Source organism: Phyllobates terribilis, unplaced genomic scaffold (genome assembly GCF_046119375.1).
Source record: "Phyllobates terribilis strain yellow unplaced genomic scaffold, ASM4611937v1 Scaffold_12__6_contigs__length_324123572, whole genome shotgun sequence".
Classification (NCBI taxonomy): Eukaryota; Metazoa; Chordata; class Amphibia; order Anura; family Dendrobatidae; genus Phyllobates; species Phyllobates terribilis.
In genome coordinates this window covers 289,941,396-290,013,484 of record NW_027362772.1, presented here as the reverse complement: position 1 = coordinate 290,013,484, position 72,089 = coordinate 289,941,396, and the positions used below count along the sequence as shown (strand labels likewise).

At 45.9% G+C, this 72,089-nt stretch overlaps 1 protein-coding gene and 1 long non-coding RNA gene across 2 annotated transcripts; one reads left to right on the top strand and one right to left on the bottom strand.

Moving 5' to 3' along the window:
* Positions 1-14,165: 14,165 nt before the first annotated feature.
* Positions 14,166-27,720, bottom strand: LOC141172690 (uncharacterized). Its single transcript, XM_073657141.1, has 2 exons — positions 27,595-27,720; positions 14,166-15,284 (listed from the first exon to the last, which is right to left on the bottom strand). The coding sequence occupies exon 2, from the start codon at positions 15,277-15,279 to the stop codon at positions 14,434-14,436; it is 846 nt and encodes a 281-aa protein (XP_073513242.1). The 5' UTR covers positions 15,280-15,284; positions 27,595-27,720; the 3' UTR covers positions 14,166-14,433.
* Positions 27,721-28,083: 363 nt separating this feature from the next.
* LOC141172693 (uncharacterized) lies at positions 28,084-32,867 on the top strand. The gene is made up of 3 exons (XR_012252517.1): positions 28,084-28,313; positions 29,834-29,995; positions 31,400-32,867. It is a non-coding gene; the product is annotated as an uncharacterized lncRNA (long non-coding RNA).
* Positions 32,868-72,089: the final 39,222 nt, after the last annotated feature.

Genomic DNA, 72,089 nt, shown 5'->3' with positions numbered 1-72,089 from the left:
CTCACACAGAGCTTGTTGAGCTATGGGGGGCGTGTTCTTCTTTCCCTCTGCCTGCTTATGATTGGTCAGTGTCAGAAAGAGGAAGAAGTATACGCCCCCAGTGAAATCTGTCTGGCAATGCCCACTTGGGCTTCACAGAAAATAACTGTTTAAGTACCAAATACTTTGTTCACGATTATCTCTGCAACAAATATTCAGAATTTGAAAAGAAAACCCTTTTTTATTCTGCTCTGCAGCCACCATTACATTGTGTGTCAAGTTCAACATGAAAAATTTGGTGAAAGGTAGTCTTTAAGGATAAAGATAATAATAACACTGATGACAATGATAATGATAATGAAAACAGATTACAAATGAGTTTTATTGATTTTTTTATTGACTTGCAGTATATTATACACATAGACACTGGCAGACATAGTGGATATGTGCTGTATATATTTTGGCAGTGAGGGTCTGAAGGATCATTTTTTATACCTCTGAAGAAGCTGCTTCAGTTGCGTGGCTGTTCCCGGTGGGGAATTGGCAATTCCTACAACTTTGACTCTTTTTGGGTCCCAAATACAATCTTCTTCTAATCCACTTTTAACCATGCCACAGTACTCAGGCACCCAGGCGGTGCCATACCCTTCACTGTGCCACGTTTTCTGCAGTGGATGGCCTTGGCGATCGATCATCTTTACTCTTCCCACATTTACTCTCAGCTTTAGGATCACCTGATCTTGTTGATCATCTAAGGGATACCGTGCGGCTTTCTCTATATCTCTACTGACATAGACACCCGGCCCTAACATGCCCTCAAGTGATCTCTTAAAACCATTCTGAATAATCTGAACGGCCGCCTTCAATGTGGTTCCGTGGTACATCACATAAATTTTTTGATCAATTGGCTTATCATCGCTGCGAAGTAAAATTTCACAAAAATCAGGCAGGGTCTCTTCGTCCCAAAAGTCTTCATCGAATAAATAAGCCATGTTCTCTGTAATGGAAAATATGTATTAGACTTGTAGTGTAAATTACTCTACAGTATTTCACATGTATACGTTGCACAGGTGGTAAGTGATGTCAAAGCTAAAAGTATATGGGAGAAATCACCAAGTAAAATATGCTAGGCAGAGTTGATAGGGTGGGTAGGTGAGATAGATAAAATCTGAGGTGCTGCTCTGCAGGAGCAAGGGTTGTGCTGTGTCCTTAAAGAGTTAATGCACTTAGCTGGTGACACAATTTTGGTCATGAGGCAAAATGGAGTCAGAGTCATAAGAATAGTTTCACACTTGTTAAACAGATGGAGCAGGAAGGCCGAAGGAGAAATTCAGCAGGAGGGAAGAAATGCCTTGGCCATAGCTAGCTATCAAGTGGGAGTGAGTAGCACACATCAATTAGGTTAGTTACCCTAGGAGTACAGAGAGGGCTACAGAGGAGCTATTAGGAAGCATATCCTGTAGTTAATGTGATTAAAAAAAAAAATCAGGAACTAGAACAGCAGATATTATGGCAGAGTTAAGGAGCTGCTGAAGAGATTGCCAGCAGATTGTGGCAATGGCCAGTAAAGTCTCACAGACTCACTGCTATTAGAAAGCCGATCCTGTAGTTAATGTAATTAAGAAAAAAAATCAGCAACTAGAGCAGCAAGTCCAATTCGGTATAGCAGAGTGGTCTAACACTTTCTAAAATCCCCTATAAATTGAAAGAAGGAGGAAGTTACCCTCAAAACATTGCACAGGTATGCAAGCATCTTGTTTCTCCTTGCAGTGTCTCAGTGTGTAGGAGTTTCTCCTGTAGATCTACAGCAATGTCCGTTTAAGGCAGCAGTATGCACGAAAGTGAACTACTTTTTTGTATATATCCTTGCTCGACTGTATAGTTGCACTTTATTCAATAAAAATATTTCTATTTGAAGAAGACATTTCTCAGATGTTAGTGTGATTTTTTTCCCAGGTGAAGGAGACCAGTCCCCCCACATGAGAGTACTACCATTAGAAAAAAGCAAAGATTCCCATAACAGTGACTGAAGCATGTGTCTGCCAGATAGATGATGATTAGTTCAGCTGTTTAAAAGGGGTGCATACTTTCCACACCAGGGGCAGTCTTTATGATTGTGAGCTAAGAGGAGTAGCACATCAGAGAAGAAGAGAAGGGTGCCTGAGTTTGAGGGACAGATATGCAGTGTCTGTATAAGCAGACCACAGGAATACACATGATTGGCAGTAAACTACTATAGGGTATTGATGCCACGAGAGATAACAGGCTGGACCAAAAACTGTGAGAGTGTGCTGTGTTGCTAGATAATATGGCAGAGTGAAGAAGGAGCTGCTGAAGAGATTGCCAGCAGATTGCGGCAATGGCCAGTAAAGTCTCACAGATGTCAGCCCTCTATGCGTATACCAACTCTCTACCTCTGTACCTGTGTGCAAGCCACGTTGTTGGATCTTGTGAGATTCTTGAAACCACTAAACTCATTCCATCTTGTAAGGCATTGTAACAATTAAACTTGTTGCCTCATTCTCAGTAAAGTTATGGAACTGTCTTTTGCACATGCCTGCAATTCTTCCATTATCCCTGATTGAGGAACTACTATACTTCTCAGGGCCATTGCACCCTACAATAAAATTTAAGGGGAAAATCACCAACTAACCAATACTTCCACAGCCTAACCGTACAGATCTCAAAACAAAGAGAAGTTACTACTTTTCTGCTCAGAAGTTCCCACAGCTCCCCAATGTGCAGGGCTAGGCTTCATTGTAGTTTCCTGCATCAGGTGGTTTGGCGAATCATTGTGCAGGTAAAAACAGTGAAGAAACTGCAGCATTAGTTAAGATTTACTCCTAAGGATCAGGGGCGGCTTTAGCTGACAGACCCCCACTGGTTTGAAAGAGTTGGCTTCAAATAGAGATCTGCTATCACTTATAATGTTGGAAAAACCACATTATGTTTAAAAGAAGAGCTTAAGATTTCTTGTAATCCTTTCTAAACCAAAAACATTACATTATTATTACTATACCTGATGCTTCGATGTAGAATGATATTTTCAATGTCTTGATCAGGTCTTTGTTTTTCTTTCACAGTAAGCTGAAAAACATTTAAAGAACACAGTTATTTCTAAAACTCTAAGCATGGTTTATCCAGCGTCTCACACTTCTTCATTGAAAGGCATGATGAACTGTGCCGACACGACGTCCGTGGGCTGTGCAGACATGCCACGTTAGCAATGTCTGTCACTTCCAATGTGCAATTAATAAGTGCTGGATAACTCCTTGTATATACTGCACTGTGCAGAAGTATTAGGCAAATGTGGCAAAATGCTGAAAAATAAAAATGCTTTAAAAAAAAGAATGGTTAATAGTTTATATTTATCAAATAACAAAATGCAAAGAGAATGAACAAAAGAGAAATCTAAATCACATCAGTATTTGGTGACCGACTATCACCTTCATCAGTTCTTCTAAGTACTTGTACTTGCACACAGCTTTTGAAGGGCTCGGCAGGAGGTTGTTCCAAACATCTTGGAGAACTGACCCCAGATCTTCTGTGTATGACGCTTGTGCGGATCCTTCTGTCTCTTCATGTGATCCCAGACAAACTGGATGATGTGAGATGAAGGCTCTGTGGGGTTGGATCATCACTTCCAGGACTCCTTGCTCCTAATGACATTAGCTGGATGTTTGGGGTCTTTTTCTTGCTGGAGAATTAATTTGGAGCTATTCAGATGCCTCCTGATAGTATTACATGATGAATAAGTATCTGCCTGTATTTTTCAGCATTGAGGACATCATTATTACTCGCCATATTCACCAATACAATTGCTGAAAGTCAGCCCCAAACTTGCAAGTGTAGCACCCTGAGGACTCGGCTGCTACAGGGGTATTACACCTCAAGCCAGAGGTGTGGTATTCCACTCCCGGGTAAGGATGGAGTGTGGGACTGAGCTCAGTAGGCTGCATGCACTACATACATCCCATTTCCGGGGGACAGAACTACGGTACTCCCACCAAGTTTATGTGCAGGTACGACAGCGTCTGTCCCTGGCTGGAGTGGGAGGGGGGTGGAACATCCCAGTAGTGTAGGGGCAGATAGGGGGAGCAGTCTGGGTAAGGCTAGGAGCTCATTGGGTGCTGGTCACCTGAGCTCACACATAGAGGGAGTATATAAGGTGGGCACCATCTTAGATCAGGGTCAGTCTTCTGTAGAGGGTCAGTCAGTCCTGAGAGAGGTCCAGGAGCGCCTGCAGAGAGAAGAGAGAGAGGAGAAGAGAAGGACCCAGAGGGGGAGAAGAAGGAACCCCAAGAACCCAGTATACAACCAGAAGGGTGAAGGGTTGGCACGCAAGGGAACCGGATCCCAAATTAGTGGAGGAGAGAAACTACCCTCAACTAAGAACCGGAGGCTGCGACATTACATGTGGAGCAGCCCCTCACCAAGTCCACTAAGAAGGCACACCGAGCATAGGGTCAGGGAAGCCAAAGAAGGTTCACCCAACAGGAGACCCGAGGGAGCCGGACATAAGTGGACCCCTGGTGGGAACGGCCAGTAGAGAGGACAGTCAGAAAGGGAGCTCAGGACCACGCTCCAGAATTGCTTGGGGGTTGGCCGAGTCCAGGACCTGGTGGACGCAGCACGGCTCGGGCGGTCACTCAAGGCCAGAGTGACCAACAGAACAGCAGTAAGTAAAAACCCTGAACTGCACAGCCCGACTCTGAGTCTTCTTACCATCCACACTGCACCACCACTACCACCATCCTCTACACCTGACCCCCTGAGGCTATACCCCTCCCGTTGGGGGTTATACTACCACAGCTGCACATATACCACCAGCCTCAGCGGACCCTGCTGCAGCGGCGGCCTTTTGACCGCAAATCAACGGGTGGCGTAGTCGACACTAAGAACAACTATAACATCTGTAAAGACTGCCACACACTGAGTTTGATACCCTGGGCACGGACCGGGTCGCCGCCACTCGGAGACTACAACCCCCATCTGATCCGGCTCCGGGTAATCCCCAAACAGCACTGGCCCAGGGGGTGCGTCAACTTTGGCGTAGTCGGCAGGATTTCGTGTCCGCAACCACCGGGTACTGCGTGCCTGAAGAAAAGTTCAAATTTACCTCAAGAAGAAGTCTCCCGCCGGTTGCCCGCCATCTGCAGCTTTTTCCCGCCATCCACGGAGTTTCCCGCCACTGGGAGACGATTCCCGCCATTTCCAGAAGATTTCCCGCCTTGGAAGAGCGGACGCCATTATGGGCGTGCCAGAGGGTGGCAAGAGGTCACCTCCCATCGTGGGCCAGGTCAAGGAATGGCGCCAAAAGCGGAAACCGCCCCCACCAACGGAGACTGTGATGCTAGAGATGTCCATCAGCGTGAGAGAACTGCCCCTGGAACTGACAATCACAAAGTTGCCCCGGGACCACCTTCAATGTGGGCGGAGACAGAACAAGAGAGCGAAGATGGGTGCAGCCTGGAGGAGTCTGGAGAGAGCGCACCCGGAGACAAGAAGTCTGGAGAGGACTCCGGAGAAGTCGTACCCGGAGATGGAAGGAGAGTCAGGCAGCACCGACCCTGTGGTCAGGAGCCTGCTGCAAGCAACAACCCCACTAGGCTTAGTGGAGATCCTGGCACAGCTCCCCCGAGACCGGGAGTGTGCGCAGACCGCGCTGGAGCGCCTCGCATGGAGGATGGCCCAGGTGCAGCGAGAGACGCTGACGGAGTGGAGCCGAGAGATGGCCCTGCAGGCAAGAACCCGCCAGCGAAGCACGCCACCCGAGACGAGGAGACAGACCGCCTCTGAGGATGGTGCAGGAGGAGTGAAGGCCGGAGACGGCGCCGAAGAGGGAGCTGAACAGATGGAGGCAGGTAAAGGGGACGTCACTACCCCGAGCCGAGAAACCGCGTGCCTGCCCCAGCTCCCCGTCGCAGAGCCCGAAATTCCCCCTGCCGTGCCCGTCGCTGCATCGTCACCGCTCCAGACAAGGCCTCAAGCAGAAGCCGCGGCCGCGACCCCTGTGACGTCACGCGCCTCAACCCTGAGCGCGGCAAAGCAGGAAACACCACCGGCCTGGTCGCAAGGTCTAGTACCCCCGGGCGCCGCAGTACCCACAGCGCCCTCTACCTCCACTGAGCCACCGGCCTGGTCGCTGGGCCAAGTAACCCCGGGCGCCGCCGTCTTCACGGTGCCCTTTACGTTCAGGGTACCCCAGGCCTGGTCGCAAGGCCTGGCGAACCCGGGCGCCGCTACCACCACCGCGCCCTCAACATCCACAGCGCCACACCTGGGTGAAGACCTATTTGCCCAGCATACGTGCCCGGATGGGCAGCCCTTTAGATGGCCACCGGAGTACTACCAACTGGAACTCCAAAAAGCAAGGCCCCTGTGCGAGCCCCTGATTCCGGCTCCGAAGCCCGTTAAGAGGACCCCGCTCCCGCTGGAAGAAGCGCAGTTCGAGTGGGACCCCACCGGAGGAGACCTCATGGGGTTCACTCAGGAAACTCGGGCAGCCGCAGCGGAGCGTGTGGAGTGCTGCCGCCAGCAGTTGGCAGTCTTCGAGCAAGAACGGAGGGAGAGGCGGGTCCGTGAGCAGCGGCTGCAGGAACAGAGCGCAGGGCAGAAGAGCAGGACCAGGAGAGACCCCCGTGCAGCTCATGGTCCCCGTGCCACCGGGACTGTGATTAAATTCCAACTGCAGCACGGGTGGGGCTTCATCAGGGATCACCACACCCCCGGCGACGTCTTTGTGACCAGAAGAGACGTGGAGTCCCATCTGACGGAGGGACACAGAGGTCGTGACCTATATGTAGGGGACGAGGTCACGTTCACCCGGCACAAGTGTGCCAAAGGACCCTACGCCCTCCATGTACACCGGCTGACGGAGGAGGAGCTACGGTGTGAAGAGGAGCAAGAGGATCCGGACGGGTCTGAAGGAGGAGCAGGAGTACGCCGTCATTAAAGTACGGTAAAGAGACTGTACATAGTTACCCGTCAGGGTATAAGAACTGTTACTGCTGCTAGTTAAAATATAGTCCCCGTTGGGACCAGCAAATTGAACTGAAACCCGTGTGTCCCTATTCCCACTGACCGAGGACTGAGAGCGGTCATTCCTTTCCTAATACCTGGCCGAGGACTGAGAGCGGCCATATTTCCCCTTGTATATAGTTGCGCTTTTTAAGGCGCCCCCTACTGGTTTTATAGGAAAGCTGTGTTATTCTACAAGAGACTGTCACACTTTACCCGGTCACAAGTTGCACCGTGGCCGGAGGAACAAGAAAGTTTACAAGAATGTTTATTATGAAAAAGTTTTATGCTGCAGAAATATATATATAATGTTTTATATGTTTATGTTGTTATGAAAAAAAAAAAAATTGTATGTTTATGGATGTTTTATTCTCTTACAGCCCGAGGGCGTGCTGTGATTTACCAGGGGGGAATGTAGCACCCTGAGGACTCGGCTGCTACAGGGGTATTACACCTCAAGCCAGAGGTGTGGTATTCCACTCCCGGGTAAGGATGGAGTGTGGGACTGAGCTCAGTAGGCTGCATGCACTACATACATCCCATTTCCGGGGGACAGAACTACGGTACTCCCACCAAGTTTATGTGCAGGTACGACAGCGTCTGTCCCTGGCTGGAGTGGGAGGGGGGTGGAACATCCCAGTAGTGTAGGGGCAGATAGGGGGAGCAGTCTGGGTAAGGCTAGGAGTTCATTGGGTGCTGGTCACCTGAGCTCACACATAGAGGGAGTATATAAGGTGGGCACTATCTTAGATCAGGGTCAGTCTTCTGTAGAGGGTCAGTCAGTCCTGAGAGAGGTCCAGGAGCGCCTGCAGAGAGAAGAGAGAGAGGAGAAGAGAAGGACCCAGAGGGGGAGAAGAAGGAACCCCAAGAACCCAGTATACAACCAGAAGGGTGAAGGGTTGGCACGCAAGGGAACCGGATCCCAAATTAGTGGAGGAGAGAAACTACCCTCAACTAAGAACCGGAGGCTGCGACATTACATGTGGAGCAGCCCCTCACCAAGTCCACTAAGAAGGCACACCGAGCATAGGGTCAGGGAAGCCAAAGAAGGTTCACCCAACAGGAGACCCGAGGGAGCCGGACATAAGTGGACCCCTGGTGGGAACGGCCAGTAGAGAGGACAGTCAGAAAGGGAGCTCAGGACCACGCTCCAGAATTGCTTGGGGGTTGGCCGAGTCCAGGACCTGGTGGACGCAGCACGGCTCGGGCGGTCACTCAAGGCCAGAGTGACCAACAGAACAGCAGTAAGTAAAAACCCTGAACTGCACAGCCCGACTCTGAGTCTTCTTACCATCCACACTGCACCACCACTACCACCATCCTCTACACCTGACCCCCTGAGGCTATACCCCTCCCGTTGGGGGTTATACTACCACAGCTGCACATATACCACCAGCCTCAGCGGACCCTGCTGCAGCGGCGGCCTTTTGACCGCAAATCAACGGGTGGCGTAGTCGACACTAAGAACAACTATAACATCTGTAAAGACTGCCACACACTGAGTTTGACACCCTGGGCACGGACTTCATTGAGTCATGAAGCCTTGTTTCCATGTCAAAGTTTTATTTTTGGCCTTAATTTTTCCATGAAGGCGGCTTCTGGCTAGACCTCTCCAAAGAGTAGATGGATGTAGTTGGTCCCACTCATTACTGGCTGCTATGAGGTGATGGCTACGATCCTCAACCATTTCCTATTTATTGATGCTTCTTTAATAGAGTTAGAACAGCACATCATTAAAACCCCAGTCTGCTTTGAAATCTTTTCCTGGGAGAGACCTTGCTGATGCAGTACAACTACCTTCTGTCTTGTTGCTGCACTCAGTCTTGACATGTATATTACCGGTGACATGAAACTGTCTTCCACAACCTCACCTTTGTAGCAGAGTTTGGCTATTCCTCACCGACTTTTAAGTCTACTACACTGCTGCTTCTGTTTCAGTTAATTACAGTGCTTTCACCTATATATGATTATCATTATCACTTATTTGTCATAATTGCTCACTCATACACAGGACTATAATCTTATAAGTTCAATGACTTTCTGTAAGTACCTAGAAGAATTGATGCTGTTTTGAACCAAAGACCAAATATTAATTTTATTTACATTAATCTTTTGTTCATTCACTTTGCATTTTGTTAATTGATAGATTTGAACTATTATCACTTCTATTTTTTTAAACCATTCTTACATTGCAGCATTTTTTCCATGCCAGTCAAAACTTTTGCACAATACTGTATATACACAACACACTTAGTACTAATTCACCTTTGTGCACTGTGAAGTGTGCTGCCCAGAGATCTAATCTGTGCTGAATTATGCTACTGAAGAGACTGACATAACTGTGCCTGCTTTATGAGACTGTACTGTAATGAAGATTGTTGCTGTAATATCCCTGAATTGCACTGACCGTGTTTCAGATTAAATTCCACTGTTCAACTGTTGAAAAAGACTCTTGTCAGATGTGTTTGGTCACCAACTGAATCTATCGTGTGCCTGAGAGAAGATGCAGCCTATGGCCCCCCCTGAGTAACAGTTCCCCCAGGATTCCAACGAATTCATGAAACCCGTCTCGCCCTATCTGAACCTAGCGGTGTGCGTGTAACATATTGGTCATGAGTGGCTTGACACAAGGAATGAGACACTTGTAGCCCATGTCCTGGATACGTCTATATGTGATGGCTCTTGAAGCAATGACTCCAACATCAGTCCACTCCTTGCAAATCTCCCCTAAATTTTTGAATGGCCCTTTCTTAACAATCCTTTCAAGGCTGCGGTTATCTCGGTTGCTTGTGCACCTTTTTCTCCCACACTTTTTCCTTCCACTCAACTTTCCATTAATATGCTTGGATACAGCGCTCTGTGAACAGCCAGCTTCTTTAGCAATGACCTTTTGTGGCCTACCCTCCGTGTGGAGTGTGTCAATGACTGCCTTCTGGACATCTATCAAGTCAGCAGTCTTTCCCATGATTGTGGAGCCTACTGAAACAGACTAAGGGACTTTTTTAAATGCTTAAGAAGCCTTTGCAGGTGTTTTTTTGTTAATTATACTAACTTACTGAGATAATGACTTTTGTGCTTTCATTGGCTGTAAGCCATAATCATCAACATTAACAGAAATAAACACTTTAAATATATCACTCTGTTTGTAATGACTCTATATAATATAGGAGTTTCACTTTTTGTATTGAAGAACTGAAATAAATTAACTTTTTTGATGATATTCTAATTTAGTGAGAAGCACTTGTATATGCGATCAAACATGGTAAAAATCTAAAAAATTATAAAGATTTAATATACCTCAATTTTCCACTGTTAAAAATAAATGCTTGGTACTTCAGAAAAGTCATATATATCAAAATAAAAATTTGTTTAAAACATACCGTAAAAGGGATGAAGTGAAAAACAAAAATGAAACACCAAAATTGCATTTTTTCAGTTACTTCTCCTTCTTAAACAAAAACAATAAAAAGTAATCAAAACATCATCATATCTACCCCAAAATGGTATCAATGAAACCTTCTGCTGTCCATACAACAAAAAAGACTTCACACAGCCGCATCACCGGAAAAATAAAAAATGCATTGGTCTCAGATATTACAGACACAAACCAATTTTTTTCACCACTTAAAGGGGTTTTCCCACAAACAAATTACATTTTAATCAATAAATTTTGGAATAATGATAAGTACCACAATTGGATGTATTAAAAAATAATGTTCCTGTGCTGAGATAATCGTATATATGTGTGCTGTGTACTGTGTAATGGCTGTGTCTGCACGGTCAGACACCAGACACAGCCATTACATAGTACACAGCACAGGAACACTATTTTTGAACATATTCAATTGTGGAACTTATTGTTATTACAAGATCTATTGATTAAAATGTACTTTATTCGTGGGATAACCCCTTTATCGAAAAAAGTATACGATTTGGTATAACCATAATCGTACTGTCCTGAAAAGCCATTGAGCCAGGTAATTTTTACCTCATTATGAACACCGTAAGAGCAAAACTCATGCCGGAATTTCATTTTTTTCACCTTTTCACTTCCTAACAGGATTTTTTTATGTTCTATTAAATTGTACAGTAAAATAAACAGTGTCATTCACAACTACAATTAATTTAAAAAAACAGCCCATCATACAACAAAGAATAAGTTGTCTTGGAAGAAAGATAGGAGAATGGAAGCTTAAGGGTGCCTTCACATTGCATCTAGGGTCACGTTCACTGGTCCCATTGAGGCATACGTCCGAACCCCCAGCAAAACGGCATCCGGATGTATGCGCCGACTGGGCATTAGACTGTAATGGAGGTGGACACTCAGAAGCAGTCTACTTTGTCTGAGAGTTCACCTCCAGTAGATGTACACTCCAGAAAATTATGCATGGGAGAGCGCACATTTGCTCTGCCGGCACCATTACAATCTATGGCCCCATCGTTGTATGCCCCAACGGGACCAGTGAACATGACACGAAACACAGTGTGAAAGCACCCAAAGGCTGTGTGCACACGTCATGTGGGAACTTTCTTTCTAATAAAGTGGTGAACAAAGGACAGTGTCTTGTTTTTATTTCTCTCTGTTTATGCTTTTCCAGTTTCCCTTGGTGTATACAACGTCGGATTCAGTGGTCTACGTTGGATCAGCGTGGGAACGTTTTTTTTTTAATAAAATGGTGAACTAGGGAAAGTGTCGTGGAGTGTTTATTCAAATAAATATGCAAATTGCTTCTTCAGAGAAAAAGAGGACTTGAGCTCTATAGCGCCACCTATTGGAATCAGCAATCCTACAAGTCGCAATCGACCCTTTAACAGGTCGTGCAATATGACTAAGGATAATAGCCAAATCAGAATCTCAATTTGCAGACACAGTGTTTGGGGCTGCTGGCCCTCATCAGTGCAAAGTATGAGAACTGATTCAACTCTATTCAAATAAAGTAATTTTTTTTGTGTGTGTTTTTCTTTTTGCTTATTGGACTGGGCTAGTAATGGGTGTATCTCATAGACGACTCTCCATTACTAACACCAGGGCTTGATGTCAGCTGTATTTTTTGACAAATCACAGCTAACATTAACTCCAAGCCCCATTACATCGATTGCCACCGCACCAGGGCAATCCGGAAGAGTGAAAGCGAAGTGCCTGAATTACCACATCTAATGCGATTTACCAATTTTGGGGCAGCTGCGGGCTGGTATTTTTAGGCTGGGAAGGGTCCAATAAGCAGGGAACTTCCCAGCCTGATTATATAAGCCAGTAGCTGTCTGCTTTACCATTGCTGGTTATCAAAAATGGGGGGGACCTCAAATAATTTTTTCACTTATTTATTTATTTAATAATAAAAAGCTGTCCAATAAGCTCCATACGGTGCAATTTTAAATTGTGTGGGGAGTTGTGCAATTATGTGTTTATGTCTCTCTGTATGTCTATATCTACCTACCAATAACTATTATCCATCTAAATCTCTTATCTATTTCTATAGCATTCATTACTGTCTAAAGAAACGTTAGAAAAACGCAGGTGAAAAAACACACGCAAAACTGCATCGAAAACTTATTAAAAATTTTGCAAATCGGAGCGTTTCCGCCTCTGCGTTTTTTCCTGGCAAGATATGCAGAAATGTTGCAGAAATTTCTGCATCCAAATTACTCAATGTGTGCACATATCCTAATGGAGAGGTCCTAAAAAATGTCCTAATAGAAAGTATTCCAACGATTGGATAACATCATGGTGTCTAGATGGAGCTTGATTCTCTTCTATTAACATTGCCATTCTCATGTTACCTCCAGAAATGAGAAAATGTCATGGACTCTGCAATAATGAATGTTCTTACCAGTGCTCCTCTGCTGCAGATGTGTTGGATGATGGAGAATTTCTCCTTATATTGGTATTCTAAGTTTCGTTTCTCAATTACAGGAGGATTCCTGGAAATAGGATGTTCTGTTAGGTTGCAAAACTAATCATAGCACGTCGTTTCTTCATACTCAAAGATAAGGATAAAATTCCTTTGTGAGCTCATCTGAGGTGTGTACAGCGATCAGTCTTATGGTACATTTACACTGAAATATTATCGTGAATGAGCGTTCCTAGGAATGTTGGCTTGGGATAGTCGTGCAGTATAAACAAGCTGCCGATCACCCAACAAATGAGAAAAATGCTCGTTCGTTGGGCAAAATGATCTATTGGTCTGCAGAAAAGATTTTCATTTTCGGCAGCGCATCATCCTGTGTAAATTGGGCTCATGCTACCGAGAAGAATGGTGTCCTACGTGCAATGAACAATATATTACAGATCATTCAGGGCACATCATTAAATAAGCTCCGCTTGTGTGTACAGGCTATTAAATAACCACTGATCGGCAAATATTTACCGATCTACGTTTGTTTAATGCCGAGGGGTGTATCGTGTAAGCATACATTTAGTCAACGATACACCTTCCAATTATTGCTATGCTCAATGAAAAACATACAAAATCGTAACAATAACACCTTATATACATAGCTTTTGCCATAGGCTTGTAAGTGGTATGTACTAAATGGTATATTAAAGATATAGAAAATGTCTATTAGTGATGAACGAGTATGTTCTGTTAACCCTTTCGGCGAGTATGCTCGGGCCGAGCTCCGAGTATTTATAGCTGCTCGGTGATATGTTTGAATCACTCCCGTGTGCATGATTTGCGACTGTTTGACAGTTTTAGTACATGTAAGGAATGTCTATTTCTGACACTTTCCTCACATATATTAAAGCTGTCAAACAGTCACAAATCATGCACACGTGAGCGATTCAACCATATCACCGAGCAGCTGTAACTACTCGGTGCTCGCCCGAGTATACTCGGCGAAAGGGTCATCACTACTGTCTATTCCCACAGAATGAAATCTTCTCATTGTCGATGCGAAAGCAGGCAAATTTGCAACTTTTACTTACGTCCCAGAAAAAAATAAAATATCAAACTATGTGGATACCCCAACGCCTATACTTTACTTTAATGCTCCCATAGACCCCCATTTGTAAAAAGAATGGAATAGAAAGTGTATATATTCCAAAGTTGGATTTATTCCTGCAAAAAAAAGAAAAAACACAATGAAGATCTTGCACATCTCCGTTCACAATTTTTTTTTTTTAAAAGGTATGGCTTTCAGAAGATTTTTCACACAAAAACAAATTATTTTTTTAAAAGTGAATTTATTGAACAAAAACAGGAAAACATAGTATATACTGTATATATAAATTTGGTATCACCAAAATTTAATTGTGTAAAAATGGGCTTGTGTACATGGAACTAAAATGGACAATTGGAAGACAGATGAAAGTCAACACATTTAAATAAGAATACAGAAACAACTGTCACTTTTGCAACGTTCATCGCTTTAGTATGTTTAATAAAGTTCGTAACTTTTGTAAATGTCGTAATTTTTGCCACTTTCATCACATTAATAACATTCATCACTTTCGTCACTTTCATCACTTTCGTCACTTTCGTCACTTTCATCACTTTCGTCACTTTCATCACTTTCGTCACTTTCGTCAATTTCGTCACTTTCATCACTTTCGTCACTTTCGTCACTTTCGTCACTTTCATCACTTTCGTCACTTTCATCACTTTCGTCTCTTTTTTCACTTTTGTATCTTTCGTAAATGTAATTTTTGTATATTTTGTCACTTTTGCATGGTTTGTAAAATTCATAATTTTTTCCACTTCCGTTACTTTGGTAAATTCTGTCACTGCTTTTGTGACTTTCGGCACTGACATGGCTTTGCTCCTTAATAAGCAAATTTTTCAGCTTTCCCGTGTGTTGTGGTGAAGCTTTAGCAATGCCAACCACCTTGATTCTTCTGGGATCCCAGACACAATCCTCTTCCAGCCCACTGTCAACCATTCCACAATTTGGTGGCATCCAGGCAGTATCATAGCCATGTTCATGCCATGTCACCTGCAGAGGGTGATCTTGATAATTAATCTTCTTTACCTTGCCTACACTTACTCTGAGCTTCAGGACAACTTGCCGTGATTTGACATGTAGTGGGTATCTCAGAGCTTTGTTTATGTCTCTGCTGACGTAGACCCCTGGTCCCAGCATTCCATCTTCAGATTGCTCAAATCCACCTAAAATTATGTCTTTCGCTGCAGAAAATGTGGTTCCGTGGTACATCACATAGATCCTTCCACCTTTTGGCAGATCATTACTGCGGAGAATGACTTCCTGAAATCCAGGCAAACGCTCCTTTCTCCAAATATCTTCAATGTAGTTTGAAAAATATTCAGAGTGATAAGCCATGTTTACTGTAATAAAGAAGGATGATGTGGTGAGTGGTATACAGAGGGATACGTTAAAAATGTTATACCAAAGTATCCAATCTGAATATGTGCTTTAAGAAAATTCTTTAGGCATATGTCTCGCCAACTAAATCCTATAAAGATAAAGATGGCTGGTTCAACCATTTGTTCAGACGACAGCTATCTCTTTCGACTCCCCCATATATTGGAATGTTTAGTTCTGCCAAGCGCTCCTTGGACCCAAGAGATCCGTGGTCAGACTACTCTAGCAGTAGCTTATCTCAGTGAGAACAAAGGGATAGGCTGTCCAAAACTGTCCATGCCATATCCTCCTTCTCTCTTCCTCTTTTGTCAGAGGAATACTATTTAAATCTCTAGGCAGAGAAAATCCCCATCAGATTAGAAGTGCTGTCTGTGGCTCACTGCTAAAGTTTCTGCCTACCATGCTACTGATTTAGAATTTGGATCCTGGGGAAGACCATGTTACGATTCCGCCTTTAGGTGGGTCTGGAAGAGCGAATGACAATTCAGCCATTCAATCAGTCTTTGATCTTTCAGAAAAAAGTTAACAGGGCAATGAAAGTATTGTACGCTTACTGGAAAATGACATCCACACTCGGATATTAATTTGTTTTGTATGGTTGTCCTGAAGAAGAAGTTGGTGTGACTCACAAACGTGTTGACAATAAACCAGCATATTATATCTGAGTGTGGATGTAATTATTCAGTAAGTGCAGAATACTTTCATTGCCCTGGCAACTTTTTTTCTGAATTTTAGTCTTTTTAGTGGTTGTGTCGCATACAACCATGCAAAGTGAGTATATTTACTTTTTCTCTCCTGTTGTGTACTTGGATAAGATCTTTTTGCGCTTTTGTATTTTATTTTGTCTTTTATCTTTGCTGCCTGACCTTGCTTTGACCATCCGTTTGTCTTGCCCTATTGTTTTCATCCGCTACCTTCCTGGAATTCTGACCTTGGACTGTTACCTGACTATGCCTTTGCCTTTTCCGTTTATTTATGACGAGCCTTCTTAGTATCTGACCTCGGACCTCTTGACTATCCAGCCTCATGGCTTGTCCTTGAGTAGTGACTAACGTCACACACCAAACTTAAAGAACAGCAAATAATTAATTAACTATTTATGAAGGCATCTGCTGAGTGTGGACAGATGCAGAGGAGGAAAATGAAAAATGACAAGTAGTGATGAGCGAGCACTAAAATGCTTGGGTACTCATTGCTTGGGTTGAGCAAATTGGAATACTCGGGTGCTCGACCCGAGTAACGAGCCCAATGTAAGTTTATAGGAAACTCGAGCATTTTTCAGGCGGCTCCCCCCGGCGGTCTGCAGAGGGCCTAAAAATTGTCCAAATCGATAGGAACAGTGCTCAAATGACATGGGAACAGCATGGGGAAGACCCCTGGAAGCATTTCTGACTCCCAGGTCACTGCTGTCAACAACGTTGTCAGAGTATTACGCCACTTTCACAGATTCACAATAAAACATACAAAAACAAAACCAAAATGGATTTTCCTGGGAAATACAGTATATTAAGGAACATCCTTTCCAGGGTAATGACTTGTATATAAGGCAAACTAAATAACCAAAACCAAAAATACTCCTCCACACCTTGGGCTATGTTCACACGTAGCGTTTTTGATGCGTTTTTGCAATTTTGCACTGCTTTCAACAAAGACAAATGCATTCACTGGGAAATATCATTTTAACATTGTGACACATCATCAGACACATGCATACAGTGCTGAAAATACATGGGAACAGCACAGGAAAGACCTCTGGAAGCTTTTCTGACTCCCAGGTCACTGCTTAAAAGTGTGCCCATCATAAGTGATCCTTGGCGCATGCGAAGATGCCTCCCGCCATGCACCTGTCATTGCAGACTTGCAATAATCACCGTCCACGTCCTTGTCCCAGTGCAGCGTTCAGTTGTCCCTACCCCATTCCTTGGAATGCAAGCGCAAGTATGCAGCCAGCCACCCACCCACCCACAGGCTGCAATACTATACTGACAAATTTTTGACAGCTGCTTGCACTTGAAATGTGGCCTTTTAGGCTCGTGGAGGCGGAAGATTTTCATAACCTCATGCCGGCGGCAGCCGGGTGTCCATACTTGGTCCCCAGCCGCCACTGTTTCTCCCGGTATCGTCTCCGCCTTCCACAAGCACGGGTCCCAAACCATTACCCGTGCCCTCCCCAATGCACTTACTGGGAAGGACCGCCTAAAGACAAACAAGTGGACAGGTGAATGTGGCCAGGGACGGTACGGAGCCAGTCCACAGCTTTTTTTGCTGAGAGATGTATTTAGCTCAGTGAAAGGACTGGCATAGAGGGAAACCATATCTACCCTGGGTGTCATTTCTCCCAGGAAGTTCTCTAATACAGCTTGTTGCAGAAGCAATGGCAGCCCGTCCAACATCAACTCGCACTTGTCGGTGGTGCTTTGACACATAAACATCTTTCTTTGCGCATTTAATTTCATGAATACAGATTTGAACAATGGCCTGATCTGCAATGCGGTTTAAGAAATAACATGCATAAGCATGTCCGATCCACATTAAAAAAGCAGCCATAGAGTGTCCAGGAACCTTCCCCCACACTTTTCTTAGCCAGGGCTGCTTCTCGTCAGGGTTGGACGGGCTCACCAGAGAACCGGAGACTCCTCCGGTGGGCCCTGGCTTCTCCTTCAGGAGAGTTCATAATGCCGACGTGAGGCGATGATGATGATAGAGGCCACCATCTGCTTAGTTTTCTCTTACTTGGAATGCAAGCGCAAGTATGTTGCCAGCCACCAACCCACCCACAGGCCGCAACACTAAACTGCCAGATTTCTGGGCAGCTGCTTGCACTTGAAATATGGCCTTTTAGGCTAGTGGAGGCGGAAGCTTTTCAAAACCTCATGCCAGCGGCAGCCAGGTGTCCATACTCGGTCCCCAGCCGCCACTATTTCTCCCGGTATCATCTCCGCCTTCCACAAGCACGTGTCCCTCAACATTACCCCTGCCCTCCCCAGTGCACTTACTGGGAAGGACTGCCTAACCACAAACACGTGGACAGGTGAATGTGGCCAGGGACGGTATGGAGCCAGTAGACAGCTTTTTTTGCTGAGAGTTGTATTTAGCTCGGCGAAAGGACTGGCATAGAGGGAAACCGTATCTACCCTGGGTGTCATTTCTCCCAGGAAATCCTCTAATGCAGCTTGTTGCAGAAGCATTTGGCAGCCCGTCCAACATCAACTCACACTTGTCGGTGGTGCTTTGACACACAAACATCTTTCTTTGCGCATTTAATTTCATGAATACAGAGTTGGACAATGGCCTGATCTGCAATGCGGTTTAAGAAATAACATGCATAAGCATGTCCGATCCACATTAAAAAAGCAGCCATAGAGTGTGCGGGAACCGTCCCCCACATTTTTCTTAGCCAGGGCTGCTTCTCGGCAGGGTTGGACAGGCCCACCAGAGTACCGGAGACTCCTCCGGTGGGCCCTGGCTTCTCCTTCAGGAGAGTTCATGGTGCCAAGATGAGGCCATGATGATAATAGAGGCCACTATCTGCTTAGTTTTCTGTTACTTGGAATGCAAGCGCAAGTATGCAGCCAGCCACCCACCAACAGGCCGCAACACTAAACTGCCAGATTTCTGGACAGCTGGTTGCACTTGAAATATGGCCTATTAGGCTCGTGGTGGCAGAAGCTTTTCACAACCTCATGCCGGTGGCGGCCGGGTGTCCATACTTGGTCCCCAGCTGCCAATATTTCTCCTGGTATCATCTCCGCCTTCCACAAGCACGGGTCCCACAACATTACATGTGCCCTCCCCAGTGCACTTACTGGGAAGGATCACCTACCCACAAACACGTGGACAGGTGAATGTGGCCAGGGACGGTACGGAGCCAGTCCACAGATTTTTTTGCTGAGAGTCGTATTTAGCTCGGTGAAAGTACTGGCATAGAGGGAAACCGTATCTACTCCGGCTGTCATTTCTCTGTCATCAGGTTCCGACCATTGTCACACACGACCATGCCTGGCTGTATGTTCAGCAGTGAGAGCCACAGATCAGGCTGCTGTGTTACAGCTTTCAACAACTCTGCAGCGCTTGGCGGTTTGTCAATTAAGCATTAAGCATGTTATCTTCAGCACAGCCTGTTGCCGCTTGGCCAAGGCAGTGCTGCAGTGCTGTCAACTTGTGACTGATGTGGTCATTTCGGAGATGGAGAAGGAGGTGCAGGAGCTGAACAATGTGATTACATTGAGGTTAAATTGGTGACGCTGTTTTTTATACTAAAGAAAGATCCTATTGTTTTGTTTTTTTAAGTAATTTTTTAAAACAAAAGGAATTCACCGGGAAATGTCATTTTCACATTTTACAACCTTATCTGGCAATGTGGTGTGTGACACATCATCAGACACATCCTGTTTTATTTATGATGGAGGGACTCTGAAAGTCATAAGCCTATTTTTATAGGGACATCAGATGGCCCTTAATATTCTTAAAAGGCCAGCAGTCGGCCCTCGCTATTGTTAGAGAGCCATCAGCCAGCTAGCTTTGTTGTTCCCACAAGTGGGTCTCCTATACTATTATTGCGTATCCAGTGACTGCAAGGGCTGCCAAAAATTTGGAGCAATACCCCTTTGAAGAGACATAGAGGAGGGTCTCACTAAAAAAAATGTTTAATGCCCATGCTGTGACAGCAAGAACTGCCAAAATTTGGGAATAGCCCCACTAAGAATTTAAAGACACATAGAGCAGGGCCACAGTAACAACAAATTCCATTTAGAAAGGAGAGAGTCTGCTACACAGTTATAGGGTATGCAGTGAGTCCAACGGCTGACCAATTTTAGGAAAAACCCCACTAAGAATTTAAAGACACACAGAGCAGGGCCACATAACAAGTACGACATGTTCCCATTAGAAAGGAGAGGGTCTGCTATACTGTTATAGGGTATGCAGTGAGTCCAATGGCTGACCAATTTTAGGAAAAACCCCACTAAGAATTTAAAGACACATAGAACAGGGCCACAGTAACAAGGTACGACATGTTCCCATTAGAAAGGAGAGGGTCTGCTATACTGTTATAGGGTACTAGATGGTGGCCCGATTCTAGAATAGAAGCATCGGGTATTCTAGAATATGTATGCGGCCGACCGGGCGCGACTAAGCAGCGAAGCAGTGTTTAAATGGGTTGTGCACTACTTTAAATTAACCGCCCAATGTATGTTCAGTACGTTATGGGCAGTTGGTGAGTCACATGACCACATGGGCGGAGTCAGCCCTGCTATCTCCGGAAGGTGGCGTACTTCTTTGAAATCCGGCGCCAATTGGCCGGAGACCGTGTTTAAATTTGCCACCCATATCTCTGATTGGTCGCGGCCGGCAGCTGCGGCCAATCAGCGACACGTGTTACTGAGAACGGGGAGTGGCGTTGATGTGTGGGTATTTTCGGTGTGAGCAGCTTGGAGATGAACGGCTAGCGCCGGTCATCTCCTAGCTGCATCGCCGCTGACTTCCATGCGGCCACCGTTGGGAGATCAGCGGCTAGTGCCGCTGATCTTCCGAAAGCAAGAGTGAAGGGAGGACAGGGGAGCGAGGCCACCCGTCGGGGTACTTGTGCTGCTAATAGCCGGGAGATGAGCGGCTGGCACCGCTCATCTCTCGGCTGCGTCGCCGCTGATCTCCTGACGGTGGCCTGCATGTTTAAAATCCGGCGCCAATTCGCGGACGTGATGCGGCAGTCGCTGATTGATCGCGGCCGGCTGGGCGCGACCAATCACAGAAGCGGGTTTTAAATTTCGCAGCAACATCGGTGATTGGTCGCGGCCAGCGGCCGCAACCAATCAGCGAACCGTGTTACTGAGTACTGGAGAGTGAGTTTAAATTTGGCGCCCAAATCGCTGATTGTTCGCGGCCGGTGGCTGCGGCCAATCAGTGACCCGTGTTACTGAGAATGGGGAGTGGCGTTGATGTGCGGGTACTTTCGGTGTGAGCAGCCGGGAGATGAACGGCTAACGCCGGTCATCTCCCGGCTGCATCGCTGCTAACTTCCATGCGGCTACCGTCGGGAGATCAGCGGCTAGTGCCGCTGATCTCCCGACGGTGGCCTGCGTGTTTAAAATCCAGCGCCAATTCGCGGCCGTGCTGCGGCAGTCGCTGATTGATAGCGGCCGGCTGGGCGCGACCAATCAGAGAAGCGGGTTTTAAATTTCGCACCAATTTCGCTGATTAGTCGCGGCCGGTGACTGCGACCAATCAGCGTCGTATTAGTGAGGACCGGGGAGCTGCGCTGCCTGTGCGGGTACTTCCGCTGCGAGCAGCTGGGAGATAACCGGCTGCTCGCAGCAGAAGCATCCCGACCGGCGGCGCCGCTCCCCGGTCCTCCGTTCACACTTGCCGTCGGGAGATCAGTGGTCCTAGCCGCTGATCTCCCGACGTTAGCCGCATGGAGGTCAGCGCCGCCGCCGGTCGGGGTAGTTCTGCTGAAATCAGCCGGTCATCTCCCGGCTACATCGCCGCTGACCTCCGTGCGGCAGATGAGCCGCTAACGGCCGCCATATTTTTTCTTAAATCCCGCGTCGCTGATTGCCCGTGGCCGGACCAATCAGCGACGCGGGATTTCCTGGACAGAAGGACAGACAGACAGACAGACGGGATAAGACAATTATATATATTAGATGCAGTGAATCCAACGGCTGACCAATTTTAGGAAAAACCCCACTAAGAATTTAAAGACACATAAAGCAGGGCCACAGTAATGACAAATTCCCATTAGAAAGGAGAGAGTGTCCCATATTGTTGGCCTATGCAGTGAATGCAAGGGCTGCCAAAAATTTGGAGGCACTTCAATGCCCCTTGGAAGAGATGTGGCGTAGGGCCTCATAAAATAATGTTCCTATTAGAAAGTAGCGGGCCTCCTATACTTGTAATGCCCATGCACTAAGTGTATGGGCTGACAAACATTTACCCCTGGGGGGTATACATGAACATACTGTATAAAAAAATTTTTTTTACGGGCATCATAAACACCCTTTAAAAAAATTATGTGGGTGTTGCATCACGGACCACGGTCACCCTGGTGATATGGTGGTGGAGGATAAGGAGAAGGAGGAAGACAAGAGCAAATAGCCAAAATCAGGAAGCGTATACCCATGTGTGAGTGTGAAAAGGTGCATGGGAATACACCTCCCAAGGAAAGACACTGGATTTGAGTTTATGTTACGCTGCTATCATTCGGCGGTGTTGAGAAGTCTGGCCCAATCCTGCCCTTGTTCATTTTTATAAGAGTCAGCCTGTCAGCATTTTCAGTTGACAGGCGGATGTGCTTATGTGGCACCCCAGGGGTCTGGTTTCCACAGTAATGTAATGTTATGTCTGAGAGCAGGTGGGAGGTCCTTTGGTCAGGGATCCTGTGCATGCCACACCTCCTGCCCAGTCTTGGGAGGGGAAGAACTTCCCCTATATAAACCCGGGGCTGAAGCAGGGTTAGCAGTCAAGGAGAGTAGAGAGAAGAAACAGCAGAAGCAATACTACTACGAGTCAGGGGCTGGCAGCTGCAGAGCTCGCCCTGACTGAGAAGCTTTCTTACCGGACCCGGCGTCCGAGGCTGTGGGGACTAACTCTTACCCAGCAGCAGAAGCCGACCGGCAGGGGATTTCAGGTCCTCAGGCCCAGAAACCCGAAGGCACGGTCACACGCGTGGGACCAGCACCGCCATTGTGGAGCGGAAGCCATTAGAAGGCCCCGAGTCACCGGCCATACGGGTGAGCACCACACGGTACACTCAGGGACGTGGGCTACTTATATCCGCTTCTAGCAAGGTAGCCAGAAGAGTACAGTCAGTTTGGGAGGCCTACAACTCCGCCTGGCCAGGGGAGATCCCATCTGCTCAAGGACTGACCAGGCCCCGTTCACTAGCAAGTACTCCGGGAGGGTCTATCGTTGTTACCAGTAAAGACCCTGAATTACACCGCACCGTCTCTGAGTGGTTCCTGCTACCCCCATCATCCACATCTGCTGCCCTGAGGCCATTCCCCTCCCGTTGGGGGTTATACCATCTACGCTGCACCATCCATCCACCGGCCTCAGCGGACTGTCCTGCAGCGGCAGCTCCATAGCTGCATTCAACGGGTGGCGTAGTCGTCCTGCATCTACCGCTGTTACATCGCCGCTCAGTTTGACTCCCTGGGCACGGACCGGGTCACCGCCACGAGACTACAACCCTCAAGAGATCCGGCTCCGGGTAAGCTCCCGCGTGCGCAACGCAGCGCGACACAGGCCCAGGGGCGCGTCACTTATCAGTTATAATTCGACCAGCGGCACTAAAAATCCGCTCTGAAGTGGCAGGGATGGCCAGGACCTCCAAGGCATAGAGAGCCAGTTCATTCCACGTATCCAGCTTGGATACCCAATAATTATAAGGCACAAAGGAATCATGGAGGATGTTGGTACGGTTGGCAAGGTACTCCCTCAGCATCTTTCCAAACTTTGCACTCCTTGTGAGAGTACCCCGTGTCTCAGGGCCTGTGTGATGGGAGGGTCTGGGAAAATTTTCCCAGATCTTTGACAGTGTTCCCCTACCTCTGCTGGATTGAAGTGTCTCTGTCGCCTGTACTCCTTGGTTGTCCAATGAAGTGTGCCCTCTGCCGCCAGCGTTTTCAGATGGGAATTTTTTTAATAGTTCAGCAACAAGGGCCTTCTGGTACAGCCCCATTTTTGTAGACCTGTCCGCCTCAGGAATAAGAGATATAAAGTTCTCCTTGTAGCGTGGGTGTAGAAGTGTCTCCAACCAGTAATGACTGTCACCCAAAATTTTGAGAATGTGAGGGTCATGGGAAAGGCAGCGTAACATAAACTCAGCCATGCGTGCCAGACTACTAACAGGCAAGACTTCCGTGTCCTCACCAAGAGGATGACTGACCATGCTCTACTCCTCCTCCTCCTCCTCTTTGTCCTCTGGCCATCCACGCTGAACAGACGGTATGACAGCTGTGCAGGTAGTACCGTCTATAGTGCACAAAACTAGCTCCTGTCCTTCCTCCTCCTCTTCCTCATTGTCACCCAATCAACATTGGGATGAGATGAGGCTTGGCTGTGTGTAATCACACTGTATGGTTCCTTGCTCCATCTCATCGTGCTCCGCCTGCAATGCATCCTCTTTGATTGTGAGCAGAGAGCATTTCAGAAGACAAAGAAGCGGGATGGTGACGCTAATTATGGCGTCATCGCTCCTCACCATCTTGGTGAAATCCTCAAATTATTGGAGGATAGTACAGATGTCTGATATCCATGTCCACTCCTGAGGTCTTAGGATTTGAGAAACCGCTGAACCATGAGGTTAAACACATGGGCCAGGCATGGTACGTGTGTGAGCTCGCCTCGCCTCAGAGCCGCCACCAGGTTCCAGCCATTGTCATACACTACCATGCCTAGCTGTAGGTTAAGCGGTGTGAGCCTTAGATCTGCCTGCTCTTTCAGAGCTGTCCACAACTCTTCCGCATTGTGCGGTTTGTCACCTAAGTATATTAGCGTCATAACAGCCTGCTGCCTGTAGCAGGCAGTGCTGCAATGCTTCTAGCTTGTGACTGATGTGGTCATTTCGGAGATGGAGGCTGAAGAGGAGGAGGAGGTTGAGGAGGATGAGGCGCAGGAGCTGTAGACTGTGGGGGCAACCCTGATTGACCTAGGGCCTGCAATCCTTGGCGTCGGGAGGACGTGTTCTGTCCCAAGGTCCAACTGGGTCCCGGCTTCCACTATGTTAACCCAGTGTGCCATCAGCGAGATGTACACTTCTTGCCCACAAGCACTTGTCCACGTGTCCGTGGTTAGGTGGACTTTCCCGGTAACTGCGTTATTGAGGGCGCGGCTAATGTTTTGGGACACGTGTTTGTGTAATGCGGGGACGGCACACTGGGAGAAATAGTGGCAGTTGGGGACCGAGTACCGAGGGACGAACTCCACCATCAGGTTATGGAATGCCACGAGCCCAAGAGGCAACATTTCGAGTGCAAGCAGTCGTGAAATGTGAGAATTTAGTAGTGTGGCCTGTGGGGCTTTGGCTGCATATTTGCGCTTGCGTTCCAAGGACTGGGGTATGGACAACTGAACGCTGCACTGGGACAAGGACATGGACGTGCTTCCTGATGCTGCTACTTGAGAGTGCGCAATGACAGGTGCAGGGCAGGAGGCATCTTCGCATGCACCATGCACAGGGGATTGGCTTGCATACACAACAGCGGAAGAAGCAATGGTGCCACCTGCAGACACTGTTCCTGGACCCTAGGGTTCGGCCCACAAAGTCGTGTGCTTTGCTGCCATGTGCCTGATCATGCTGGTGGTGGTCAGGCTGGTCGTTTTGCCACCCCTGCTGATGCTGGCCTGGCAGGTGGTGCAAATGGCCTTTTTGCGGTTATCGGCAGAGTCTTTAAAAAACAACCAGACTCGGGAAGACCTAACAGTTGTACTGGCAACTTCCTTCGTGTTGGTGTTACGGGGAACGGTTGCCTGCCTTCTGTCTGCGGCCACCACACTGCTTCTTCCTGCCTGTTGGGGTGCTCTGCCTCCCTCCCCCTGTGTGCTGCTGTCCTCGCTCTGCATGTCCTGCTGCCAGGTTGGGTCAGTTAATATATCATCCACCACCTCATCTTCCACTTCCACACCCTGGTCCTCCTCCTGACTCTCTGGCAATTGTGTCTCATCATCATCCACCTCTTGTGACACTTTCCCACCATCGCCTTCATGTGACCGTGGCTGCTCAAATATTTGGACATCGCTACACGCAATCTCCTCTTGCCCCGCTTCAAGTGGACCGGGCGAGAGGCCCGAATCTATAAATGGAAAAGTGAACAGCTCTTCAGAGTGTCCAATTGTGGGATCACTTGTCTCTGGGTACTCGGCATGGTGGGAGGAAGGAGGATCAGGGTGAGGAATATGCGGTCCAGACTCACGGCTACTAAGACTTGACCGTGTGAAAGACAGGGTGGTGGTGGTGGTGGTGGCTAAGTGACTGGAAGCATTATCCGCTATCCAGCCAACAACCTTTTGACACTGCTCTGGGTTCAATAGTGGTGTGCTGTGGTCCCCTAGAAATTGGGACAGGAAGGTCAGGCGAGAAGATGTGGGTGTTTGTTGTGGCACAATTTCAGCTTGCCCATGGCCTTGTCCTCGGCCTCTGCATGCACCATCACCATCACAACCAGTTCCCCGTCCCTTGCCACGTGCCTTGCCCATTTTAAATGGAGGACAGTATCTTCCACGCTCACTACAAATGACTGAGTTTGGAGCGAACTTATATGTGATCCGTGTGGCGGAGAAAACAGAGTTTTAAATACCTGGCCTGTAGGTAAGTAGCTTGAACAGAAAACTGCGGTGAATTGCTTCACTGTCACACTAAAGGAAATTTTTAATGGAGGCCAGAAATGGCAGTATTTTCTGACAATGTATATGTGATCCGTGTGACGGAGAAAACACAGTTTTAAATAGCTGGATTTCTAGCGCTGTAATATGGAAAGGACCTGGCTGTATTCTGCAGGGCCAACAACAAAATGGCGCAGAAAAATGGTGTTCTCTGGATTGCTTTTTAAGCAAATAATGAGGATTAAGATCCAAAGAAAAGTGTTCCTGTCCCCTGATACCTGGGTCTTTGTACAGAAATATCTAACAGCAGCAGAAGGCAGAATTGGAATGGAGCCTCTTGTGCTATATGCACTGCAGTCTGCTATATACACTGCCTGCCTGCCTATATAGACTGCCTGCCTGCCTATATACACTGCTTGCCTGATATCTCTGCAGATGGATTAGTTAGTCCTCAAAAGGACTGTTTGTTAAGATGGATATGTGTAATGTACGTTTTTACTACCTAATACACAAGCAAATCTCTCCCTGACACAGCAGCAGCTCTCCCTACACTGTCTGATCCGGAGTGACTGTGACAAGCATGGCGGCGCCAGGTGTGATATACACCTGATGATGCTGTGCAGCCAGACAATCACTGTGATGCCACAACCAACATGGCTACAGCATTACAGTGAGTGACAGGCAATCCCTGCATGTTCATTGGGTCTCTAAAGAGCGTCAAACATGAAGGGAGGGGACCCGAACTCCCGCCGAGCAACCCGGAAATACTTGGGAGCGCCGAGCATCTCGAGCAGTGAGATGCTCGGGCGAGCAACGAGCAGTAGCAAGCATGCTCGCTCATCACTAATGACAAGCAGTGCATGGCCCCTGACCAACTTCATGTGCATTGTGTCTGCGCCTGCACTTCACCCAAAACCATATATCCCTATATGACTTGTGTAATGTACTCACCAGATGTAAGAGAAAGCAGGAGTGCACCTGTATTCGGCACTGCACCACTGTATATTAACGTATCAGCTCGTCCTGGTTTAATTTAAGTGATTTTTATCTACAGATTTGTTTTTTTTTACTGCTGAGGGATTACGTTACACATTTACTAAAGGGGTTGTCCAGGCTTGGCATGAAAGTCTGCGGTCACTGTGTGCAGTCATTTTGATTAATCATTGTTAAATGTTGCCCGATTAATGTCCAATATAGTTGAAAACATCAATTTTCAGCAACTTTAGTCTAATGTGTATGGGCACATTTGGAGCCAGACAGATATAACCTGATTGATTGAGAAGATAGTCTAATCTACATCACTAAAGAATGAGCCCGGGGCAGATAGAACTACACAAAAGCTGACTTTCGGTTTCCTAGAAAAAAAAACAAACAGCTGATTATCTCGACTTTACAATCTGAAAGTCCAAAGGTACAAAGCAGAAACAAAAAAATGACACATATATGGGTGGTAACGATCTTGGAATGCAGAAATATGTCAGAATACAGGAAATTGTGTCACTGGTTTGGGCAGAAGAGGAAAGTCCCTAAGAAGCAGTGTTTATTGCAGACTTACCTTTTTCTGTACATGTTAAATTGAATTTTGACTGACATAGTGGATGACCGAGATCTATCCACGGCTGAAGCCTCCACACAAATTAGGAGCCCTCTACGTTGGAGAATAAAACCAGGTGAGCACCAGCTAGAATACCGAATCTTACATCCGTCTCTGTATACATCGGATGACTTTTGTAGTGCACTCAGTATTATACAGTCAGGTAAGTAACGTGACGGCCTAGAAATGAGAAGACAAAGACGGGGGATTAGTGTCTTCACTGACCTTATACTTTAGAAAGGTGACAACTTGTACATGGATCTCTAATCGCTGATGATGAATAATGTCAATTTTGGAATTCCGGTAATTTTGTTGGGTGGAAGCTCTCAGTCAAGAATTTCTAAGCCATGTTTAAAGGGATTTTGTACTTTATTTAATTCTTGGTTCTTTTTACAGCACCAATAGATTTTAGACCACTGCACAGATTGACATCAGTCCCTGCCCTCATTATGGCGCTCTACTAAATTTTTTCTAGGAAAACACATACAATGGGGTCATCTTGTCACATATTATGGTCATCTTGTGCCACCGCAGAGACACACACTACATAAATAGTTAAGTGGGTTCTGCTATGTACAGTAATGCCATTTATGTGGACATAAACTGCTGGACTCTGAGGGAAAGGTCCTCTATAAGGGTACTTTCACACTGCATTTATGGGTATGCTTGGTGGCCCTGTTGGAGCTTACGTCTGAACCCCACCAAAACGGGATTCGACTGTATGCACTGACATTACATAGTCTGTAATGGTGGCGGCATAGTGAATGTCCGCTCTGACGTGCAAGTCATCAAAGTTAGCTAATTATGGTTATCTTCTTATGCGGTAGAAGAGAAAATACAGGAGGGGATAGGCATTGGTTATTGCTGTATAGAAGGTAAACCATACTAATAGATGTACATTAAATCAGTTTTGGGGTTTAGCCCTCTTGGTTTTGCTCGGATTTAATATCATGATCCACAGTAACCCTCTATTAAGGAGTAGAAGTTGCCTGTCCCCTTCCCTGACAGCCTGTTCTCTTTTTTTGCAGCTGTAACTTTGAAATACCTTGTGTCATCCCATTAGATTTCATTAAAATGTTTTTGATGCCCTTGAGAATTTTCACGATGACACCTTAGGAATATCACACAAATTCTCATTAATGCGTAGATTGCTCGAGTTGTACAACCCATGTATTTTTTATTGCACATTTATTTATTTAACGGCCTTCAGCTCAATCTCGAGCCATGGCGACTTGATGGATGAACGCTCTGCAAGAAGATTGATCTTGTGCAAGCCTAGATCGGTCCACCAGGGTCTTCTCCACCATTATCATAATTGTACCAAGCAATCAGGTTTCTGGTCTTCCTCTTCGCCTTGTTCCTTCTATTCTTCCTACCATGATGTCCTTCACCAGAGATTGCTCTCTTCGTATGATGTGTCCAAAGTAGTCACATCGTAGCTTGGTGATCTATGCTTCGAGTGACAAGTCTGGCTTGATTTGTTCCAAAATTAATGTGTTTGTTCTTCTTGTCATCCATGATATTGATAACATCCTTCTCCAGCACCACATTTCGAAGGCGTTGATTCTTCTTCTGTCTTGTTTCTTTATTGTCCAGGTTTTGCATCCATATGTTACTACAGAAAAGATCAGACTATGTATGAGCCGTGTCTTCATCGACAGTGAAATGTTCCTCAATTTGAAGACCTTGTCCAGAGACTTCATAGCTATTCTATTGACTTCCGGTGTTGTCACTGCATCTTGAATGATCATTGATCGGGTAAGTTGAAGTCCTTTACAACTTCCAGTTTGTCGCCATCCATCTCAAATGTGTCCCAGTCGTACCTGGTAGTAGACAATATTTTTTTCTTCTTTGTATTGCACAATGTATGGCCAATTACCTCTCCTCCAGGTGTTTGCATGAGAGGATTTGCATAGTTTCATAACTTTCCATGTTTGACAAATCTATAAAAAAAAGGTGGTGATTTCTCCTTCAATGGAAGTCTTCAAACAGAGGCTGGACAGACATCTGTCTGAGATGGTTTAGTGAATCCTGCATTGAGCAGGGGGTTGGACACGAGGACCCTGGAGGTCCCTTCCTACTCTAACATTCTAGGACTTTATGACCCCAGAGCTTAATAACTTAACATATAAAAAATATAGAAATCCTTATAGTCACCTCTCTGACCCTTCCGCTCCTCCCTGTTATCAATCATGTCCTCACTGCAGATTCAGATCGATGCCGCTCGTACTTAGATCCCCGAGGGTTTTGCACATTACCTTTTGCGTGCTTGCGCAGAAGGGGTGATCTAAAAATGCAATGAGGAATGGACAGGTGATGTGGAAGGGCCGGAGAGGTGGGACGTAAGGTGAGTATGAGAATTTTTTTGATTTTTTTAACATTTTTTTACAGTTCAAAAATTTGGCGTCCAGTGGTAGCTCTTTTGCTGAATCAATGTGGATGTTTATTATAAAAAGAAATCTGTATTCAATTTCACTCATAGTTTTTAGCTCATCTCTACTTAAAACAATCAGCCGTAATGGTGCAGGGAATTTTCCTTTATATGTCTTTCTGAAGGACATAAAAAGTTGGGTGGGCTTTATACTCTGGACACATGAATTTAATTTGAAATTAAACATCTCGTTTAAATAAGCAATGATGCTCAAACTTCATTCCCAACATAGTGCCCTTTACTTCACGTGATGTAAAAGTGCCAGGTCCAATAATTAGTATTCTGTTCTCCCACCCTTATGGACCCAATGAATATATGTTATGGACTTGAGAGGCTTCATAACGATCACATGATTTCAATTTATTGGCAAATCACTGTAAGAAGACATGTACCAGAGCATCCATTTGGTGCCAAGCCAACCAAAAGTATCAAGTAGGATACAAGATGGAGATTGATAGACAAAGTAGGAAGGAGGTTTGCATGTATCCAAATCTCCTTGACCTCTGCCTTTATGATTGGACAGAGTGCTAATAAAGAACTCTGACTGATCATTGAGATAACTCTACATAGCTGTTCTTAATTGTTTTCCAGTTGTTCAGCAGGAGAAGCCAAGTGTGGTGTGGGCATAGTGTTCAGCGGAAGTTTCCCAGCAATGCCAGATTTGCCTTTTTTAACATTCAAGTGATTCTTCTATCTTGTTGCACATTAACACAATACTTCTCCTTTTCTAGCTTGCAGGTTCTCACACTTAAATTATTTTTAAAGAAATGGAAGTAAACCATTCTGGAAGAAGATTCTACACCATGTACCATGGGACAACACTAAATGCAGCTTATAGTATCATCAACTATGGGTTTCGAATTTCCACTGGTGGGATGTTGGGAAGAGGAGTCTACGTTAGTAGGGATAAAGGCAAGGCTTCAAGTTATCCACTAAATACAACAGATCCAAAAGTCGTATTGAAGCTTTCTATAAGAGTGGGAAAGGTTAAGAAGATCGATAGACAAGATCACCCAATGCGGCTCACCTGGCATGATGAAGGATACGACTGTGCTTGGGTACCTCCAAATTGTGGCATGGTGAATAGTGAACGCCAGGAAAACTGTATTTATGACCCTTGGAGGATTAAAGTGACTGACGTCACGAGTGCTCCTCCTGGACACTTCAACGCTTTAAGAATGTTAATTGAGTCAAAAAAATGAGCAGGCAGACGTGCCAGAAGCTCGAATACATGAGGATAAAATCAGTCTGAGAGCTTTCTCATACTTATAGAAAAGTTTAGCCTTAGAAAAGAGCTCAAACTGTGTGATGTTGCCCATCGTTAATAACCTGAAAGTTGAAAATCGTTGGCTTAGCAAACATTTTTTCCCTAAATTGTTCTACTCATGTATAAGATGTAGTGCAAATGTATTAAAATAATTACCGATCTCCCTATTCCACAGTCTCTTGTGCCTCTTCTGTCCTCTTTTGAGTCTCGTGGCCTGAAAACAGACTAAGGCCACGGCCCCACTATCAGTATTTGGTCAGTATTCGGTCAGTATTTTTCTCAGGAGTGGGAGCCAAAACCAGGAGTGGGTGATAAATGCAGAATTGGTGACTTGCTTCTATTAGACATTTTCTCTGATTGTTCCTCACCTGGTTTTGTCTCCCACTTCTGAGAAATAATACTGACCGAATACTGATCAAATACTGATAGTGGGGCCATGGCCTAATGGGCTCACACAGGGGTTTAGGTGTAGACTAGAATTCACTTTCACAATTTAGGTTTATGGATCCTCGTTCTTAGGCTCCATAGGCTTACATTGGTGTAGCCACCTCCCCACACAATGGTCCTTTTGTGAGCCAGTAAAAGTGTGGAACATTTACGTAACCCAGAAGAGGACTGGAGAGATGCTGGAAACCAAGGAAGATTTTGATTGGTAAGTATTTTCATACACTTACACTACCTCACATACAAAATTAGGAAGATTTAAAGAAAAAAACTTTTTAATGAGACGTCTTTATGGCAAAGACAGTAGCAACAAAGTACAGTTGTATCATGACTCACATCATATCTTCATGATAACTTTTAGCGAAAGATTAAGATAACATATCGCAAACCATCGACCCATGTCAAGATAGATTTTGAAATTTTATAATCATCTATCATCCCATTGATTGTCACTTGTTTACTTGTATTGAAATGATTCTTTGATTTTATTGTGTGTTTTATATGGATGTCACACTATACGCTTCTAAAATTGTATTACGGTGATGTAGATGCTGGGTGCTTAAACATTTTACCTATATAGTAGTGATGAGCGAGCATGCTCGCTACTGCTTGGTGCTCACCCGAGCATCTCACTGCTCGAGATGCTCAGTGCTCAGCGAGTATTTCCAGGTTGCTCGGGTGGGAACTCGGGTCCCCTCCCTGCATGTTTGGCGCTCTTTACAGAGCCAATGAACATGCAGAGATTGCCTGCCATGCACTGTAATGCCGTAGCCATGTTGGTTGTGGCATTACAGTGATTGGCTGGCTGCACAGCCTCATCAGGTCTATATAAGACCTGGCGCCGCCATGCTCGTCACAGTCACTCCAGATCAGACAGTGTAGGGAGAGGTGCTGCTGCGTCATGGAGAGATTTGGTTGTGTATTAGGTAGTGTAGGGAGAAAAACCGTACATTACACATATCCATCTCAAAAAATAGTCCTTCTGAGGACTAATCCATCTGCAGAGATATCAGGCAGGCAGGGTGTATAGGCAGGCAGGCAGTGTATATAGCAGACTGCATGGAAATATAGCACAAGAGGCTCCATTCCAATTCTGCCTTCTGCTGCTGTTAGATATTTCTATACAAAGGCCCAGGTCTCAGGGTCCAGGAATACTTTTCTTTGGATCTTAATCCTCATTATTTGCTTAAAAAGCAATCCAGAGAACACCATTTTTTCTGCGCCATTTGCTTGTTGGCACTGCAGAATACAGCCAGGTCCTTTCCATATTAGAGTGCTAGAAATCCAGCTATTTAAAACTGTGTTTTCTCCGTCAAATGGATCACATATGCGTTGTCAGAAAATACTGCCATTTGTTGCCTCCATTAAAAATTTCCTTTAGTGTGTCAGTGAAGCAATTCACCGTAGTTTGCTGTTCAAACTACTTACCTACAGGCCAGGTATTTAAAACTCTGTTTTCTCCATCACACGGATCACATATAAGTTCGCTCCAAACTCAGTCATTTGTAGTGAGCGTGGAAAATATTGTCCTCCATTTAAAATGGGCAAGGCACGTGGCAAGGGACGGGGAACTGGACGTGATGGTAATGGTGCATGCAGAGCCTGAGGACAAGGCCGTGGGCAAGCTGAAATTGTGCCACAACAAACACCCACATCTTCTCGCCTGACCTTCCTGTCCCAATTTCAAGGGGACCGCAGCACACCACGATTGAGCCCAGAGCAGTGTCAAAAGGTTGTTGGTTGGATAGCGGATAATGCTTCCAGAAACTTAGCCGCCACCACCACCACCACCACCCTGTCTTCCACACGGTCAAGTCTCAGTAGCCGTGAGTCTGGACCGCATATTCCTCACCCTGATCCTCCTTCCTCCCACCATGCCGAGTACCCAGAGACAACTGATCCCACACTTGAACACTCTGAAGAGCTGTTCACTTTTCCATTTATAGATTCGGGCCTCTCGCCCGGTCCACTTGAAGCGGGGCAAGAGGAGATCGCGTGTAGCGATGTCCAAATATTTGAGCAGCTACGGTCACACGAAGGCGACGGTGTGAAAGTGTCACAAGAGGTGGACCATGATGAGACACAATTGCCAGAAAGTCAGGAGGAGGACCAGGGTGTGGAAGTGGAAGACGAGGTGGTGGATGATATAGTAAACTGACCCAACTTGGCAGGAGGACATGCAGAGCGAAGAAAGCAGCACACAGGGGGAGGGAGGCAGAGCACCCCAACAGGCAGGAAGAAGCAGTGTGGTGGCCGCAGACAGAAGGCAGGCAACCGTTCCCCGTAACACCAACAAGAAGGAAGTTGCCAGTGCAACTGTTAGGTCTTCCCGAGTCAGGTTGTTTTTTAAAGACTCTGCCGATAACCCCAAAAAGGCCATTTGCACCACCTGCCAGGCCAGCATCAGCAGGGGTGGCAAAACGACCAGCCTGACAACCACCAGCATGATCATGCACACGGCAGCAAAGCACCCGACTTTGTTGGCCGAACCCCAGGGTCCAGGAACAGTGTCTGCAGGTGGCACCATTGCTTCTTCTGCTGCTGTGCATACAAGCCAATCCCCTGTCCATGGTGCATGCGAAGACGCCTCCTGCCCTGCACCTGTCATTGCACACTCTCAAGTAGCAGCATCGGGAAGCACGTCCGTGTCCTTGTCCCAGCGCAGCCTTCAGTTGTCCATACCCCAGTCCTTGGAACGCAAGCGCAAATATGCAGCCAAAGCCCCACAGGCCACAGTACTAAATTCTCATATTTCACGACTGCTTGTGCTCGAAATGTTGACATTTCGGCTCGTGGAGACGGAAGCATTCCGCAACCTGAGGGCGGTGGTCGTCCCTCGGTACGTGGTCCCCAGCCACCACTATTTCTCCAGGTGTGCTGTCCCCACATTACACAAGCACGTGTCCCAAAACATTAGCCATGCTCTTAACAACGCAGTTACCGGTAAAGTCCACCTAACCACGGACACTAGGTCAATCTGGGTTGCCCCCATGGTCGAGAGCTTCTGCACCTCATCTTTCTCAGCCTCCTGCTCCTCTTCAGCCTCCATCTCTGAAATTACCACATCAGTCGCAAGCTGGAAGCACTGCAGCACTGCCTCGGCGAAGTGGCAACAGGCTACGCTGAAGCTAACATGCTTAGCTGAAAAAACGCACAATGCTGAAGAGTTGTGGACAGCTCTGAAAGAGCAGGCAGATCTGTGGCTCACACCGCTGAACCTACAGCCAGGCATGGTCGTGCATGACAATGAACGGAACCTGGTGGCGGCTCTGAGGTGAGGCGAGCTCACACATGTACCATGCCTGACCCATGTGCTTAACCTCATGGTTCAGCGTTTTCTCAGATCCTACCTGGAGCTGCCGGATCTGCTTGTTAAAGTACGCCGCCTGTGCGCCCATTTTAGAAAGTCAGCTACAGCTTCCGCCGCCCTTGCAGTGTTTCAGCAGCATTTGCAGCTTCCGGCTCACAGACTGGTGTGTGATGGCTTTGGATCTCTACACTGCAGATGTTGGGAAGGATTTGTGAGCAGAAGAGGGCAGTTGTTGAGTACCAGCATCAACAAGGCCATCGGTATTCAGTTCAGACTCCACACATAAGACCTCAGGAGTGGACATGGATGTCAGACATGTGTACCATCCTCCAAAACTTTGAGGACTCCACCAAGATGGTGAGCGGCGATGACGCCATATTTAGCATCACCATCCCACTTCTCTGTCTTCTGAAATGCTCTCTGCTCACAATCAAAGAGGATGCATTGCAGGCGGAACACAATGAGATTTAGCAAGGAACCATACAGGGTGATTACACACAGCAAAGCCTCATCTCATCCCAAAGTGGATTGGGTGACAATGAGGAAGAGGAGGAGGAGGAGGAAGGACAGGAGCTAGTTTCATGCACTATAGACGGTACTACCTGCCAAGCTGTCATACTGTCTGTTCAGCGTGGATGGCCAGAGGACAGAGAGGAGGAGGAGGAGAGCATCGTCAGTCATCCTCTTGGTGAGGACACGGAAGTCTTGCCAGTTAGTAGTCTGGCACGCATGGCAGAGTTTATTTTATGCTGCCTTTCCCATGACCCTCGCGTTCTCAAAATTTTGGGTGACAGTCATTACTGGTTGGTGACACTTCTAGACCCACGCTACAAGGAGAACTTTATATCTCTTCTTCCTGAGGCAGACAGGTCTACAAAAATGGGGCTGTACCAGAAGGCCCTTGTTGCGGAAATATTAAATAAATTCCCATCTGAAAATGTTGGCGGCAGAGGGCACACTTCGCTAGACAACCAAGGAGTACAGGCGAGAAAGACACAACTTCAATCCAGCAGAGGCAGGGGAACACTGTCAAAGTTCTGGGAGAGTTTTCTCAGACCCTCCCATCGCACAGGCCCTGCGTACTCTCACGAGGAGTGCAAAGTTTCGGAAGATGCTGAGGGAGTACCTTGCCGACCGTACCAACGTCCTCCGTGAATCCTCTGTGCCTTATAATTATTGGGTATCCAGCCTGGATAAGTGGAATGAACTGGCTCTCTATGCCTTGGCGGTCCTGGCCTGCCCTGCCGCCAGCATTTTATCAGAGCGGGTTTTTAGTGCCGCTGGTCGAATTATAACTGATATGCGCATCCGCCTGTCAACTGAAAATGCTGACAGGCTGACTCTTACAAAAATTAACAAGGGCTGGATTGGGCCAGACTTCTCAACACCACCGAATGATAGCAGCGTAACATAAACTCAAATCCAGTGTCTTTTCTTGGGAGGTGTATTCCCATGCACCTTTTCACACCCACACATGGGTATAAGCTTCCTGATTTTGGCTATTTGCTCTTTTCCTCCTACTTCTCCTTATCCTCCACCACCAAATCACCAGGGTGACTGTGGTCCGTGATGCAACACCCACATAATTTTTTTAAAGGGTGCTTGTGATGCCCGTAAAAAAAATTTTTTATACAGTATGTTCGTGTATACCCCCCAGGGGTAAATGTTTGTCAGCTCATACACTTAGTGCATGGGCATTACAAGTATAGGAGGCCCGCTCCTTTCTAATGGGAACATTATTTCATGAGGCCCTCCTCCACGTCTCTTCCAAGTGTCATTGAAGTGCCTCCAAATTTTTGGCAGCCCTTGCATTGTTTGCATAGGCCAACACTATGGGAGACTCTCTCCTTTCTAATGGGAATTTGTCGTTACTGTGGCCCTGCTCTATGTGTCTTTAAATTCTTAGTGGGGTTTTTCCTAAAATTCGTCAGCCGTTGGACTCACTGCATACCCTATAACTGTATAGCAGACTCCCTCCTTTCTAATGGAAATTTGTCGTTACTGTGGCCCTGCTCTATGTGTCTTTAATTTCTTAGTGGGGTTTTTCCTATATTTGGTCAGCCGTTGGACTCACTGTATACCCTATAACTGTATAGCATACCCTCTCCTATCTAATGGGAACATGTCGTACTTGTTACTGTGGCCCTGCTCTGTGTGTCTTTAAATTCTTAGTGGGGTTTTTCCTAAATTTGGTCAGCCATTGGACTCACTACATACCCGATAACTGTATAGCAGACCCTCTCTTTTCTAAATAGAATTTGTCGTTACTGTGGCCCTTCTCTGTGTGTCTTTAAATTCTTAGTGGGGTTTTTCCTAAAATTGGCCAGCCGTTGGACACACTACATACCCTATAACTGTATAGCAGACCCTCTCTTTTCTAAATGGAATTTGTCGTTACTGTGGCCCTTCTCTATGTGTCTTTAAATTCTTAGTGGGGTTTTTCCCAAATTTTGACAGCCCTCGCAGTCACAGCATGGGCATTACCACTATAGGAGACCCGCTCCTTCATAATGGGAACATTTTTTTTTACTGAGACCCTCCTCTATGTCTCTTCAAAGGGGTATTGGGGTGCGTCCAAATTTTTGGCAGCCCTTGCAGTCACTGGATTCGCAATAACAGTATATGAGACCCACTTGTTAATAATAAGAACAACAAAGCATAACCTGCTGATGGCTGTCTAACAATAGCGAAGGCCGACTGCTGGCCTTTTAAGAATAGTAAGGGTCGTCTGATAGCCCTAAAAAAATAGGCTTCATGACTTTCAGAGTCCCTCCATCATAAATAAAACAGGATGTGTCTGATGATGTGTCACACACCACATTGCCAGATAAGGTTGTAAAATGTTAAAATGACATTTCCCGGTAAATGCATTTGTCTTAAAAAATAACGTAAAAAAACAAAACAATAGGATCTTTCTTTAGTATAAAAAACACCGTCACCAATTTAACCTCAATGTAATTACATTGTTCAGCTCATGCACCTCTTCTCCATCTCCAGAATGACTACATGAGTCACAAGCTGACAGCACTGCAGCACTGCCTTGGCCAGGCGGCAACAGGTTGTGCTGAAGATAACATGCTTAATGCTTAATTGACAAACCGCTCAGAGCTGCAGAGTTGTTGAAAGCTGTATCACAGCAGCCTGATCTGTGGCTCTCACCGCTGAACATGCAGCCAGGCATGGTCGTGTGTGACAATGGGCGGAACCTGGTGATGGAGTTATGACAGCCGGGGTAGATATGGTTTCCCTCTATGCCAGTCCTTTCACCAAGCTAAAGAATATGGCTGTGTTGAAATGCAACTCCCACTGAGAAGCTGTTTCAGATTGAAAAACATTGTGCCCACCAGAGGATTTGATTGTGAGTGATAATCTTTTTCACCCGTTTAAGAGCCCCATAGCAGCTGCAAGTTAGCGCTATCATAAACTCTCCTGAGGTAGATTCTCTGGTGGGACCGTTCAACCCTGCCGAGAAGCAGTCCTTGCTAAGAAAAGTGTGTGGGAAGGTTCCGGGACACTCTATTTTTACTGAGGAGGAAACACACGCAAACACGGGGAGAACATACAAAGACCTTGCAGATGTTGTCCTTGCTGGGATTTGAACCCAGGATCTCAGCGCTGAAAGGCTTCAGTGCTAACCACTGATCCAATGTGCTGCTGTTCACCCTCTAATATCTAACAGGCTGGAGAAACTTACACCTACTGCCACTCTATCTTCAGCTCCTTTGTGAGAAAATGTATTTGTCCAGCCACTCAGTCTACCAAATAAAATTCCTGAGAAGGAAATTCGGGAAGGCTTTACTACTGGTACTGGGGGCAGTGCTAATACCATGGCATCGTACCATAGTTTTCTGGAAATATTCCAGGCTGGTAGGAGGCAAGCAAATTCCCACAGAAAGGTACCAGCAGAAATGTTCAGGCCACATTTCAAGTGCAAGCAGCTTTAGAGGACTTCCTGGGAGAAATGACACACAGGGTAGCTACGGTTTCCCTCTATGCCAGTCCTTTCACCGAGCTAAATACAACTCTCAGCAAAAAAAGTTGTGAACTGGCTCCATACCGTCCCTGGCCACATTCACCTGTCCACGTGTTTGTGATTAGGAAGTCCTTCCCAGTAAGTGAACTGGGGAGGGCACGGGAAATGTTGTGGGACCCGTGCTTGTGGAAGGCGGAGGCGCCACCGGGAGAAACAGTGGCTCCTGGGGACCGAGTATGGCACCCGGCCACCGCCGGCATAAGGTTATGAAAAGCTTCCGCCTCCACGAGCCTAAAAGGCCACATTTCAAGTGCAATCAGCTGTCAAAAATTTAGCAGTATAGTATTGTAGCCTGTAGGTGGGTGGGTGGCTGGCTGCATACTTGTGCTTGCATTCCAAGGAATGGGGTAGGAACAACTGAACACTGCACTGGGACAAGGACATGGACGGTGATTGTTGCAAGTCTACAACGACAGGTGCATGGCAGGAGGCATCTTCACATGCGCCAAGGATCATTTATGATGGGCACACTTTTACGCAGTGACCTGGGAGTCAGAGATGCTTCCAGAGGTCTTCCCCATGCTGTTCCCATGTCTTTTCAGCACTTTATGCATGTGTCTGATTATGTGTCACACACCACATGGCCAGATAAGGTTGTAAAATGTTAAAATGATATTTCCTTGTGAATGCATTTGTCACGGTTGAAAGCAATGCAAAAGTGCAAAAACGCATCAAAAACGCTACGTGTGAACATAGCCCAAGTTGTGGAGGAGTATTTTTGTTTTTGCTTATTTATTTTGCCTTATATACAAGTCATTACCCTGGAAATGATGTTACTTAACATATTTCCCAGGAAAATCCATTTTGGTTTTGTTTCTGTATGTTTTATTATGAGTCCGTAAAAGTGGCGTAATACTCTGACCACGTTGTTGACAGCAGTGACCTGGGCGTCAGAGATGCTTCCAGGTGTCTTCCCCATGCTATTCCCATGTCATTTGAGCACTGTTCCCATCGATTTGGGCAATTTTTAGGCCCTCTGCAGACCGCCGGGGGGAGCCTCCTGAAAAATGCTTTAGTTTCCCATAGACTTACATTGGGCTCGTTGCTCGGGTCGAGCACCTGAGTATTCTAATTTGCTCGACCCGAGCAACGAGTACCCGAGCATTTTAGTGCTCGTTCATCACTACTATATAGTGGACATGTTTTTTTTTATTTCCAAAAGGCTTTGGGATCGTGCATCAGGATGATGCAGTAGGTTTACAAGTTTCCATAAAATAGACAAAATCTCAGATTTGCGAGTTTGTCATCTACTACATCTGCTGGGCTCCATTGACTTTTACTTGCGCTTACCATGAAGAACGCACATGCCACATTTTCTTGTATTACTGAACCATGAACTCTTTGGCTTTTACATTTAAACATTGCTGTAATGATAAAGATGAACCACGATGATAATAGTTATTATGATGACAGTAAAATATCGATTAGATCAGTAATCAGCTATGATACTTAAGTGTCAGAACACGTAAAGGTCATTGCTATGATTGTTACTCATTTTATTGTATGGGTCTATCGGTCAGTGTGCCCATGCTGAACCATATCCACTGGCGAAACCACCTACAATAGGAATGTAAACACCAGTTCTGGACTATGGAGCAATGGTGGGGGTCTGATGAATCACATTTCCTTTTCCATCATGTGGACAGGTGGGTGGATGTAGCTAGGGAAGAAATGGCACCAGGATGCACTATTGGAAGAAGACAAGTCGGTGGAGGTGGTGTAGTGGGGCATTGTTCTGCTGGAAATCTTGAGCCCTGGCAGCATGTGCATATGATGCATACCACCTGCAAAACATTCTACAGACCACGTACTGCTTTTCAAGTCAGCGGGATTACCTACTGGTGGTGCCTCTTTTAACAGGATAATGGTTGGTCAGGAATTACCTGAGGAACACGGCAAAGATCAAGGTGATGACTGCTCTCCAATTAAACTGATCTCAATCTGATTGATAATAGGATGTGCTGGAAAACCAAGTCTAATCTACGGAGTCCACTCCAAGCAACTTACAGATTCTGCTGCTAACGTCTTAATACCAGATCCATAGGATACCTTCAGAGATTTTGTGCACTGCATGTCTTGTTCAGAGCTATTATGGAAGCACAAGCTACGAAATATTAGGCAGATGGTTTAAATCTTATACAGTTTTGATGCATATACTTTATTTTCCATAAAGGTAATCTATCAGTATAACTAAAGCTCCTAAGTCATCTGTATGGGCCTGTAGGCCATAGGAAGATAAATAAAATGATACCTTGACATCTGTGATCTGATGTTTTATTCCAGAGATATCTATATTTTTCTTCTATGTAAATGAGTTCTTCCAGGCTAAGAGGAGGATGCTGCCTGGAAGATAACTCTAACTCTGGAGTTTATTTTACATGAAGGGAGAGTTACCAGTGTGAGACAAGTAACTAACACAGAGCAGGAGAAATTAACTATGTATTCTTGAAAACACATTTTTGTAGCTCTCTGAGCTCTGCTCTATTGCAACAATATCACAGCCCTGTCTGCCTGTGAGATAGAAGCTAAAGCACTGAAAGAAGCCTGCAGATGTGTCAGTTATAACCACACACAGCTCTGTAGTAAGATCAGGAGAGCAGAGAGTGGCCATTACACATCACACTGGTAACTCTGCCTTCATGTAAAACAAGCTCTGGAGGCGGAGTTATCTTCCAGGCGCGTCCTCCCCAGAGCCAGGAAGAGGTAATTTATATAAAGTAATAAGATGCTTTATCTACAACAAGGCATCTGATATGAGGCAGACAGGGATCGCCGTCCTCAGCAGTCTACAACCTGTATGCCCATATTAATAGTTTAGATAGGTCAAAAGTGGTGACAGATTCCCTTTAACCATATGAAAAGTAACTGTGGCGCCCCTGCGGGTTCAGTCGCCACAGAGGTACTGCATCTCACCCAGAGGTATGGTACCCTACTCTCAGGTAAGGAGGGAGTGCTACCCGGGACCCATCCACCAACATCCAACACTACACCACTCCAGACCAGCAGGAGGGGCAAGATGCACTTATCCACTGCAGAGCTCTGTGCCTGGTTGGAAGGGGGGAGCCAAGAGAGAGGGAACCATGTAGTGGGTGTGGGTTGAGGAAGTACGTAGATCAGGGGAGCACCGTCAGAAAGAGTATAAGAAGAAGGGGAACTATCTAGAAGCAGTCAGTTGTGAGGAGACAGTACAGAGGAGAGAGAGTTGGGAGCAGGAGCTCAGGAGGAGCTATGCTCAGGAGGAGTGGAGAAAGGAGCAGGGCTCAGTCAGAGAGGCCCAGGAGAAAGAGTGAAGAGAGGAGCAGTGAGAAGGGCTCCAGGAGGAACAGAGGGGACCCAGGGGCATGGTGAGTGCAGAGGCCACCTGTGCACCAGAATTCACGCTGACGTGGAGAGATCAGGCCGCAGAAGGGGACTGACCCCTAACTAGTGGAGAACAACCAGGCTCAGCTAGACAACCGGAGGCTGCTGCATTTTCAAGGTGCTGCAGCCAACATCCACAATATTACATTGCCAAAAAGGTGGCCGCATAGGGTCCAGGGAACTGCACGTCGCCCGACAAGGTCCCAGGCCACTGGCTTGGGACACTGATTGTGAGGCGCAGGGCAGGAGGGCGAGAGCCAGTGCAGGGAAGACGACCGGGAAAGGAACATAGAACGGGGTCCCGTTTAAGTACTCCTGAGAGACTTGAGAGTTGCTGAACCCCTTCCCTGGTGAACACAGGATGACGTGGGACACATGATGACACCCTGGCCCTGGTAACCTGGTGTCTTGAACAACTGTGAGTAAACCTTGAAGACTGCACCCCACTGTGTCTTGGAATTATTGCTGCGCCATCACCAGCCCTGCACTACACAGCACCAGCAACATCTACCTCATAACATCATCATACACTGCCCTGGAGCTTAGCTCTGCCTGTGGAGAGCTGAACCAACTCTGCTGTGTCACCATCAGCTCCAGAGGATCAGCACCGCAGCGGCGGCTCCATATAGCCACATACCACAGGTGGCGTCACAAACATTATCTCTAAAAACTTTATTCCCCTTTTACTTTCCCTTTAATTGACCGTCCTGGGTCACGGACCTGGTCACTGCCACCGTGACACACACAGCACCGACCAGCCCGGCTACCGAGCACCCCACGGCCCAGGGGGCGCGTCATAACATCTATAGCAGAGGGAACTGTTACAGCGTTGTTTATAAAATGGTAATAAAAGGTCCAAAACATGTATAAAGCTCAGCATGTGCATCATTTTTGAAAAATACACAGAAGCAATGATTTCCAATCTGCCATTACAACTTTCTAGGGGATTGGGACTAAATGTTCCCATCTGTGGTACTGACCCAAGGGCATCAATATCATATTTAAAGGGAGTCCGAGACTAAATGATTGTTCAAACCAAGCCCAGTCGAGCAGTGCTTTCTTGGCACTGGTACTTGCCACTCTTGGTTTTGAGCAGAAGGGCCAAGGTAGACAGAAAACAAGTAGGTGGGAAGGTGCACTGAACTGTTTGGCCACATCTAGGGTGCACCAAGCTCCTGTGCTTAGTTTGAACAGTCATTAAGTGCAGGCAGACTCCTTTGAACTAAATATGTTCTTAGGCTGTACCAGCAGCGTTCAGCTTCCAGCCATAGAGGCGACGCCGCAACGGGTTCAGTCACTGCTCTGTGCATGGAGAGCAGCGGCTGTAACCGCGCAGTTACAGCCGCTGTTGTTCAGAATACAGAGAGGTTGAGCTGAGAGTGTGAGAGACAGGGTTATTTAGGGACTGGTTTCCATTCGTTCAGTGTCAGTTGCAGAGGATCTGTGTAGTAGTGTTACTGCCTTGCAGATGAGTAGTGAAAACATCTTGAACCTCGTATTGCAAGGTGAGCTTGATTCTATGGCTCTGTGACTGTCCCTGACATAGGAGACTCGCCTTAGAGAGTGTCCCTCTAAGAGTAGATAGTAGCTGGAAATGGAGGATGAAATTATTATTATTGTTATTTATTATAGCGCCATTTATTCCATGGCTCTTTACATGTGAAAAAGGGGGTATACAACAATTACAATAATCTTGACCAATACAAGTCAGTGACTGGTACAGGAGGAGAGAGGACCTTGCCCGTGAGGGCTCATAGTCTACTGTATGAAATAGCTGTAACTGACAAAATCTGGGTGAGCAGATCCAGTAAGCAACTTAGGTTCACCTGAAGTAGCCAGTGAGCCAAATACAAGTGGAAGAGCCTAGTGACCCAGGAGGATACCTGATGTGCAAGTGGTGCTGCGCGTAAAAGGCCCTGTGCTGCACATGTCGGTTCAGTTTTGCAAATAGACATTTCAGAGTGCAAAAAGTGACTGATGCAGAGTGCAGTTGCAAATATACTATAGGTGTCAGAATGAGTTTCACAGAGAGAATCGGCGAAGTGGTCCTAGTAGTGTGACAGGGCCTAAAGTGGACACTGACAGGGGGGTTGCAAGTCCAGTAGTGCTAAAATGGCTTTGAGTGCCATGGCGGGTCAGGAAAAGGGGAACGACCAGAGACTGTATATTTTGGAAAAGTTCTGCACTTGTGCAATATTAAAAGTATAAATACCTCCTTATTAGTGATGAGCGAGAACTAAAATGCTCTGGTACTAGTTACTCGGGTCGAACACATTGGAATACTCGGATGCTCGACCTGAGCAACGAGCCCAATGTAAGTCTATGGGAAACTCGAGCATTTTTTAGGCGGCTCTCTGGCGGTCTGCAGAGGGCCTAAAAATTGCTCAAATCGATGGGAACAGTGCTCAAATGACATGGGAACAGCATGGGGAAGACCCCTAGAAGCATTTCTGACTCCCAGGTCACTGCTGGGAACAATGTTGTCAGAGGTATTACGCCACTTTTACAGACAATAAAACATACAAATACAAAACCAAAATGGATTTTCCTGGGAAATATAATGAGGAACATCCTTTCCAGGGTAATGACTTGTATATAAGGCAAAATAAATAACCAAAACCAAAAATACTCCTTCACATCTTGGGCTCTGGTCACACGTAACGTTTTTGATGCATTTTTGCACTTTTACATTGCTTTCAACCGTGACAAATGCATTCACCGGGAAATGTCATTGTAACATTTTACAACCTTATCTGGCCATGTGGTGTGTGAGACAAGATCAGACACATCCTGTTTCATTTATGAAGGAGGGACTCTAAAAGTCACAAAGCCTATTTTTATAGGGCCATCAGGCAGCCTTTACTATTCTTAAAGGGCCAGCAGTCGGCCCTCACTATTTTTAGAGAGCCATCAGCCGGCCATGCTTTGTTGTTCCCATTACTAAAGAGTGGGTCTACTATACTGTTATTGTGTATGCAGTGAGTGGCAGGGCTGCCCAAAATTTGGACACACCCCAATACCCCTTTGAAAATATGGACGCACCCCAATACCACTTTGAAGAGACATAAAGGAGCGCCTCCTGAAAAAAAATGTTCCCATTATTAGAAAGTGGGTCTCCCATTGTCTTTGCCTATGCAGTGAATGCAAGGGTTGCCAAAAATTTGGAGGCACTCCAATGCCCCTTGGAAGATACGTGGGGGTCAGAGGGCCTCCTGAAAACAATGTTCCCATTATTAGGAAGTGGGTCTCCCATTGTGCTTGCCTATGCAGTGAATGCAAGGGCTGCCAAACTGGGAGGCACTCCAATGCCCCTTGGAAGAGACGTACAGGGCCTCATGAAAAAATGTTCCCATTATTAGGAAGTGGGTCTCCTATAGTGTTGGCCTATGCAGTGAATGCAAGGGCTGCCAAAAATTGGGAGGCACTCCAATGCCCCTTGGAAAAGACGTGGAGGAGGGCCTCATAAAAAAATGTTCTGTACTGTATAAAAAATTTTTTTACAGGCATCATAAGCACACTTTAAAAAAATTATGTTGGTGTTGCATCACAGACCACAGTCACCCTGGTGATATGGTGGTGGAGGATGAGGATGAGGAGAAGGAGGAGGACAAGAGCAAATAGCCAAAATCAGAAAGCATATACCCATGTGTGGGTGTGAAGAGGTGCATGGGAATACACCTCCCAAAAAAATACACTGGATTTGAGATTATGGTACGCTGCTATCATTTGCTGGTATTGAGAAGTCTGGCCCAATCCAGCCCTTGTTCATTTTCAAAAAAGTCAGCCTGTCAGCATTTTCAGTTGACAGGCGGATGCGCTTATCAATTATAATTCCACCAATGGCACTAAAAACCCGCTCTGACAAAACGCTAGCGGGAGGGCAGGCCAGGACCTCCAAGGTGTAGAGAGCCAGTTCATTCAATGTGTTCAGCTTGGATACCCAATAATTATAAGGCACAAAGGAATCACGGAGGACGTTGGTACGGTCGGCAAGGTACTCCCTCTGCATCTTCCCAAGCTTTGCACTCCTTGTGAGAGTACCCCGCATCTCAGGGCCTGTGCGATGGGAGGGTCTGAGAAAACTCTCCCAGAACTTTGACAGTGTTCCCCTGCCTCTGCTGGATTGGAGTTGTGTCTCTCTCGCCTGTACTCCTTGGTTGTCCAACGAACTGTGACCTCTGCCGCCAGCATTTTCAGATGGGAATTTTTTTAATAGTTACGCAACAAGGGCCTTCTGGTACTGCCCCATTTTTGTAGACCTGTCTGCCTCAGGAATAAGAGATATAAAGTTCTACTTGTAGCGTGGGTCTAGAAGTGTCACCAACCAGTAATGACTCTCACCCAAAATTTTGAGAATGCGAGGGTCAGGGGAAAGGCAGCTTAACATAAACTCAGCCATGCGTGGCAGACTGCTTACAGGCAAGACTTCCGTGTCCTCACCAAGAGGATGAGTGACCATGCTCTCCTCCTCCTCCTTCTCCCTGTCCTCAGGCCATCCACGCTGAACAGACGGTATGACAGTTGTGCAGGTAGTACCGTCTGTAGCGCATGAAACTAGCTCCTGTTCTTCCTCCTCCTCCTCCTCTTCCTCATTGTCACCCAATCCACGTTGGGATGAGATGAGGCTTTGCTGTGTGTAATCACCCTGTATGGTTCCTTGCTCAATCTCATTGTGCTCCGCCTGCAATGCATCCTCTTTGATTGTGAGCAGAGAGCATTTCAGAAGACAGAGAAGCGGGATAGTGATGCTAATTATGGCGTCATCGCCGCTCACCATCTTGGTGGAGTCCTCAGAGTTTTGGAGGATGTCACATATGTTAGACATCCATTTCCACTCCTGTGGTCTTATGTGTGGAATCTGAACTGAATACTGATGGCCTTGTTGATGCTGATAGTTAACAACTGCCCTCTTCTGCTCACAAATCTTTCCCAACATCTGCAGTGTAGAGTTCCAACGTGTGGGGACATCACACACCAGTCGGTGAGCCGGAAGCTGCAAACGCTGCTGAAGCACGGCAAGGGCGGCGGAGGCTGTAGCTGACTTTCTAAAATTGGCACACAGGCGGGGTACTTTGACAAGTTGATCCGGCAGCTCTGGGTAGGTTTTGAGAAACCACTGAACCACGAGGTTAAGCACATGGGCCAGGCATGGTACATGTGCGAGCTCGCCCCAGAGCCACCTCCAGGTTTCGGCCATTGTCAAACAAGACCATGCCTGGCTGTAGGTTCAGCGGTGTCAGCCACATATCTGCCTGCTCTTTCAGAGCTGTCCACAACTCTTAAGCATTGTGTGGTTTGTCACCTAAGCATATTAGCACAGCCTGTTGCCGCTCGGCTGAGGCAGTGCTGCAGTGCTTCCAGCTTGTGACTGATGTGGTCATTTTGGAGATGGAGGCTGAAGAGGAGGAGGAGGCTGAGGAGGATGAGGCGCAGGAGCTGTAGACTGTGGGGGCAACCCTGATTGACCTAGGGCCCGCAATCCTCAGCGTCGGGAGAATGTATTCTGTCCCAAGGTCCAATTGGGTCCCAGCTTCCACTATGTTAACCCAGTGTGCCGTCAGCGAGATGTACCATCCCTCACCACAAGAACTTCTCCACGTGTCCGTGGTTAGGTGGACTTTCCCAGTAACTGCATGGCTAATGTTGTGGGACACGTGCTTATGTAATGCGGGGATGGCACACCGGGAGAAATAGTGGCGGCTGGGGACTGAGTACCAAGGGACAGTCGCCGCCATCAGGTTGCGGAAGCTTGTGTCTCCATAAGCCTAAAAGGCAACATTTTGAGCGCAAGCAGTCGCGAAATGTGGGAATTTAGTAGTGTGGCCTCTAAGGCGTTGGCTGCGTATTTGCGCTTGCGTTCCAAGGACTGGGGTATGGACAGCTGAAAGCTGCGCTGGGACAAGGACGTGCTTGCTGATGGTGCTAGTTGAGAGTGTGCAACAACAGGTGCAGGGCAGGAGGCATCTTCCCATGCACTATGGACAGGGGGTTGACTTGCACGCACAACAGCGGAAGAAGCAGTGGGGTCACCCACAGACACTGTTCCTGGACCCTGGGGTTCGGCCCACAAAGTTGAGTGCTTTGCTGCCATGTGCATGATCATGCTGGTTGTGGTCAGGCTGGTAATTTTGCTAGCCCTGCTGATGTTGGCCTGGCAGGTGGTGCAAATGGCCTTTTTGGGGTTATCGGCAGACTCTTTAAAAAACAACTAGACTCGGGAAGATCTAACAGTTGTTCTGGCAACTTCCATCGAGTTGGTGATAAGGGGAACAGTTGCCCGCCTTCTGTCTGTGGCCACCACACTGCTTCTTCGTGCCTGTTGGGGTACTCTGCCTCCCTCCCCCCTGTGTGTTGCTGTCCTCGCTCTGCATGTCCTCCTGCCAAGTTGGGTCAGTTACTATATCATCCACCACCTCGTCTTCCACTTCCGCACTCTTGTCCTCCTCCTGACTTTCTGGCAATTGTGTCTCGTCATCGTCCACCTCTTAGGACACTTTCCCACTGTTACCTTCTTATGACCGTAGCTGCTCAAATATTTGGGTATCGCTACATGTGATCTCCTCTTTCCCCGCATCAAGTGGACCAGGCAAGAGGCCCGAATCTATAAATGGAAAAGTGAACAGCTCTTCGGAGTGTCCAAGTGTGGGATCTGTTGTCTCCGGGCACTCGGCATGGTGGAAGGAAGGAGGTTCAGGTGAGGAATATGAGCTCCAGACTCACGGCTACTGAGACTTTACCGTGTGGAAGACAGGGTGGTGGTGGTGGTGGTGGCAAAGTGACTGGAAGCGCTACCCAGCCAACAACCTTTTGACACTGCTCTGGGTTCATTAGTGGTGTGCTGCGGTCCCCTAGTAATTTGGACAGGAAGGTCGGGCGAGAAGATGTGGGTGTCTGTTGTGGCACAATTTTAGCTTGCCCACGGCAAGCTGAAACAAAATTTTAATGGAGGCCAGAAATGGCAGAATTTTCAGCACAATTATATGTGATTCGTGTAAAGGACAAACCACAGTTTTAAATAGCTGGCCTGTAGGAAACTATTTTTAACAGAGACCTCGTGTCAATAACTTCGTTGACACACAGCAACAAAATTTCAACGGAGGCCAGAAATGGCAGAATTTTCGGCGCAATTATACACTGTGTTCCAAATTATTATGTAAATAATATTTTCTCAGATTTTCCCAAATTACCTATATGAATTGCAGTCATTGTAATTTTCCAGTCAAATAACTATTAGAGTACAATTGAAAGGTTTTTGTACAAACTGCCTATGATAACAGTATATTTTAAAAAAAATAAAAAACTCAAACTGCACTCAAAATGCATGTTCCAAATTATTATGCACAGCAGAGTTTTCAACCTTTTCATTTTAATTAAGAACAAAAAAATGGTCATTTTTGAAATTATAAGCATTAGCAAGTTATTACAAACTGAAATCAAACAGTTTTCAACTCAAAACTATATTCTAGGTGATGTTACATTTGCACATAGGACCCCTTGTTCGAAAGGAGCTTCTGAACTCTCTCGTCCATTGAATTTGTCAGGTTTTGGATGGTTTCTGCTTTAATTGTTTTGCATGAGGACAGAATACCCTCCCAGAGCTGTTGCTTAGATGTGAACTGCCTCCCGCCATCATAGACACTCCTTTTGATAATGCTCCAGAGGTTCTCAATGGGGTTGAGGTCAGGGGAGCATGGGTGCCACACCATAAGTTTGTCCCCTTTTATACCCATAGCAGCCAGAGATGCAGATGTGTTATGTGCAGCATGAGACGGGGCATTATCATGCATGAAATGATCTCGATGGTCCAGATGGATGGAGTGGAGGATGGCTGGTTGATGGACACCCCATGCAAACACGGCTACAGCGCTAACAAGGAGGAGGTGGAGTAATGTTTTTGGCTGGAATCATGGGGAGAGAGATTGTAGGCCCTTTTAGGATCCCTGAAGGGGTAAATATGAACTCCATAATGTATGTTGAGTTTCTCAAACAGCACTTCCTTCCATGGTTCAAGAAGAAGAACTGTGTATTCCGCAGCAAGATCATTTTCATGCATGATAATGCACCGTCTCATGCTGCACATAACACATCTGCATCTCTGGCTGCTATGGGCATAAAAGGGGACAAACTTATGGTGTGGCACCCATGCTCCCCTGACCTCAACCCCATTGAGAACCTCTGGAGCATCATCAAAAGGTGTGTCTATGATGGCGGGAGGCAGTTCACATCTAAGCAACAGCTCTGGGAGGGTATTCTGTCCTCATGCAAAACAATTGAAGCAGAAACCATCCAAAACCTGACAAATTCAATGGACAAGAGAGTTCAGAAGCTCCTTTCGAACAAGGGGTCCTATGTGCAAATGTAACATCAACTAGAATAAAGTTTTAAGTTGAAAACTGTTTGATTTCAGTTTGTAATAACCTGCTAATGCTTAGAATTTCAAAAATGACCATTTTTTTGTTCTTTATTAAAATTAAAAGGTTGAAAACTCTGCTGTGCATAATAATTTGGAACATGCATTTTGAGTGCAGTTTGAGTTTTTTATTTTTTTAAAAATATACTGTTACCATAGGCAGTTTGTACAAAAACCTTTCAATTGTACTCTAATAGTTATTTGACTGGAAAATTACAATGACTGCAATTCATATAGGTAATTTGGGAAAATCTGAGAAATATTATTTGCATAATAATTTGGAACACAGTGTATGTGATCCGTTTGACAGACAAACCACAGTTTTTAATAGCTGGATTTTTAGCGCTGTAATATGGAAAGGACCTGGCTGTATTCTGCAGTGCCAACAAGCAAATGGCGCAGCAAAACGGTGTTCTCTGGATTGCTTTTTAAGCAAATAATCAGGACTAAGATATAAAAAAATATTCCTGGCCCCTAATACCTGGGGCTATTTCTACAAATATCAGTAAAAGCACCAGCAGACAGAACTGGAATGGACCCTCTTGCTATGTGCACTGCAGTTTGCTATATACCCTGCCTGCCTGCCAGCACTGATATCTCTGCAGCTGAATTAGTCCTCAGAAGGACTGTTAGTTGAGATGGATATGTAGAGAATCTTGTGGAATACCTACACTACCTAATAAACAAGCAAATCTCTCCCTAGCTCAGCAGCACCTCTCCCTACACTGCCTGATTGCAGAGTAGACTGTGACGAGCATGGCGGACCAGGTCTGATATAGACCTGATGACGCTGTGCGGCCAGCCAATCACTGTAATGCCACAGCCAACAGGGCTACGGCATTACAGTGTGTGGCAGACAATCCCTTCATGTTGACTGGCGCTCTAAAGAGCACCAAACATCCAGGGAGGGGACCCAAGCATCCGCCCGAGCATCGCGCAAGTACTCGACGAGCTCTGAGCATCTCGAGTACTGAGATGCTCGGGCGAGTACCGAGTACTTGCGAGTATGCTCGCTCATTACTACTCCTTATTAGATGACTGCAAATAAAGTTTTGTTGAGCTGTTCCTATCATTTGGTTTCTTGTCGGGGAGGCAGTGCATGCTCTGCAGAGGGCGCAGTATAAACATGACTTAAAGAAGCTCTCCTCTTCCTCACCCTTCTCCTCCTCCTCCTCCCCCTCCACGCAAAGTTTTTATCCTCATAATCTATTGCACCCTTCATATTTTTAGTACTGTGTACTTAAAATTGCTAATTTTTCTCTTCAACCCATTTAATTTTTCTGTTATCCATTAGGTCTATGGCAAAACGTGTTTAAAAATGTAATACTTCTAAGCTCTATGTTGAAACAGGAATTCTCTTTTCCCTGCATGAGTCATCACTGCAAAAGTTCCTGCCAGGGGGAGGAGCAGTTGGGTCAGAAGTTGAAGAGGGGGATGATTCATGCAGGAAAAAGAGACTTCCTGTTTCTACATACAGTGGGGGAAATATGTATTTGATCCCTTGCTGTTTTTGTAAGTTTGCCCACTGACAAAGACATGAACAGTCTATAATTTTAAGGGTAAGTTAATTTTAACATTGAGAGATAGAATACCCCCCCCAAAAAAATCAAGAAAATCACATTGTATAAATTAGATACATTTATTTGCATTTTGCAGTGAGAAATAAGTATTTGATCCCTCTGGCAAACAACACTTAATACTTGGTGGCAAAACCCTTGTTGGCAAGCACAACAGTCAGACGTTTTTTGTAGTTGATGATGAGGGTTGTGCACATGTCAGGAGGAATTTTGGTCCACTCCTCTTTGCAGATCATCTCTAAATCATTACGATTTTGAGGCTGTTGCTTGGCAACTTGGAGCTTCAACTCCCTCCATAAGTTTTCTATGGGATTAAGGTCTGGAGACTGGCTAGGCCACTCCATGACCTTATTGTGCTTTTTTTGAAGCCACTCCTTTGTTGCCTTGGCTGTATGGCTGGAAGACCCAGTCACGACCCATCTTCAATGCTCTTACTGAGGGAAGGAGGATGTTGGCCAAAATCTCGCGATACATGACCCATCCATCTTCCCTTCAGTATGGTGCAGTTGTTATGTCCCCTTTGCAGAAAAGCACCCCCAAAGTATAATGTTTCCCCCGCCATGCTTCACGGTTGGAACGATGTTCTTAGGGTTCTACTCATCCTTCTTCTTCCTCCAAACACGGCGAGTTGAGTTAATGCCAAAGAGCTCAATTTTTGTCTCATCTGACCACAGCACCTTCTCCCAATAACTCACAAAATCATCCAGGTGTTCAATGGCAAACTTCAAACAGGCCTACATATCACCGAGCAGCTGTAAATACTCGGTGCTCGCCCGAGCATACTCGGCGAAAGGGTTAACAGAACATACTCGCTCATCCTATTAAGGACCCTTTCCTTTCTGGCTGTGAACTTGTAGCTTGAGTACTCAGCTCTAGCACTTTGTGACCACTCCCTTCCACTATATAAACCCACTGCTAGCTTCATTCTTTGCCGGTTATAGATCTTCTATACTGACCTCTTTGAAGGAGCCAGTCTCTGGATAAGCTGAGGTGTTCGTTCCTGTTGCAGCAGCGAAGTTTCCTTTTGTAGAAGCTGAAGAGAGTTAATCGGTGTGTCTTTTCCCACCCGTTTGTCTTCCTTGTGTCAAGTGTCTCGCTGGCCTACGCACTAGTGAGAGTAATTTCAGGGCCAGCAAGGGCTTAGGCACGTGATGGCACACGGAGGAAAGGACCCGTCTGGGGACGATATGGAGTGCAGGGATCTGATTCAGGTTTATGTTATATTTGTCACGGGTGTGTCATGCAAAGTATGAGAACTGATTTGGCTAGATGAGTGGCTCCGGACTGAGATCTAAGGGATAACGTTTCTCCTTGTGGAGAGTGACATACTGGCATGCCAAGGTAAGGAGGCTTATTCGCCGTGCAATGCTCCTCTGGGAAATTTAATATGCAAATTGCCTCTTCAGAGAAAAAGAGGACTTGAACTCTATAGCGCCACCTATTGGAAGCAACAATCCTACAAGTCACAATTGACCCGTTAACAAGCCTTGCAATATGACTTAGGATAATAGCCAAATCAGAATCTCAATTTGCAGATACGGTGTTTGGGGCTGATGACCCTCATCAATTGGTGGCTGACTAAATACTTTTTTTCCCCACTGTATATAATATTTCCAGGGAGGGTGGAGAACCTCACGCCGATTTGCGCTCCAACTGTCTTTTAAAAAAAAAAACGTGAATTAAACATAAAATAATTGTGTTTCAATAAATAATACAAAACAGTAATTATATATTGTTTTAAATCACTGGAATAGGTACTGTAATTGTCTAGATGGAATTGGACAGCTGTAACTGCAAGTGGATGTGGAATACAAGAATACAAATTTCATACGTCCAATGTGACAAAATTATATTCAGATTTCCAGTGGAAATAATTAAAACTTCATAGAACCAAGGAGTTATCTTTAAAATAACCCAGTATTTTAATAGTTAGTGGCTGTAGATGGTTATCCAGCCATGCACTGATCCCCTTGTTTAAGCATCACGTTCCCGATATATTAGGTCGTAGTAGTGGGGGGAAAACCTCCATATATGTTTTGGGTAACCCATGGAATATAGGTACTATGGGTTGATCTATATATAATAATTTCCTGGCCTTAGAATCAATAATACCCAAAGATAATCCCTCATCTAATATTTTAGTCAATGTATTTTTAAAGAAGAGGGTAGAGTCAGATTTAAGTTTTGAATATGTATTGGAATCATTTAAATCATAAATCAAGATGACATATTCTGAAAAATTATTTCTCAGAGTTGCAGATTTGTGCCAAAGAGGGGTCGCACTTTAGGCAATACGCTTTCACCAAGTTAGTTCCAGCATAGTTCTAAAAAAAAAAACAAGTTGGTTAAAACCAAAAGGTTTCTTTAAATGTTGTGGAAACCGCCTCAACATGTGCGTTTTTGCTGCAGAAAAAAACAAAAGTTTTTTTCCATCTCAAGGAGACATATTTTTTATTGACTGCGATACTCATCACGTAGTGTATTCCATTTTTTGTCATTTATGCAGGGTACAGTATGTAGGATGTACTATAAGAAAATTAAAGCAATCAATTTCGGAACATCTGAATAATATTGTCAAGAAAAATGGGTCCTATTCTGGTGCAGCTAAGCATTTGTTACCGAACATGATGGTGATTTATCACACTTCAAATTTTTTGGAATAGAAAAAGTCCATTATCCCCCGAGAGGAGGCAGTTGGCAAAAACGCCTTATGCTACGGTAGGAATATTGAATATTAAATTTAGAAAATACTCTAAAGGTATGAATTATAAAAGTGACCTTTTCTATATGTACTGAAGTTTTGTTAGTTGTATTATTATTTTTGTCTTAAATCCATATGTCTGATTTCTTTACACACTTGTTACGTATCTTCCGTTACTCACAGCTTCTCTGTGATTAGTTCTGGCCAGGAGAGACCAGTGTTACTCCATTGTTATACCATGATTAAGGACGTCTAAGGCGCCAAAAACGCGTCCGTTTTTTAATCCTTTATGTCTTTTTTATTTCTTGATAAATAAAATCATTGCTTTCATTGAGCCGCTGGAAGTGCTGCTCTCCTTTTGTTCTCTCTATTGCTGCTGCGCTACACCAGATGGAGACATGGCACCCACCGGTTTTCCCTTCCATGGACTCTAATCCCACAAGCTTGTTAAGCTCCAACCACCTTTTTTCTTTACTATTTCCGTATATCTATCTTGTTAAACAATTTTACAAAGTACAATAATCTCTCAACTATGAAACAACGCACGCTGGTTCTCCTGTTAGGGAGGGAACAGCTCTGGTAGAATTATTTACAGATGAACAACTGGCTTAGATGATGCTTCTCAGTGAAGAAGAAAGCACCTGAAGAAGCTGTCTACCTTCTCCTGAACATTTTCAATTGACCGAATCACCTTCATCTGTCCACGGCATCAGATTCTTATCCAACTCCAATCTTATGAGCCCTCTACATCATTGTGCCCTCAGGACAACAGAACCAGGTCAGTACCGACCACCGTACCCAACCTGACACCACCCTATATATACAGTACATTTGTATACAATCGGATAGAGAGTGTGACTGACAGTGTTGACCTGAGTCAGTATTATATCTGTATTGATTCCCTTTGTTGAATTAGTGATTTTTAAGCTATATTTAAAGGGATTGTCCACTTTTTTATTTATGTTTTTACATAGCATCAACAAATCACAGCACTGCATACCAATATTGTTTTAGTCCATGCCCCATTGGGGCTCACTTTTGAATTTTACCCTTATCGAAAACACTTGTATGAGGGCCAATTTCATAAGAAGCAAATAACCTATGCTCTTGGAGTGTAGGAGGAAATATGTTCAAACATGGGGAGAACATAAAAGCTCCAAGCTGATGTGACTTTTGGATGGATTCAAACAGAGTTGGGCAGATCGTTAGAAATTCAAATCCACCGGATTCACCAAATTTTCCCCAAAAATTCGATTTGCTACGAATTTGTAATGCTCGAATCGGAGAATACATGTATTACATTCTGAATTCCCCTAGGAGTGTACTGAACCCGTTTTGAGCTCTTTAATGCAAACACAACCTTATATGTGTCCAAGTGACCTTAACTTGCCTGGCCAGGGGAAAGGGATGGGAAATAACAGTAGTAATTTGATTAGACCATCAAGTCTGCATTCAAATAAGATACATTTTACCTGTGAATTGAGAAATTTGAGAATGAAAGATCAGTCTAGGAGGAGAAATTAAGCAGATTTCCATGATTTATGAAAAAAAACTAAAACAAAAGGTTACTCTTTAAATATGTAGAAATATATAAAAATATACAGTAGTTGCTAAAGTGAAGTTCTACATTGTTCTATTCTCTACAGCACATGTGTCAAACTCCGGCCCATGGGCCAAATTTGGCCCACAGGGTGGTTTTATTTGGCCCTCGACACCAGAACCATCACCCCTATGTGGGGACATTATTCTGTATGAAGGACTATGTGGGGCTATTATACTGTATGGAGGAATATGTGGAGCCCATTATACTGTATGGGGGACTGTGTGGAGCCCATAATACTGTATGGAGGACTATGTGGGGCCATTATTCTGTATGGAGGACTATGTGAGGCCATTATACTGTATGGAGCACTATGTTAGAAAATGAACCGAACACCATGGTGCATAATCATAATCAATAGACAGGGTACTCCTCAGTCAAACATTGAGCCTAGAAAAATTGGAGTAGAACACCCTACAAGTCAAGTATAAGACAAAATTGGTATATTTAAAAGACACTTTTATTTAATAGAAAAGTTAAAAAATATATATGTATAGCGATTATAGAAAAGGTCATACAGGGTAGGAATACACAAACAGCAGATACGGCAATTTGTTAGTGAGTCCCCCGGGAAAAGGTAAAATATCCCTACAATAGATTAGTAATTCATAGAGCAAGTAAAATAGTATATATACAATGCACACAACTGTAGAACATGTGTACAAGCTCAAAACCTGAATGGAAAAGGTATAGTCAGGTATAAAGGGTAACCAATGCTCAGAATGAGAGATCAAATGGCCAAAACAGGAAACCAAATCAAAGTCAGGGACTCACCCATGGGGACTAAAGTGACCACACCACCGTACTGCAGCCCCGATGCGCGTTTCGCGTGGCTTCCTATGTGCGGCCATTATTCTGTATGGAGGACTATGCGAAGCCCATTATACTGTATGGAGAACTATGTGGGGCCATTATTTGGTATGGAGAACTATGTGAGGCCCATTATACTGTATGGAGGACTTTGTGGGCCCATTATTCTGTATGGAGAACTATGTGGGGCCCATTATACTGTATGGAGGACTATGTGGGCCCATTATTCTGTATGGAGGACTATGTGGGCCCATTATACTGTATGGAGGACTATGTGGGGCCATTATACTGTATGGAGGACTATGTGGGGCCATTATTCTGTATGGAGGACTATGTCGGGCCATTATTCTATATGGAGGATTATGTGGGGCCCATTATTCTGTATGGAGGACTATGTGGGGCCGCTATTCTTTATGGAAGACTATGTGAGGCCCATTATTCTGTATGGAGGACTATATGGGGCCCATTATACTGCATGGAGGACTATGTGGGGCCCATTATTCTGTATGGAGAACTATGTGGGGCCATTATTCTGTATGGAAGACCATATGGGGTCCATTATACTGTATGGAGGACTATGTGGGGCCCATTATTCTGCATGGAGGACTATGTGGGCCCCATTATACTGTATGGAGGACTATGTGGGGCCATTATACTGTGTGGAGGACTATGTGGGGCCATTATTCTGTGTGGAGGACTATGTGGGGCCCATTATACTGTATGGAGGACTATGTTGGTCAATTATTCTGTATGGAGGACTATGTGGTGCCATTATTCTGTATGGAGGACTATGTGGGGCCCATTATACTGTATGGAGGATTATGTGGGCCTATTAATCTGTATGGAGGACTATGTGATGCCCATTAAACTGTATGGAGGACTATGTGGGGCCCATTATTCTGTGTGGAGGACTATGTGGGGCCCATTATTCTGTATGGAGGATTATGTTGGTCAATTATTCTGTATGGAGGACTATGTGGGGCCCATTATTCTGTGTGGAGGACTATGTGGGGCCCATTATACTGTATGGAGGACTATGTTGGTCAATTATTCTGTATGGAGGACTATGTGGGGCCATTATTCTGTATGGAGGACTATATGGGACCCATTATACTGTATGGAGGACTATGTGGGCCCATTATTCTGTATGGAGGACTATGTGGGACCCATTATTCTGTATGGAACACTATGTGGGGCCATTATTCTGTATTGAGGACTATGTGGGGCCCATTATGCTGTATACTGGTTGGCTTGCGACTTTGTCCAAGTTTTTCATTTTGGCCCTCTCTGTGTTTGAGTTTGACATCCCTGCTCTACAGTATTGTATCTGTTGATTCCACTGTTGCTCACCATTGTGTTTGTCTCTACTTTAAAGGGGTTTTCTGAGTTAGGCCACGGACCCACTATTAGTATTCGGTCAGTATTTTTTCACAGGAGTGAGAGCTAAACCCAGGAGTGGGTGATAAATGCAGAATTGGTGATTGGTTCCATTATACCTTTTCTCTGATTGTTCCTCATCTGGTTTTGGCTCCCACTCCTGAGAAAAAATACTGACCGAATACTGACCAAATACTGATAGTAGGGCCGTGACCTCAATGAAAAAAATAGCTAAAATATGTAAATAATTTCTATCACACATTTCATTCCCCCCATTCCAGAGTTGCATTCATGGTCCTCCCCACTGGTTTACTATTTACCTTGGCTGCAGCAGTCCTATATGAGTCCTATTGTCTTGCCTTAGTGATATACATTTCGTACATGCAATGCTGAACGGCGTAGATGAAATGGGTGACTATATACTATTTCATTATTTTATCTTTATTACTACCTTTGTGTAGCTTTTTTAACAATTTGGAAAATCCCTTTAATTTAGTTACAAAAAAACATAGAATTTTATGCATATTTCCTTTTTTTAACAACATAACTTTTTTTTTCACTTTTATTCTACTTATGGTACTTTATAAGAACTATTTTAACTTTATTATGTGCTTCGCTATGTTTATTCCAAGACCAGATATTTACGTTTTTTGAGATATTGGGTTACTTTGGTACAATTAAATTCTTTTTCATAAAAAATGACGAGCCACTATAGCTAGTTACAAGAGATGATCAATTTATAGAGACTCCAAATCACGTGAATTTATTAGGGATATTCGATTTGCATCAAAGTTATTAAAAGAGAGCATAATAAATGTAGTATGCTAAAAAAGCAAACATTTACATTCACCACTCACCTGCTTGTGCCACCGCAGATTTTCCATGTGGACATACCCTTAGGTCACTTTTACATGGTTGCACTACATGATTTTTGCATACCAATTACACCTTCAATTTCAGGACCTCTTCGAAATTTCTAAAATGTTCTTCCCTACTAAAAGCTGATGCTCCATTGGTCCTATTTCAGTCTCCATTTAAGCATTTAATAAAAGAAAAAACATTTAAAGGTTCATGAGGATCATTTGTGTGGTTTCCCATAAACATGCAAGTAATGATTAACAAGGCTGAAATTTTATATTGCCATGAGATTTTTTTTCCATTAGTTGTGAAATGGACAAAGCCAGTTTTGCATTTGATGATTGTGCCTTGTTGCTACACATTGCCACAATAAAACATATTTTCTTGGTTGCAGGTTCTCTTATTCACCCTTAAATTCCTTTTGAAGAAATGGATATGAAGTTTTTAAAAAAAAAATACTACAGCATGTACCATGGTACAACTGTAGATGCAGCTTACAGCATCATCAACAACGGATTTCGAGTTTCTGAAGTTGGGATGTTGGGGAGAGGAGTCTACGTTAGTAGAGTTAAAGACAAGGTTTCAAGATATCCAATACACACGACGGATCCTAAAGTGGTATTGAAGCTTTCTGTAAGAGTGGGAAAGGTTAAAAAGATTAAGCGTCAAAATCACCCAAAGCGGCTACTTTGGCATGAGTATGGATACGACACTGCATGGGTGCCTCCCAAATGTGACCTGGTGCAGAGTGACCTGGAAGAATTCTGTATTTATGACCCTGAAAGGATCACAGTGATCGATGTTGTCCGTGGTCCGGCTCAATACATCTTTTCTTTAAAACAATTCATTGATATGAAAAAGTCTGATGGTGCACTTGTCAGGAGGTTGAATGTTTTCCCAGTACATAACATCACTTACCCCAGCGCCTTCCTTCAGGGTTATGTTAGTGGGCCCTCTTCTACTTCATTGCAAGCGATGCGATCGGCGTTGATGATGAGTACCACAATTATTCAATTCCCGAAGCGTTTTAAATAGGAAAGAGTCTCCCAACCCATGCCTCGTAATCAGTAGCCATCATTTAACCTTAACCTTTTTTTTAACCTTAATTATATAGCGCCAACATATTCAGCAGCACTTTACAATTCAGACAATTTAAAGACATTATTGGCACTGTCCCCATTGGGGCTCACAATCTAGATTCCCTATCAGTATGACTTTGATGCACTCTATAACCTGTAACTATATTTTTCAACCTGGTTGTGCTTGATCTCTGATTTGTGCCTGGATTCTGCCTCTTGTCTTGCGCCATGGATTTTTTACAACCTCTTTATCTCTCTCTTCTGACTTAAGGCCAACATACACATTAGAATAATTTTGTCTGAACCCACCATTATCGACAGTCTAATATGTATGGAGGCTCAGGCCAACTGATAGTTGGAAGAGATGTCGATCGTGCATGTCCATATTAATTATCAAGCATTTAAATTGAAAATAAATAAGTGTATAAGAAAAGTTGTATTGTTTAGTAATAATAAAAATAATGATGATGATGATGATGATGATGAACATTGATGATAATATTGAATATGCTGATGGCATTAATAAAATAACATGAATGAGTTATAAATTATTATTGTTCTGGCTGAAGAGTGAAAAAGTCCAACAATTTTGAAATTCGGAAACATTAATGATTATAGAGTACTGGCACAGTATATGGAGATAACTATAGGATAAACAGGGTGGGTGGTCTTCATTTTTTCTTCTCCCTCAAGAGATTGACATTCAAGATGACTCGCCCAGGGGATATGGGGGACTCGGTACCCGAGCCTTTACCTTGTTGTAGGTTGTCACAGCAGTCGGCTCCCGGGCCCGTACTCTGGGGTCTCTCTTGAAAAGGGGCTTGTCACTTGATGGGATGAATAGTAGTTTTGTCTTGTGACGCCACCTGTGGTTTCTGATGATCGGCACCAGCGTTGCTGCAGACCTCTGGGGCAGTTGATAGGGCAGCTGGGTTGGAACGGCTCCCCACAGGTGGAGCGGGCCCCAGGGCAGGGTGGATGGAAGGGATGCAGGTGAGATGTGGCCAGGTCGGATCAGGGGGAATGACGGACACACACACGGGAGATTCACTTCAGTACCTTTACTGGTGTGGATAACAGGTACGGTCCAGGGTACTCGGTAGGAATGGTGCACTTCTGAACTCTCCCCAGTGAGCGGGTATAAGGCCTCCTGGTCTGTTTCTTCCTCTCTCTAAGCTCCTGGCCAGCCTGCAACTGGGCCTAGCTTCTATGCTGTTTCACTCTCCCACCTGTCGGCTTGGTAGTAGGACTTTCGTCTGGCTACCACGATCCCTGGACGCTGGGGCCTTTGTGGTTCCTTGTCCTGTAAATGGGTTTAGCTTCAGGTCGACCGGGGACTTGTAGTCCTCCTGGTATGCCGGTAATCCCTACTGGGTGTAAAGGTCCCTGTAGGCGCGGACTCGGTGTCCGGTTTATGTTCTGGGGTGAGCCTATGATGCTCCTCTGCCCCCTTATCTCCTCTCTCTGCTTGCCTCCGGCCACACTCTGGGCCCCTCAGGCCTCAGCTCATGCTGTAGGCCTTGGCTTGCCTCAGCACAGCAGCCAGCGTGCTGTTACTTCACTGAGCACACTCTTTCACTATCTGACTTCCTAACTCCACCCTCCAGTATATATATCCCTAACGGGCTCCCTCTGGTGGTATGAGGTGGAAGGGTGGAGGTGTCTGTGTGTAATGAGGGCCTCCTGTGGAGAAGTCCGTCCATGCACCCTTTTGGGTTCTGTGGCACCTGTGAACAGCAGGGTGCCACATTGCCCCATAGTACAACTCAGTATTCCTGGACTGAAGCATTTTAAACAGGTAACAACAATAACAATTATAACAATAATACATTTTCTTAAAGTCACAGTGAGTCCCATAAACAGGTGTCCATCTCACTGGTGAAGATGCCACATGAGCAGCATGAGGGACCCGTCCGAAAACTCTCAACGTAGGCCCTGGGCGTGGCTGCAGGGCATAGGTGATCCAGGTGTTGGACCACGTCTTCGGCCACGCCAAATGGGTTTTTGTTTAGTGGTCATGTGTTGCATACAATCAATAAGGGCACTTTAATAGGTGCAACTATTTACAATGGTAAGTTCTTTGGTTATTCACCGTCCATAACCTACAAGTTTTTATACCCTTACGGGTAACTAAATGCACACATATAACTTTTCCGTTCACACAATAAATAACAGTAGTCAATACCCAACTGGATAACTATTTATACTGTAGGCATTTTGTACTTTAATCCCTAAACCTGGCAGGGATTTGGCCTTGCGTACTGTGTGTGGACCTACGTAGCACTGGGGTGATACTAGTGTCTGTACATGCACTATCCGCTAACCTATCAGGTCTACCTGCAGGGATCTCTGGCTCTGCTTCAACTGGTGATCCTCCTCTTACTGGGGACTCTTCCTGTTCCTGACCAGGTTCTTCCAGAGCTCTCACAGGTTCCTCTTGCAGTGGAGGTTCTTCTGGTTGCTGATAGAAGTGTATCACTGGTATGATAACTGCTCCATCGAGTTGAGGCCAGTCCGCTGGTAAGTCTCCTAGAACTGTATGAAGTACATCTTACTTGGGTTTTTCTGGCACTATGAGAGTTACTTCTTCCTCCTGTGTCTTCAGTAGACCTGGGCATAATTTCAAGTGGTCTCTTGAGACTGTTGCGGTTGTCTTACCTCCGTCCTTACTGATCAGGCAGGTTTTGTTGTTGTCAAATCTGGAATTTAACACGGTATAGGGTTCTCTTTCCCACTGGTCATTGAGCTTGTGACCTCTTCTCTTCCGCTTTAGCACTATTTCTCCAGGTGCCAAGGGTTCTGCTGGTGCATGCTTATTATATTGGCCTTCTTGCCTTTCCCTTACTTTGTTTAGACTGTCTTCGACACAGGCCTGTACTCTCCTGTACTACTCTTGCCAATTTGTGTCCCTGTCTTCAGTGGACATATCTGCATCAGGTTCTACCACTCCGAGATCCAGGTCCATGGGCAGTTTTCCAGGTCTTGCTCTCATGAGGTACGCTGGGGTACAGTTCAGTTAGTAGAACTCACAGGTATGTGGTTGTACAGGTCTACCAGGTCAGATAGTTTGTCTGGCCACTGGTTCCTCTCTTCCAAAGGTAAGGTTTTCAACAGGTCTATGATGATGTTATTCATTTTCTCACACATACCATTGGTTTGAGGGTGATACGGCGTAGTCCGGATCTTCTTGCATCCATACAGGTGACAGAATTCTTTAAATAGCTCGACTTCAAAGGCAGAGCCTTGATCTGTTAGCACCTTGTCCGGATATCCATGGGGCCTGCAGAAGTAGGCTTGGAACGTTCTTGCTGCAGTTTCTGCTGTCAGATCCTTGACAGGGGATACCACCAGGAACCAGGAATAGTGATCCACCATGGTCAGGGCATAGTCATAGCCTGACGTGCTGGGTGACAACTTGACGTGATCCAGAGCGTCAATCTCCAAGGGTCGAGTTGTTTTGATGGGCTGCAAGGGTGCTTTCTGGCTGCTGTAATCTTTCCTTCTGAGGCTACAGGGCCCACAATTCCGGCACCACCTTTCTATGGAGCTCCGCATTCCAACCCAATAGAACCGGTCCTTCAGCAGGGTTTCCAGTTTCTTCCAGCCAAAGTGACCTGCTTGATCGTGGTAGGCCTCTAACACCATCTGGATGTCTGTCCTGTGTACTACAATCTGCCACACCATTTCATGGGTTCTGGGGTTGACATACCTTCTGCACAGCTTTTCTCTGTAGATGAACAGCTGGCTTCTCTCATTCCACAGTTGCTTGGCTTGTGGAGGAGCATCCTTCTCCAGGTGAGAACCTTCGTGGGTTATCAGTCTTTTGATGAGGCTGACAACCGGGTCACTGTCCTGGGTCTCCTTCCAGCTGTGATAACGTAAAGGGTTTAGTGTCTTACCACTACATCTTCTGGAGGTGCTCTGCTTGTGGACCATTCCATTTCTGTGGAAAGCAGGTAGTTCAATTTCTTCGAGATCGTCCACTTCATCCTCGGTGTCCAACTGGTGGGGCATTCTTGACAGGGCATCAGCATTGGTATTCTTGTGACCTGCCCGGTACTTGATTGTGAACTGATAATTCAAAAATCTGGCCACCCAACGCTGTTCCATGGCTCCCAACCTGGCTGTCTCCAGGTGCGTCAAGGGATTGTTATCAGTAAAGGCCGTAAATTTAGTTGAGGCTAGGTAAAGCTTGAATCTTTCAGTGATAGCCCAGACCAAGGCCAGGAACTCCAGCTTGAAGGAACTGTAATTCTCCGGGTTCCTCTCAGTAGGGTGAAGCTTCCTGCTGGCATAAGCAATTACCTTTTCTCTGCCGTTTTGCTTCTGAGACAACACTGCTCCCAGTCCCTCGTTGCTGGCGTCGGTGTACAACAGGAAAGGTTGGCTGTAGACAGGGTAAGCCAGGATTTGTTCACCAGTTAGGATCTCCTTCATCACTGCAAAGTATACAGCCTGTTCTTTACCCCACTGGAATGGGGAACTTTTACCTTTCTTGGACTGTCTTACCAGGAGATCTTGTAAAGGTGCTGCCTTTTTGGTGTAGTCCTTTATGAATCTCCTGTAGTACCCGACCAGTCCCAGAAATTGACGTACCTCCTTGATGTTCTTCGGTTCAGGCCACTTCTGGATGGCAGTGACCTTCTCCGGGTCTGGCGCTACTCCCTCTGAACTGACTATGTGTCCCAGGTACTGAACCTTCCATTTGAGCAAGTGGCACTTGGAAGGCTTTAGTTTCATCCCATACCGGGACAATGCTTCAAATATGTCCGCCAGGTGCTTCAGATGGTCCTCGTACGTCCTTGAGTACACGATAACGTTGTCCAGGTATAGCAGCACTGTCTCAAAGTTCCGGTGACCTAGGCAACACTCCATCAACCTCTGGAACGTTCTGGGGGCGTGGCAGAGTCCAAACGGCATACCGTTGAACTCGCATAATCCCATCGGGGTAGTGAAGGCTGTCTTCTCCCGGTCTTCCTCAGCAACAGAGACTTGCCAGTACTCACTAGTGAGATCCAATGTGGAAAAGTAATTGGCAGTTTTAGTGCAGCTAGGGATTCCTCTATACGGGGCAAAGGGTATGCATCTTTATGTGTTATTCGATTAATTTGTCTGTAATCTACACACATTCTCAAGCTACCATCCTTCTTTCTGACCAGGACCAGGGGAGCTGCCCAGGGGCTACAGCTATCCCTTATTACCCTCGCCCTTTTCATTTCATGCAACATTTCCTTCGCTTTCTGGTAGTGTTCTGGTGGTATGGGCCTGTAACGCTCCTTGATGGATGGATGGTCACCTGTGGGTATATGGTGTTGTACCCCTTTGACCCTTCCAAAATCAAGTGGGTGTTTACTGAACACCTGTTCATATTCCTGAACCACCCTGTAGACACCGTGTTTTTGATGGACAGGAGTGGCATCAGTCCCAACATGGAGCTGTTGACACCAATCCTCCAGCTGAGCTTCTGAGTCATTGTCCTCCACTGTATCTGGTGGAGTCAAGGACTCCACTGTGTGTATGGCATTATTATCCACAGTATACAATCTGGCAACAGTGGTGTATCGTGGCAATTTGACTTCCTCCTCCCCATAGTTTAGGAGGCGTACGGGCACCCTTCCATTGCGCACATCAACTACCCCTCTAGCAGTTAGGAGTGTAGGTATGTGCTCTAGGTTAATAGGCTCTACTACCGCCTGGTAGTTCTGTCCCCTGAGACCTATTGCTGCCATGCACCAAATCAGCATTTCACTCATTGGGGGAATCAAAATGGGTATTGGGTCTGTCACCCGTACATTACCAATTTCACCACCTGTTAGTTTTACCTGTTGCTGGTACAGGAGGGCCCGAAATTCTTTCTGGAGCACCTTCCTCTGCCCTGGTTTAGCAGTGTCAGCCATCTGTTGAAGTAAGAACAACACTTCTCCCAAACAGTTACCAACAACATTTGTACCAAGTATCATATATAAGTCTGTATCACCAGGGTTGGTCTCTACTACAATCAGTCCTTTGTCCTTTAGTTCTGCTCTTCCCACCTTCACTGTCACATCCTTAACCACGACTAGGTTAAGAGGAAGGCCATTGAAGGCATACACAGAGAGGTTTAGGTCTGGCGGGTGGAGTTCATCTATGGACCAGTACCTTTTGTAGAGGACATCAGGTATGATGGTCACCTGTGATCCAGTGTCCAGTAGGGCAAGTGTTGCGATGCCGTCCAGCACGATGGACAGGAAAGGTCTGCCTCCTATGAACCGGTTGTAGCAGCTTGATGAGCCTGGTTGGTTTACTCCTGGGTGTCGGCCCTTGGCCCCAGTGTTTGCCCGTTTAAAGGACAGGTCCGTGCGGTGTGGCCTACCTTGTGGCAACGGTAGCAGACGAATTCTCTTGGAGGGCGACGTTGGTCGTTAGCCCTCCCACGGGGTGGCGTTGTCCTCCTTCTTCTCCTCATCCAGGGGACATCCTCAGGACTGTCGGCGAGTAGGATCCTTCCATCCATCTCGGGCTCCGTCTGTAGCTGCAGGGTGCTCAGGACAGTGGTCAGGGTTTTACTTAGCTGACGCACTTCAGAGCGCAGACTGTCCAGCTCGCTAGGGGGCGCTGGTTGCACTTTTGCCTCAGCCGTTAAGGAAGGAGTAGTGGGTGCTGCGGGCATTGGGGTGGCCCCACCCTGGTAACGTTGGATAGCAGTATCTGATGTTTCCAGGGGCTGCAGACCCTTAATAGCCATGTCCTTCAGGGCGTCAAAGGTGGCATCTGGATGATCTAAGGCCCACCACCGTACAGTTCTGCTCTCCTCCTGGAACCTCAATCCCCAGATGAATTGTTCTGTCAGCATTTTGGCTTCATCATGTATGCTGGCTGGACTGACCTGTTTCAGGGCCCGCAGGGCCTCTTGTAAGCACCAGGCGTAGTCCCGGACACTGTCCTCAGGTTTCTGGGTACAGTGATAGAACCTCATCCGAAGATCTGTCTCAGTGCGGTTTTCAAAAACAGTTTGCAGTTTCTTGAATATAATGGATACTGATTCCTGGTCTGCGGCTGGCCAGGTTTCAACTTCCCGCTCTGCGACACCAGTCAATTGTCCCAGCACAACAGCGGCTCTCAGTTTACCAGTCATTGTGTACATGTCCAACACACCGCATATTCTCCTTTTGAACCTAGACAGGGTGTCTGGTTTACCATCATACTGGGGAAGCCATTTCACTCCAGGGATGTATGGCAGGGCCATGGGTATGACTGGAATCACGACCCCTGCTGGTGGGGCGGCTGCTTCGGCCTGTTTAGCGCCGGGCGCGAGTTGAGAATCGGGAGCGTTAACCGGTGCTCCGGTGTTTTGCTGGTCATTGGCCATGGTTGCACCCCCCTAGTGAACCGTAGCCTACCTTCTTTTCTTTGATCAGGTAGGCCGCAGCTCCGCAGACGACGGTCTCCTTCCAGGACCTTGCGACTCCCTCGCGGCTGACGTCAGAGAGTGCACTTGATGACGGTCTCCTTCCAGGACCTGACGCTTCCTGGTTCGGCGTCAGGGCGCGAGGTGGGGCCTGGGCTTCGCGCGCTACCAACAGTCACGCCTCTCCAATTCCCGCGGTTACGCCCCTCTTCTTCCCGCGCGGCGACGCTGTAATGGCGGCGATGTTCACCACAGTTCAAACACAGTTCAATTACGGCACACAGTACCCTGTGGCAACGGGCACGCAATCCTGTTCGTGACGCCAGGAAGAGCTGACTCGCCCAGGGGATATGGAGGACTCGGTACCCCGGCCTTTACCTTGTTGTAGGTTGTCAAAGCAGTCGGTTCCCGGGCCCGTACTCTGGGGTCTCTCTTGAAAAGGGGCTTGTCACTTAATGGGATGAATATTAGTTTTGTCTTGTGACGCCACCTGTGGTTTCTGGTAATGGGTACCAGCGCTGCTGCAGACCTCTGGGGCAGTTGATAGGGCGGCTGGGTTGGAACCGCTCCCCACAGGTGGAGCAGGCCCCAGGGCAGGGTGGATAGAAGGGATGCAGGTGAGAGGTGGCCAGGTCGGATCAGGGGGAATGAAGGACACGCACACGGGAGATTCACTTCAGTACCTTTACTGGTGTGGATAACAAGTACGGTCCAGGGTACTCGGTAGGAAGGGTGCACTTTTAGACTCTCCCCAGTGAGCGGGTATAAGGCCTCCTGGTCCGTTTCTTCCTCTCTCTAAGCTCCTTGCCAGCCTGCAACTGGGCCTAGCTTCTATGCTGTTTCACTCTCCCACCTGTCGGCTTGGTAGTAGGACTTTCTTCTGGCTACCACGATCCCTGGATGCTGGGGCCTTCGTGGTTCCTAGTCCTGTAAATGGGTTTAGCTTCAGGTCGACCGGGGACTTGTAGTCCTCCTGGTATGCCCGTAATCCCTACTGGGTGTAAAGGTCCCTGTAGGCGCGGACCCGGTGTCCGGTTTATGTTCTGGGGTGAGCCTATGATGCTCCTCTGCCCCCTTATCTCCTCTCTCTGCTTGCCTCCGGCCACACTCGGGGCCCCTCAGGCCTCAGCTCGTGCTGTAGGCCTTGGCTTGCCTCAGCACAGCAGCCAGCTGCTGCTACTTCACTGAGCACACTCTTTCACTATCTGACTACCTAACTCCACCCTCCAGTATATATATCCCTAACGGGCTCCCTCTGGTGGTATGAGGTGGAAGGGTGGAGGTGTCTGTGTATAATGAGGGCCTCCTGTGGAGAAGTCCGTCCATGCACCCTTTCGGGTTCTGTGGTACCTGTGAACAGCAAGGTGCCACAAAGATACTTTACAAAAATATATGATAAGATTTACAAATAGATGTATAACTGGAAAGGGCATAAATAATGGTTGGAAGTAGTGATGATCGAGCATGCTTGTTGCTCGAGATTTAGGAGCATGCTCGGGTGAGCACCTAGTAGCTTCAGCGTGCTCGGGCTTTAAGTTTTCGTTGCTCCGTGAACATGATTTGCGACTGTTTGACAGCTTTAAAACATGTGAGGAATGCTGGAAAAACTGGCTTTCCTCACATGTATTAAAGCTGTCAAACAGTCGCAAATCATGTTCATGAAGTGACGAAAACTTAAAGCCCGAGCACGCTGAAGATAACAGGTGCTCGCCCGAGCATGCTCATAAATCTCGAGCAGCGAGCATGCTCGATCATCACTAGTTGGAAGGATTGAAAGAAAAACTAGATTTGAAATTTTTCTTTATAATGGGTCAATCTTCTTTAAATAAACAATATAGAGATAAAGGCTTTTAAGAAGTCAGATTACCCCTGAAACAAAGAATGTCTAGAACATGTCTAGTGTATGATGCAAGTTAAAATGATCAAATTGTTTCTAAACAAATCAAATTCAATTTGCACAAATTTAGCAACAATTTTGTTGGATTTATACCGGCCGGGAAGTTGTTGAAAATTAATAAACTTTTGTACTTATCTGTCTCTGCCACTGCTGCCCCAGTCAGTTCTCAGCTGGTTTTCTAGCACCCCAATTCCATTCTGATGCCGATCGCTTCTTTACCAGTTTTGTCAGGTGATGCGTTTCATGACGTTATATTGTCAGTACATATATCAAGACCTCATTGGTTCCAGAAGTAACAAGGAGCCTAGGATGCCAGGGGAGGATGAGTGGGAAACTGCAGTGGTAGGAACAGGTGAAAAGTGGGTGAAAGAGTAACAAACAGATTTAAATTTAAGGCAGACTCCTCGAGCTCATTCGCAGCAGCTGGTAGTGAACACACACTCCATAACAAATATATTTATAAATGGTTAAAAATGTTTGAAGGTAGATGGGCTCTATGGGAAAGAATGTGAGTTCTTGGTGGATAAATTTCAGTAGTAGTGTAACATAACATTCTGCAACACGTTTCAAAGTCGCACTGCCTTCTTCATCAGCCCAATCAATTGCTGTCTTTCCCAGCTTCCAGCGCCACTCCGGGGAGATCCCAGTATGAGCCACAAGTTGTAATAGCCAATAGCCATATGTGACCTAGAGGATGGCCAGAGCGATGATGGAACAGGTGGCTATCAATAGTCTGGTGAAGAAGGCAATTCACCTTTGAAATGTCTTGTTGAATAAATGGTTTTACTATTATTGAAAATTATCCAACAGGAATTTTCACCTTTTTTCATGGTGCCAATTATCCTCTAACCTTTTTGACCCTTCCCGGAATCCTGCACTGACTAGGCTGGAACGTTATGGTGTCACACAACGCATGTCATGATGTTGTGGTTTAGTCAGCGAAGGAGAAAACAAAGATGCTGGTCATCGGAAAACGCTGAAGATGGCCGAGTGAAGACCTCAACGGTGACAGGACTGAAGAAGACCTATGAGTGCCGGTTGAGTATTTTTTTTTGCTCTTTTTAACTCCAGTCCTGTAACCCAGACCCTGTTATTATGGAATCTGTGAATATTAGATATAGGTAACTTACTGTCTATCACGGTACTTAATTCATGCCGTACCCGGGGGTGCATACCATCTGGGCCCGGTGATTTGCGTATGCTGGTGTATTTCAGGTTAAGCCGGTGACATTGCAGTTGGAATTACACAATGTGTCACCTATTCTTTTTATTCATTAAAAAAATTATATTGAAACATAGTCTTTTGCTCTA

Bases quoted from the DNA above. Each gene is read 5' to 3' on its own strand.
- LOC141172690 (XM_073657141.1), bottom strand. From the start codon at position 15,279: ATGGCTTATCACTCTGAATATTTTTCAAACTACATTGAAGATATTTGG.